Consider the following 72,089-nt stretch of genomic DNA (forward strand, 5'->3'; position numbering starts at 1 on the left):
GGCAATGACAAGAAGGTGCCATTCAGTGAAACCCAATTTTACTTTCAACTAAATTATAAATTTATCTCCTATACTCTAAATTCAACTGAAACTGAAATTCAACATTTGTGAAGACTATGAATTTTTTTTTACAGTGTCCTTCTACATGTGTACTTACAATAGGCAGTGATTAGAAAATATTTCAGTAATATTTGTAATTAAACAAAAAAAAATGAATCAATTTTAAATTTACTTAAAATTATGCTTCAATGAAATGTGAATTTGAACTTCAATGAAGTATCGAACATTCATCAGTGAATGCAAGTATTACCTACAAATCATTGCTGGGAGGTTAAGTGGGAACCCTATACATTGCACCATGGTTATATACATGAACTTGTAAGAAGTGTGGCGGTCAGCCGGGTTCGATCGCCGGTGGCCAGATAGCTCAGTTGGTAGAGCACCTGACCGGAGTTTCAGGGGGCCCGGGTTCGAATCCCGGTCTGGTCCGCTGCATTTTCTCCTCTCCCGTTACATTTGGTGCCGTGCCATGCCCTGGAATTGACATGGTCAATGGTGAAAGACCTGCCAGGGATGAGCCTGGGTTGGGGTCTTTGGAGGGCCAAAGACCTTTAAGGAGGGAGGAATGGAATGTAATGGTTTGGGCCGTGGATATCGGCCTGGATAGCTCAGTTGGTAGAGCACCTGACTAGAGATACAGGGGTCCCGGGTTCGATTCCCGGTCCAGCCATGCATTTTCTCCTTTCCTGTTACAGATTTGGTGCCGTTGACCACCCCTGGAATTGCAGGTGAAAGTCCTGCCAGGGGCAATAAGAACTTGGGTTGTGTCTTCGAGGGCGAAGACCATTTAAGGAGGGAGGAATGTAATGGTTTGGGCCGTGGATATCGGCCTGGATAGCTCAGTTGGTAGAGCACCTGACTAGAGATACAGGGGTCCCGGGTTCGATTCCCGGTCCAGCCATGCATTTTCTCCTTTCCTGTTACAGAAGTAAGAGTGATCTGCCCTTAGATCTAAAATAAAATAAATTAATATTTTAAGTTTATTACTGGATTTGTAATCAATTGAAGCATTCTGAACATTTCATTTGGCCTAGAGGAATTAACTCAACACTTTCTTTGCATGTTCTTCTCCAAGTTAAGAGAAACAGTTATTTACAGTTCACCAACAGTTCATAGTCATCATGGTCATTGAATACTATCCTGGTGGTAAATGCATGGCAGGTACCCTATGTTGAAAATTAAATAGATAAGCTCCATATTTACATCTTCATATAATTTCCTCTAAGTCCAAAAAAATACTGAGGTTCCTTAACTTCAAACCCAAAAAAAATCAACAGCAGGTAGACATGTTACTTATTGTTAGTTAATCTCTATGTGACAGATAGGATTAGGCTCTAAGATTTTCTACAACTATCAAGGGAACCAATGCAGATTTTTGATTTTTCTTTACAAATACATTTTTACATCTTCTCCTCCTATAACTGTACAGTGTAATTGCATTTAAAAATATATGTTTAATTTCTGTCTCTTAGGATGACAGAAAATGTGGAACCAAACATAGATGGAGAGATCCAACTTTCTGAAATTCACCACAAGCTTGAAAATAAATTTTCTTCGAAGCACATAGGTGGTATAATAAAAAAGCTTTATCCAAACATAACATCTAAAAAAGTTAGAAACAAATTCAATTGGACCAAAACAACAGTTTTATACAAAGGAATTTCATTTAAATCAATATCAAAAGACTTAGAAGAAAAACAATTGACAAACTTTTCCGATATTCAATATCATGGTGGGGATGAGGTTTTTAAAATTAAAGAAACTGACAAGGAAATTACAATGGGATATGTCAAGGGACACTGCATCAATGGAAACCGTTTATTAAGTGAAATTACTTTTTCTTGGAACAAAAGTTATGAAATTAAACTAAGTGGAAGAATTTTTGATCTTGGAAGGCTTCATATATCTGACAAGTTTTCTTTAAGTGAGGAAAGTGTGCGCAGTACATTTGATGTCTTGAAAACTTTACGGTTGTGTCCCGGAATTCCTGAAAAAGAAATTAAAGATTTAACCATATTTGACACCAATTCTTATATCAAAGAATATAGGTCATTATCTAATGATGAGAATTCAGGCTCTGTTTTCTATAGAATAAAGTCATGTCTGCAGTGTGTCACATTCTTATCCAAGGTGCCCTACTGTGAGAAGTGCAGAAAATTACTTAAGTGGGTCACACAGATGAACAATGTCTCCGGTAAAGAAATCAATGCTGATAATGATACAGAGACAGTGGAGTTAAATGAAAAAGATCATGATGACATGAAAACTATTTTGAATAGAGTATTACCCAATTGCCCAGAAAAGGCAAAGGCATTTCTGTTATCACAAAGTGATAATCTAAAATCAACACCACATGCACGAAGATGGAAACCTGAAATAATAAGACTTTGTCTTACACTGTATTGCCGTTCACCAAGATCTTATGTTGATATGCGGAACAGTGGATTCTTGTGCCTCCCATCAAGCAGGTCAATTCAAATATATAAAAACAAACTAACCCAACAAGCTGGTATCCAGAGGCATGTCCTAGAATGGATGAGGAATGAAGCCTCTGTCCAAAATCTGCCCACAGAGGGTTATGAAGGAGGGCTCATCGTAGATGAAATGGCCATTCAGGAGGACCTGGCTATCAAGAAAAAGGGTACCATGTTTCAACTTATTGGTTTTGTAGATGGAAATCATGAAAGTTTTGCTATACAAAAAATCTTGACAAATAATAATGAAGTACAGTTGGCTAATCATGTGCTGCAGTTAGTTTTTTAGGCAGTAGTGGGTTTCGTTTTCCTTTTGCTCATTTCCCAACAAAGCAAATCTCGGCATCTGAATTGTACAACATTTTTTGGAAAGCTGTGAAAATGTTAGCATTGTACGGTTTTACAGTACGTTATGTCAGTATGGATGGTGCTCAGACCAACAGAGATTTCATGAAAATGCTACTTCTTGAGAAAAAGACTGACACTTTAAAAACCATGTTAGTAACAAATATATTCAGACCGTCACTACAAAAATCTCGGTAATAATGGACTATTCCCATGTTATAAAGAAAATTCGTAACAACTGTTGTAAAAGTGGTTTGAGATCTGCACATAAGAGGAAACTGACTCACAGTTCTTCACTAATTTTGTGGGATCATTGGGTGCAAGCATTTAACTGAGATGTGTCTGAAAACCCCTATCCAATTCACCGCAAATTAACACAGGAACATTTCTTCCTTACCTCAGAGTCTAAAATGAGGAACCATTTGGCCGAGGAAGTCTTAGATAAGGATATGTTACATCTGATGATTTGTTATCAAAAGTCCTTGTCAGATGCCACAAAGTCTTCTGAATTAAAAGGCACCATTGAACTTCTAAAAAACACATCAGTATTGGTTACTAATTTTAGAGACAGTAGACCAGTAAAAGTAATGATGAAATTAAAGAGAAAGAGAAATCCTTGCTTTCATTTCAATGTAGGGAAGATATTGCATCATTGTTGATTGGTTTCGATGAGTTCTGCAGAGAAAAACTGAAAGTGAGCGGGGGATCTATCATACCTAACAGAATCAACAGTGATGTGATTGAAAATGTTTTTTCAAAGCAAAGAGGGTTACATAATGGAAGCAACAGTAATCCTACATACCAGCATTATTGTAGCAGCATGAACTCTATCATTCTTTGGGAAACTCCAATTTCAAGGAAAAGTAATACAGGGGGGGTCAGCTGATAGTGGCTGTGAACCATTTCATCTGAAAAGAAAAAGTAACTCATCCCCAATGAAAACAGTGTCACTGCCTAAAATGTAAGTACATGTATGTAACTCTTTTATATGCACAATACACAAAAATAACACATACATAAATATACCTATAAACATAGTGGACAGCTGTACTTGCTATCTTCACTAGTTAACTCTTCCCACAGTTTCTCATCCTCCAGTCCTACACAACTCCTGTGATACCATGAATCACAATCATCACAACAAATAAAGTCTTGGTCTTCCTGAGACAGTTTTCCACACACTGAACAAAACAAAGTCTCATCACTCTTTTCACATTCTTCTTCTGCTGATTTTCTTTTTTTCCTTCCAGAATAAACTGTTTTTCTCTTTCTTCCCTTAGTATTGTATGTTGTTCTTTTCTTCCTCTTCTGATGACTAGGCTTTTCAACAGTTTTTTCTGTTTCTCTTTGAACAGGATTAGAATGTAACTCTGCACTGGATAGTGGCTGAACTGGAGACTGGGAAGTTTGTGTGACTTGATCATTGTTTTTCTCTGAAGATACAGATTCCGTAGAAACAGCAGCACAAGAGGTACTGGCAGACATCTGCTTACTCTCTAAAATAACATTAAGAATTGTTTCACCAATATCACTTACAGTCTTTTTTGTGCTAAAAGATAGTCCATATAATTTGCCAATGTCTTTCAGTTCTTGTTTTGTGAATTGTTTGTAAAACTGATGATCCTCCATAGCTAGAGCTTTTAATCTTAACAGACTTACTTCCTTGCCTTCTGATTTATCTTCCTGAATTTCTTTAGCAGTGATAGGTTTCTTCTTCTTTGTTCCTTGCTTCATAATCTTTTTCATCAGAGCTTTGTTCTTTTCAATTTTTTACACATTGATATAATTTTTCCGAAATTGTGAAACTGCAACTTTTAGAAACAAGTTTATGCAAAATTTTAGAATAGTTTCCAAGGTACATACAGTTTCTGTAACTCTGTTGCAAACTACATCCCTCACAATTTCATCTTCTGCTGTGTCCTCTACATTTACTTCTTCAACAGCTGGTCTAGTATAACAATATAGTGTTATGAACTCCTGTAAAATGCTCAAGTCTTTATCTAAATGGTCAAGTACAAACTCGAATAAATCCTGTCGCTTGAACATAAGATTTTCAAATGAAAGAAGGTCTCTTATTTTTTTCTCTAGGGATTCAAAAAATTCAAAACATTTATCATTTATGTGGGTTAAACCACCTCTCAAATTTTGCTTCAGAACAGTTTCTTCAAGGGTTTCTTCAAAGACAGTAATTTCTCGTAATTCACTTTCACTTATTATGAACCCATCCAAAATTTTTATCTGTCTCTGCAGTTTCTCAACCTCGTATCTCAGGCCAGGAACAAAAACACTATTCTTCAATAGTCTGCATGCATAAAACCTGCATTTGGCCACCACATACCCACCTATGTATCTTACTTTTCCCCTGCCACTAACTGATACTTCTTTCTCCAAACTTGGGAAAATTCTAGTGCTACACTGTGAAACTTTTACTGCATAAGCTTTTTTGTCAATTAGTTCCTTTTGTATTTCAAACATTATACTTGTCAAAATGTCCTGACAGAGATTAAAGTTCATTTCTTTGACAACAGCAGAATTCTTATATTCGTCACTATTAAGATATGAATGAAAATGTGTGTAAAGTTCAGTGAAATGTTTGTTTTCGATTTTCTTTAAATCAGGGTGTAGAACTTCATTTAGCATTTTCTGCAGCTTATCATGTTGGGTATTGTACCAAGCATTGATGTCTGGTCTGAGTAATATCTTCTCCTTACAGTTATATGCCTCTTTCATCAAGGGTGTTTCATCAAAATCTTGCATTACAATTTTTAACACTTTAACAATTTCTTCTGGGCCTTTTTTACATTCAGTAGAATACTTTAGTGAACTATTGCCCAATGCTTCAATCATTTCACAAAAATCTTCATCATTGTTCGATTCTGATTCCTCAGAGTCACTGTGATAATCTTGTTCATTAGTATCTACCCTGTTTCTTAACACGTAGATTCTTTTCCTACAGCAATGCAAGTTTTCTAGGAAGTTGTTATACAATACAGTGTCTTGATAGTCATAAACTTTCTGGGGATGTCTTTGACACATACTTGGTGAGAAATTCAGAACTCTAAGTCCACTGGATGAAACCGCAGGACCAACAGCTACTCCTATTTGTCCTGGATAATGTGCATTATGACAGTCTATCTCTAGATAAGGGATCGACATACCTTGGGCTTTGTGTATAGTTAGACTATATGCAAGCTTTATTGGAAATTGCAGTCTTTTTGCTAAGCATGCATTTGTAACTGGGTCTATTTTGGTAAAATTCATTTTTTTTACAGGAACAACCCTTTCTTTTCCATCAACCATGAATTTGACAGTAACTTCATTTGTATAGATTTGGCACACAGTACCAGTGAGTCCATTAACTAACTTATTGTCCATGTTCTTGATAAGTACAACTGGGCAATTAACTTTTAATCCTAAATGTTTCGGAGCTGGCAATTTATTTAAATAAAAAGAGTCACCTTCATCTTCAGACTTAAATGTGTGTAAAGTCCCTTCTAAAGATTCAAGTTTATTATAATTGTGAATATCAACATCCATGTTGCGGGCAAAGAGTGTCACTTTGTTTGTTTCAAATGATCCTTCTATGGGTCTACTGAGGGAATGTACAAACTTGTTTGTCTGATGAGATGGTGTGCCCCTCTCTAATTCATTAACAGCTTCCGCTAACACTGACTCTTTTTGCCTATGAGCAATCGTTAAGTTAATTTTATGAGGAAATGCATTGTCAAAGAAATCACATTCAAAACAGTAGTTTCCATATTCTCCTAAAAGTTCATCTCGCACTGGGGGCAACTGGAAGAAATCACCCACTAAAATGACCTGCATTCCTCCAAAATGATGATCATGTCCTCTCAGCCTTCTGAACAGATATTCTACGTGTGTAAGGATCCTAGCACTCACCATAGAAACTTCATCTATCACAAGAATATCTGTTGTTAAAATGTTTTCTCTTACAGTGGAATACCTCTCATCTGTAGAAACAAGGCGGAATAACTCCTCTTTAGATAATCTACCTGTAGAAGAGTAAACAATTGTTTTGAGAGATATATATACATACAGACAAAGTGATATGACCCTTAAGTTCATAACGGCCTGTCTTTTATAGTAAAGTTCTGTGTAGAATTTGAAAATATTGCATGGAAAACTTTTCGAGTTATTGTGTTGGGAAAAAAATGTCAAGAATATTCATGAAATTTTATAAACACACATACGAGTGTCATGGATATACATTCAGACATACATACAGACAGACAAAGTAATATGATCCTAAAATCTTATGATTTGTGTTTAATTTCCTTGTGTAACAAATTTGAAAACATTTCTTTCAAACTGTTGGATTTATAATATCCATCACAACAAAAGTTTTAAAAGATGGACCCAGACAGATGGACAATGTAATTCCTATAGCAGCTGTATAGGGCTCACAAATTTTCAATGGGTTTCTAATAAACTGTATTTATTTCAATGAAATGTGAGAATTATTATGAATCACCTACAAATTAAGTACAGGTCCACAAAACTGAAATCGACGTGAACACTTAAAATTGTTATTAAGACCTACTGGTATGTTTTAATAAGGAAAGTGTATACCATCTTCCAATCCAGCAAACTTGTGCAATGCACAGGCTAATGGGTATTGTTGACAGGCCATGCCTGTATAGCATGTTATGCGTATGTTTTGTAGTTGTTTGGTCATGTATTTGATCAGAAATGTCTTTCCAGTACCTTTTTTGGCCGGTACTTACTAGGTTATGACCATTTTTTATCATGTTAACTGCCTTTTCTTGTATGCAATCCATTTTGTTCGCTAGATTCGCCACCTTTTTCTTTAGTCCGCGAAACTGGAACTTCTTTGGTGTTATCATTGGGTTTCGGTAATCCTCTAGATTTTTCATATACGAAAATTATCTACCCTTACGTTGTTTCCATGTAATCAACCGCCAGGCGTCGCGTTTTGGTAAACTTCCGTTCTCTTTGGGTCGATTTGAGGAGACGGGATGCCGAATCGATGAAATCGTATTCGTTTTCTGTACGCGCATTGACGACTGACAGACGCATCATCATTTAGAAAAATCATCACTGTAGGGAAGAGAATAAATTAATGCCATAGAGTCCAGAAATAGGTGCTGAAGTGGGAGGGGGTATTTTTTCTAAGATGTCAGCTTGCGTCCCTTTGAGAGTTTATGTATATAGGTGTAGTACTTTTTTTTAAAACATTATTTTTCTTGCCTGATCATGTCAGAATCTTTATTAAAGCAACTTTCAGAGTGTAATTAATGTAGATACAATTTAAAAAAAAAATATTTTACATTAACAATCCGGAAGACAAGCCCCTATGATTCAGCCAAGAAATATATAAACATAATTTAATTTTATTTGTATTCTCGCCTCTCATTGGTTGATTTCCAAAAAGGAACGCATAACATTTTGTATAATCTGGTTTGGTATGGGGACACACCCCCTTGACGACCAGCTTAATCATCATATCCATGCAATCCCCTCATTTCCAGTCCTCGGAATCCATGGAAAATTCCAGATTTAAAAAATGTACCTTCAACTTTAAACAATTACTCGTTCTTACCTCATGTAAACAGACATCATGGCTGCTAGATCTATGTATCAGTTATTACCTCCCCTCGCTTCAAATCACTTCCGTTACTACGGTTGTATTATTGCGCGGTAAATTTGAACTTATAAAAAGCAACAGAATTTTACATCAAAAGTTGTTTAATTATTTCAAAATTAAATTATAAGGGATGACTTTAATTCTTGGCCATATTATCGAGTATAATCTGGTTTGGGTCAGTTTACGCTTTATAATCCGCTAGTTTACGCTTTTTTATAATCCGCTTCGCGGATTATAAAGCGTAAACTGACCCAAACCAGATTATACTCGATAATATGGCCAAGAATTAGAGTCATTCCTTAAATAAACTTCAAATTTCCCTTTGACACGTACATCACTAATCAATTTTGTGACGTAAACGAGGCTATTATGACGTCTACTTCTCTAGGGAGTTTTCTTTAAACGAACGATAAGTGTATTGCGGGAAAATACTAAGTATCCGAAGAGATAGAATGTGATGAAAAGCATGCCGACGACCGTGAAATATGAAGTTTTATGACCTGATCACGTGACAATCTAGAACCAATCAGATAATGTGTTGTGTAGAATAATTATGAGGTATAATAATAAAGTTTATATCAAGTAGAATCTTGATTCGATGCAACAGTTTCACAGAGATTGAAATAATTTCACTTTCCACAGAAACTAGTGATGGAATACCCTAGCTGGTATATCTAACGGAAACCACTTTGAAACATGATGTATATTGATAGGTTTCCATTTGATTTTCGTATTGTTTCTCATTATGTAAAACAGCACAGATTTTTTTTTTACTTGCCTGAAAAAAGTCGTAGGGGGGGGGGGGGGGGGGGGGGGGGGGGATAGAGGCAAACTTTTTTCATTACCAATTCCTTTCAACATCCATTTTTTAAGCTTACAATTATTATATTTCCTTCATATTACTTTACTTTAGTACAAAGTGGGGGGGGGGGGGGGGGCAACCAGCCTTTCAATAAACATTTTCAATAGTAAAAGTATTGTTGGCAAAAAAAGTGGGGGGGGGGGGGCAACCCCCCCCCCCCCGTTGCTACGTGCCTGTGGTTCAGGTATGGCTTGTAGTTACTTAGGAATGGACTTGCTCCTAAAACTTAAACCTGGGACGCCGACACCGACGCCAACGCCGGGGGTATAGCATAAGCTCATCTCGACTTCGTCGAGGTGAGCTAAAAATCAAAACAAAAAAATGGGAGTCTGTGTGCTCCTTTTAGCACTACGAAGCAATTAATATGACCTTTTTGCACTATAATTATATCTAACACATACGTTAATTTTTCAAAGTTTTTTCTTAAATGTGTTTTATCCAAATAGATTTTTGGATCTAACACAGTCTTTTTTCATCTTAAAAAGTCACATTGAAAATTGTGACAACAAAAATACGCATGTAGTTTCAAATTACTTCGTATAGTTAAGTAATTGACCTTTCTGCACTCAAAGAGTGTTATTTTTCTGGTGAAAATTTGAAAAGCAATAAAATCATTTGGAAGTAATGACATTTTTTCTGAATTTAAGCAAAGTGGTTAAAATTATCTAATGTATTCAGAAATTGAAATAAAAAGTGGGAGTCTGTGGTGTTTATTTTTAGATATTACTAAAATAGTGATTTAGGACTAGCATAGAACATTTCACTGCACAAAATTACTCTCTGTGCAGTCTGCATGTAAAAAAAAAAAGGTATCCAAACTTTTAAAACATTAGAAACTTTTCGTATGACATAGTTTGCCTAGAACTTATACCCTTAGCCGCCATATTGTAGAGCAACATTACCAGATCCTTTCATTATTCAACGAAGTTCAATTTGTTAAACTGGTTACTGAGATAAAGATACCAGTATTTTTCTTATCAATATACGTTTGTTAAAGCGTCTATTAATTCATGATTATAAGATTGTAAATATTTCCCCCCATATATCTTTTGCATGCATGTTTAAAATTGGTTACTCAAAGAGGAAAACTCTCTACTTTCCTCTATAAGATGGCGACTAAGGGGAATAACTCCTAGGCAAAAGATGTCAAAGGAAAAGGGTCTAACATACTAAATACTTAAAAAAGGAAAAATTGATCTTTTTCTTCTAAAAAACTGTCTGCCTTAAAAAATTTTTCCTCACTAAATGCTTTCGATATGGAATTTAATCATGGCGTCTTAATTGAATTTAGTGTAATTAGTATTATAAAATCTTAACTTAATGTAAGAACTAAAACATTACATAGAATTTTTTAAATAGAGGCCAAGACAAAAATCTGCTGAAAAGTTGAGGAGCGAGCCTAGTTAAATAAAGATATAGCATTTATATTGGACAGGTCAGTTCTTTAGTAGGTCAGGTATATAGTATCCTTAAATGAACATTAAGACAGCAGTGGAGCTCCATACCATTTTAGGCTGATATCCTTGGCTGATCTTCAATGCGTGCTAATATATTTAGATTCCGGAAGTAAGTAAAATAAATACTAGGTAATTCTTTATAAAGTTAATCAAAATATGTTCATTATATATGTATATATATATTTTTTTAATTTAAAATTAGGAATATTTTTTAAAGATACTCCCAGTAGATGTTGATTTATCGGATGTACCTGCATGCCAGGTATTCGAGGATGTCGTATAAGTAGATGCATGAACGACAAGGAACCAAGAGACTTTACCATTAGCTAAATATGGCTAATTAGACAAATTTGTAAGTATGAAATATGATAATTTCATAATTTGCAGATATGAGTGATACAGTATATACAAGAGTGTAATGTTTTAGTGCATTGTGCACTTTAATTCTCGAGAGTAAAAACTCATATGAATAATCGAAGAGACATTGGTAATGACATAAGCACAGGCACACAGATAGGAAGTTTCGAAAGAAGAACACCTCTCTCTCAGCCATCGACAAATTATAGTAAATTCCAGTCCTTTTACTGCTTGTTGGATCAGTCCCCATTAGTGCGGTTGCACTTTAAATATTTGCTGTTGTGTTTAGATAGGATTGTGTGTTTGTTATTAAGGAGTTCCTTTACACTTTCGCTGACGTATGTCACACACACACACACACAAAATTAACCTCCATTGCTATGTCCGAGCCGTTTTTCTCTGTGAACAAAATTTACAAGTTTGCTATTATTAATTATCTATATCCTTAAACGCGTTAAATATGGATTGAAGATGCGATATTGCAAACAACGAAATTAAAGTAACGGATTTATTTTAAATCATAGTTGAAAAGGGGTGTTTTTGATAAAGACGCAAGATCCTTTCTTTGTTAAACTTGTATAATGTTCAATGTCAAAGTGTTACATCGTTGACAACATGTACGTAAGGAGGATATTTAATTTGTAAAAATTTACCATGTAAAAAAAAATTTATTGAATTGAGCAATTTCCAGTATTGTCTATTTGTTGACTTTTGTAATTATCTTTACATCTAAATATTTCCATTTCTAATGATAACTCTTTGAAAGTTAGCGGAGTTAATTACTTGATAATTCTACCGGAATGTAAATTAGGCAGGTCAATAGGTCGGGAGCTAAGGAGGCATAATATGCATGCAAATCTCGCGCGCAACTGTCTCCGAGTCTGACGCTAAGGAGGTCAAATATGCATGAAAATCTCGTGCGGCTGCCGTTGTGTTTGACGTCAGTGGGCGAGGACTATTAAAATTGGGATGGGAATCCTGGTGTAATTTAAATCTATGTCTGCATTTTAAAGCTAGTCTAAATCTACAATTTTATTTCATAATGAAATGGACATATAAGGAATCACTATCTAGTTAGTATAGTATGCCAGGGACATCAACACTATTGTTGTCAACACTAGACAGTGATTCCTTAAATATATTATATATATTCTATAAACTTTTTTTCGTCTTATTTCAAATGCTATGTGTTCCAACGTCCCATAGAGTTTTTAGTCTTTGGGAATTAGGATAGATAAGAAAAACTTTTTATACCAAATATTATTATTCGCCTGGATCGAAAGATCCGAGGCGTATATTGTTTTTGTCCTGTCTGTCTGTTTGTCTGTTTATCTGTTTGTCTATTTGTCTGCAAACTTTAACCTTCGCTATAACTTTTGAACCATAAAAGATAGAGACTTCATATTTGGTATGCATACTCCACTAATTAAGGTCTTTCAAATGACACCAAGGTCAATGACCTTGTGACCTTGACTGTGACCTATATGCTAAAAATAGTTTTTTCTGCAAACTTTAACCTTCGCTATAACTTTTCAACCATAAAAGATAGAGGCTTCATATTTGGTATGCATACTGCACTAATTAAGTTCTTTCAAATGACACCAAGATCAATGACCTTGTGACCTTGACTGTGACCTATATGCTAAAATATGTTTTTTTAACTTTGTTGCCGGCGGGTGCATAGTGTTTCACAAACACATCTTGTTTAATTGAAGTTTTATTTCTTTAAGGTTCATTGATACTCTGATAGGAGAGATATCTCTTAATGACATAAATGTCTATTATTCCTTTATAGATTTGCCAGGTTGAAGTGTCTTTCTTGTCCAATTTTGCCCCGCAAGCAATGCTATAAATGCTTGTATTTTACTTATAAAATATATTTCTTTTGGTAAATCATTAAGGTTCAAGCAACATTTTGCATGAGCGAGCAGAGGTTTTGAGCCTTAAAACATTCTTCATTCAATTTGTCACACAGTATAAATATATTGTGTATTACACATACACAATATATTGAAAAAGATTCCTTGTTTATTTACTGTATCTCATTTTCTTAATTACGTGTGTATATGCACAGATTGAGAAGAAAGTCATATTGTTATACTCTGATAAATATCTTTCTATATATTGTTTTACTCAAATAAGTCCAACAAAGAAAATTTTATTACATTGGTCTTACAATTTCATTCTAAATCTTGACTGGCCTGCCAGTTCATAATAAGAGTTGATGAGACCATAACAATGTAACGTCACTGCTGACTGCTAAGTAATTATCATCAATTAATATCGGCGACACGGAAATAGCCGAAATTTAGAGCTGCAAGAGTTGTTGATATCTGAAAGACAGTTACTGGAAGAGTATGTTTTGTGACATTTAATTTGTGTGATAAAATAATATTTTTCTCCTTTCTCTGCTTTTGTTTTGTTTTAAAAATCCTCTCTACACTGCACTCTAAGGAAATCTGATTCTATGATAATATTTTTATGAAGTTAGAGTGATCTGCCTTTAGATCTAAATTCTAAAAAAATGAAATTTACAGTATATATATCTAAATCTGTAATGAAATCAAGTATTTTTCAGATTTTGATAGACCAAGGTAAATCAATTGAAATGTTATTATTCACACGTATTTCCTCTATGGAAGTAAACAACAGTAATTTATGTTCACTGAGTTGTGTTTGAACATTATTCCTGGGGATGGGGATTAAATGTCACGTACCATATAGTGAGAATTAAATAGATAAGCTCAACATTAACACCTTTATCCAATATATTTTTCTCAAAGTCCAAAAAAACGATTTGCACTGGCGTAGAGAGAGTCCGAAAGGAGGTTCGAATTCGATCCTGCGCAGATCGTTGTCTGGACCTTTATTTCTAAAATTCTTCATTTTTAGGTTCAAACATTATAATTAAGTCTGGATTTTATAATGCAAATTGAACTATATTCAATGAAAAAAACGCGATTAAATTTCATTTAAATAGGATTAAGCCAGGACCTATATTTTGTTGTGGAAGGATTTTTTGACACGCCAATGTCCGATGTTGCGGAAAACAAACAATTAACGTTTATACCGTTATAGTACTATGCGCCAAACTGCAATGGCGCGAAATGCCAAGGTCTTAAATAAGTATAAATATCATTATGCGAAAACTAACCCTAATTTCTCGGATCTATATGTGCGAATCACAGGCACTTGTTTCGTATACGGGGTTCCCCTACCTATATTTACCACAAGGTACCTAAGTCATTTTAGGGCACCCCCACTTCAAGCTTGTATTTACTAATAAATCAATCATACACCTACATTATCTTGACATAGTTCGCTACACGAGATATTTTTTTCCATATTGCTGACGTCTCCTATAAAGATCTTTTGTTGTAAAATGCTTATTTTTCATCGATGATCAGCTGGAATCATAGCAAGACAAACTTTAAGCTACATTGACTTCCGGTAATTGGGGTCTAAATGTTATACAGAGATTTCATTGGTTGCTAAGTCACGCAACGCAAAAGTGAAAGTAAAGTCATGATGGCGTTGACAAAAACGCAGCAAGTGATACTGGAGAAGGCCAAAGAGGGCCATTCCTTGCTGATATTAGGGCAAATCGGCACTGGAAAGAGTTATTTGATGAAAGAAATTTCAAGAATACTATTGCGAGAAGGGAATTAAGGCTGTTCCAATCACTGCTTCAACTGGAATTGCGTCCTTGAATGTGAATGGGCAAACGATACATTCCTGGTCTGGGATTGGTGATGGTAGATTTTCCAATGACGAGATTATTTACAAGTTAAATACTGATGAACATTTCAAGAAATATGAAAGTAACATTTTAGCAACAAACTGTTTAATTATAGACGAAATTTCAATGCTATCATTGAAGCTATTTGATCAAATTAAACATATTTGTAGAAATATTGTGCAAAGTAATATTGTATTTGGCGGTATTCAAGTAATAGCAAGCGGTGACTTTTTTCAACTGCCCCCTGTCCCAGATTATCTGAAAAATGATGTAGGGGAATTTTGTTTTAAGTCAAGAGTTTTTGCTCAAATTTTTGGCCATAAGTATTTATTGAAAGATGTTTTCGCCAACACCAGTCTGATTTTATTAATGCAATTAATGACATTTCTCGGGGGATTTACCGAGGGAGACCCATGATTTACTGTGTAGACTAGGTCGCCCCTTACCTCCAGGTCCTGAGCCAATTCGGTTGTGTGCCCGAAATTTTGATTGTTTTATGTATAATGCCATGAAACTAATGGACTTTAATGCAGATGAAATTGTCTATAATGCAGTTGATGATGGCGATGTATCCAAACTTGAAAAATTACCTGTCCCCAAAACGCTGCATTTAAAAACTGGCTGCCCTGTTATGCTTTTAAAGAATTTAAGTGTAAAACTAGTTAATGGTTTGAGGGGACTGTTACAGGCATGTCAAGTAATTGTGTTACTGTGGATTTCATTGGGAGCAATTCAGAAAACTTAACAACAAATTTGAAGCCTGAATTATTCTCAGTATACAGTTGTAATGATGGCAAGGTCATTGCTTCAAGACAACAGTATCCTCTTTGTCTTGCCTATAGTATTACTATTCACAAAACACAGGGTTTAACTTTGCACAGAGTAGAAGTTGATGCTACCAATATTTTTGTGGCAGGCCAACTAGGAGTTGCCATAGGCAGAGCTACTAAAAAAAAAAGAATTATGAGTTCTAGGTTTTAATGAATCTTATGTTTTGAAGCATGACCCTGCTCTATACCAGTTTTACAAAAACACTGATGTAAAAGACTTTCAAGGGATACTTGATTGTTGCAGAGTTGTTTATTCATGTTCAGAATCCATGAAACAGCACTCAGTTTCTGAAAGTGAAATTGAAGAATTGTCAGATTTTAGTGACAATGAAATGAGCGAAATTGACTTTTTATTGTCACCTGATTCTGAGGTTTTTGAACTATACATCATGAACCAGTAGAGGAGTTCATTGATACAGCTGAAATTTCAAATCTTTTCTGTGGTGAAAGCATAGAACCTTCACATACAGTAATAAAGGGCATTTATGAAAACATTTTACAACAAGAGGCCCACGGGCCTTATAGGTCACCTGAGTATCATGTAACAACTTTCCAGCGATTGTATTTGGTTCGTGTTTTAATCCAAAAGCCATGAAATTCACAAATTTTGAAGAAGGCACCATTGCTTATCAAAGGGCAGATTTCAAAGCATTAATTTATTTTTAGTCAAAGTACCCCCTGGTACCCCTGACCCAGCGTCCCTGAAAGTATCTATTTTGAAAGAGGCCCCTTTCTTCATTATAAGGCCAGCATTTTTTTTTTGTTTAGGTTTAGTTATGAACATGAGAATAAAAAAGTCCCAAAGGAGAAGGAAATCAAAATTTTTTTTTGATAAATCAATTATTAACATTTGTACATTCTTTTTTTTATGCTATTATAATAGGCTCCTTACCACTGGACACATAATGCTTACAAATAGGAAAGTAAGACATTGCTTATTTCATCATCTGCCAGTTTGGGCCAGTTATATAAATTTTGTGATGTTGGTCAAAATATATTTTAAAAAATCAATTCTTTAAAAGTCTTTCAATATATCTTCATTTTTTTAAATATGTGTTAGGTGAATGTGTACACATTGTTCTAAAATTTAATCCTATCATAAAACAGACAGGGGGTATTGCGGGTGTAGGGTGAACATTTTTTCAATCAAGTGTAAAATAATTTTTCTGGCTGATACAAATGATACTACATGCCTGTATATATTTGTATATTCTTGCCTTAACAATTTCTTCCTCAAATGGACTGAACTTCTCCCATAGTTTTATTCATTACATCTGATGCATAAGCAACCCTTTTCTGAAGAATGATGCTTAGACTGTAAGCTATAACAGAGACCTAAACAATGTTGCTGCCCGCTGGCAATATGCAACAGCTACCACGGGCAGTTTAAAACCTGGGGGAGGAAAATAATTTACAGACAGATACTTTTGAAACGAATACATAATTATCTCACCAGCATGTCATTGTGCAACAAAGTCGTCAGCATTTTATTTGTCCTTTGAACAGGTGAAACTTTTTGAATGGCACTCGTATCGATGAATTTTACACTAAACCAAGCTATCTTTCAGATCTCGCTTTATTTACCCGCCGTTTCATCTTAAAACCGGAAGTGCGAGTACGTAAATGTGAAATCTCGATCCCGACTCAAATTTGACATCGGAAAGAAAAAAATTGTTTTATTTTTTTCTGCACATTCAAAACCTTGAGCGGAGGGTTTGTAAAACTGAAAATAAAATAAATCCTGGCCTTATATATGTAATTAGATCATTAGCATATTAACCAGGATGTTCAAAGAATTCATGCATTTCACTATATAATCATTAGAGCCCCACACTAAAACAAGAACCCCTGACCCTGGGGCCATAAAATTCACAATTTTGGGAGAGGCACTCATGCTCATCATAACTATGTACTTAGTTAGTTTATTTAATACCCAGGAGCAGAGGAGAAGATTTTCAAAGAATTCATGTATTTTCACTATAAATAATCAATAGAGCCCCACCCTAACACCAGAACCCCTGACCCTGGGGCCATAAAATTCACAATTTTGGTAGAGGCACTCTTGCTCATCATAACTATGTACTTAGTTGGTTTATTTAACACCCAGGAGCAGAGAAGAAGATTTTCAAAGAAATAATGCATTTTCACTACCTACTTATTTAGCCCCGCCCTAGCACTAGAACCCTGACCCCAGGGCCATGAATTTTACAATTTTGGTAGAGGACTCATTGCTGATTACAACCATGCAAACAGTTTGACTGCTTGATGTCCAGGAGTAAAGAAGAAGATTTTTAAAGATTGCATTAATTTTAGTGGTTTTGGCCTCACCCCTCAGGCCCCAGGGGGGAATGGATCATGAAATTCACAATTTTTGTTCCCCTTCACCCATAGATGCTTTGTGCCAAATTTGGTTGAAATTGGTTCAGTGGTTGCAGAGAAGAAGCTGAAAATGTTCAAATGTTAACGCACGACGGACGACGACGGACAAAAACAGATAGCAATAGGGCACCTGAGTTTACTCAGGTGACCTAAAAACAGCCAGATGATTTGAATTTTTTTTTTCAATAATCTTTACACTGAAATAAAGGACATATTTGTCAAAATCTGTGGTAACGTGTCGCAAAAACCGACTGAACCAAAGACATGGACCAACTATTACTCTGCTGTTTATCAGTTCTCTACATCAGATGTTTATGTTTCCCTGGTCAAATCTCTGTTTCAGTGTGAACTTTTAAGTCCACACTTTGAAATTTGTAGCAAAATATTTGACAAGGTCACCTCTGAAGTTTTGAAAAGGCACACTGATGCTTTAACCTTGAAGAGACCCAGTACATCCTCATTGACAGAAATGTCTGACTCATCTAAAGGCAAGCTTAGGTATATATTTGGAAGGTGCATTGCCAAGAGTCGTTACCATTATATGAAACAGTCTATGAACATTATGTACAAGGCGGCACTCAAAAATCAAAACTCAAAGCTAGTGCTGAAAGTTAAAATGCTAGATTCTCTTACCAAGACATATGCATTCCTTGAAAATTCTTCAAAATATAAAGAAACACTTTTTCAAACACAAAGGAAACAAAATTTATGGACTGACAAACATAAATGACGAATCATTTGAATTTATCATAAATGTAGAGAGCAAGAGATGTTCCTTGCAGACTGAGCAGTCATTTTCAGTGTTTGGGGCAGATCTGCCTACTTATACCCGAAATGAAATTTTGAGTGACAGTGGTATTTTTGAAAAATGGAAAAACCTGTTTTCTGATTTTGAATTCAAGGATACCATTTTCAGGGTTAATATTGAAGATGCAAACAATTGCTTGCATGAACTGTTCAAAGATCTTATTGAAAGGTTTTGCAGAATTGCAGATAATGAGTTAAGGAAGAAAATGCTTCATGTTCTGCAAAAAACAAAAACTGAACGTTTGAGAAAGAGGGTTGATTTGAAGCAAAATGTTTCTTCAACACTTACAATGAAAAATATATTTGAAGACAAATCTGACTGCAAACAAGGCTCTCATTTAAAACTAATCACTCATTTTTGATTTTGGAATATCATGTTTGCATACATTTACTAAAAAGATTTACTGAGATTGAGATCTGCATATGATATTAAAGTGTCCTCAGGTGCCAAAAAAGACAAAATTAAAGAATTGCTTTGCTCAGTAATCCCTTCTTCAGATAACATTAGATATCCTCAACACTTGAATGAATGTGGCCTTGTAGAAAAGACCCCCCCCCCAGCCCACATTGGCCTCTGTTGCAGAGCATACCATACCCGGTCAGCCATCATCATCACCATCATCATCTGCATTAGAACAGGCAGATTCTTCTAGAACCACAAAGAAGAACTTAAAATCTAGGAAGAGAAAGTCCCAAAAATCTAGGTTCACCAAGAAAAAATCTAAAGAAAGAGAAAAAAAATGAAAAAATATGCCCTTTATGTAATAAAAAGTATATAGATGGGGATCAAGACAGGATAGCTTGTGATTTATGCGACACTTGGTACAATAGACAATGTATTAACATAACTGATGATAAGTGGGCTGGAATTGAAAATGAGGATTGGTATTGCCCCAGTTGCTTAAATGAATGACTTCTCAAAAATCTGAACACTCTGATAGACACCTAAATAAAAATACTGTTTCTGCAAAATTTCTTATATCAGAATCAAAATCATTTGTAAAAATATAAAAATAAACATGATATTGTTATGATTTATCTACATGCATAATTACATTAAAATGTAAAATTGTCTTTATGTTTCTGTTTTCCTTCTCTTTGGGGGTAGTGAAAGAGCGGGAGGTTTTGCAGAATTTTTGCCAGCTGCATTTGATTTTGTTGAAATGTTGTCTGACCAAGAATGATACTATTAATGCCAGTTCTATACTCATTGTAATTTGGGTTACTATTTCCACCATGATACAAAGCACGCTGCTGGCAAAAAATGTTCTCAATAATATCGCTGTTGATTCGACTTGGAACAATATCAATTTTTAACTCTTGAAGTACCTTCTTCACTAGTGACATAAACCCATGGTATGTGAAATCTATGTCTTCTCTTGTCTCCATGGTAATTAAAGACTTGAGTCTGATTTTTGTCCTTTTCTTATAAGTGCTCACTTTCCCAAGCCTTGAAATAATTGTAAACTTAAGTGAGCGATGTCAGTCTATAGCATCCTTGATGTCTTTAATTGGCCTCGAATCAGTAAAGAAAGACACCATAAAGCTTGTATACTTCAGAAATTGAAGTGCACTTACCATCTCTGCCTGTCCAGCAGCATTTAGTGTCTGACTATAGCAAGTCATTGAATTCAGCATATCTGAATCAAGAGTCTCAAATGCCAATTTATTGCGCATTTTCTGGGCATTGTTGGGGAAAATGTGTTCATCGCACAATTTATGATGAATTCTGAAACTGTGTGTACAGTCCCACTGGTAAGCATCCACCCACATTTTCCAAATTATAAAATGGCCATTTACTGTGAGAAGTCTTTGATGACTGGTTAGGAAACCACTGCTTAAAACACTGTTCCTTATTTTTTTTCAGCAATTGGGATGGGTCCATCAAGAATATCATTGTCCGGGTTGGGTTTCTATAACATTTAGCTATCATTTTATTCTCAGATGGATTGTTATCACGGAAGTGCATTTTGATAAATGCCCGGTTATTAGCTGATCCATCCAGGCTAGAGTAAAGAGGTTTGAATGCCCATGTATATATGCATCAACACAGGTCCAAAATGTATGAAAAATATCAGCAGGCGGTGCCTGTGTGTTAAGAAAATTTGCGAAAGGCCATCTGAACCCTGAGAATCCAGTAAAAACAAATTGTAAAACATGATTTGCTAATTCATTGCCAGTATTTACATTATTAGCTCTACTGGTCAGAGACCAGAAGAGCTTATGCGATATTAATGCGTCCGTCGTCCGTCCGTCTGTCTGTCTGTCTGTCTGTCTGTAAACAATTTTTAGCTCTACTGGTCAGAGACCAGAAGAGCTTATGCGATAGTAATGCGTCCGTCGTCCGTCCGTCTGCCTGTCTGTCTGTCTGTCTGTAAACAATTTTTCAAAATGCTACTCCTCCTACAGTTTTGGTCCGATTTCAATATAACCTGGCACACAAGTAGACTACACCAAGATACATAATTTTGTGCATCGGTTTATGATTTCGAAGAATGGTGTTGCCGTGGTTACTAAAAATAGAAATTTCTGTGAAATTCTTTCGAAATGCTACTCCTCCTACAGTTTTGGTCCGATTTCAGTATAACTTGGCACACAAGTAGACTACACTAAGATACATAATTCTGTGCATCAGTTTTTGATTTCGATGAACGGTGTTGACGTGGTTACTAAAAATAGAAATTTCTGTGAAATTCTTTCGAAATGCTACTCCTCCTACAGTTTTGGTCCAATTTCAATATTACTTGGGACACAAGTAGACTACACTAAGATACATAATTCTGTGCATCGGTTTTTGATTTCGATGAATGGTGTTGCCGTGGTTACTAAAAATAGAAATTTCTGTGAGATTCTTTCTAAATGCTACTCCTCCCACAGTTTTGGTCCAATTTCAATATTACTTGGCACACAAGTAGACTACACTAAGATACATAATTCTGTGCATGGGTTTTTAATTTCGATTAACGGTGTTGCCGTGGTTACTAAAAATAGAAATTTCTGTGAAATTCTTTCTAAATGCTACTCCTCCCACAGTTTTGGTCCAATTTCAATATTACTTGGCACACAAGTAGACTACACTAAGATACATAATTCTGTGCATGGGTTTTTGATTTCCATTAACGGTGTTGCCGTGGTTACTAAAAATAGAAATTTCTGTGCAATTCTTTCTAAATGCTACTCCTCCTACAGTTTTGGTCTAATTTCAATATAACTTGGCACACAAGTAGACTACACTAAGATACATAATTCTGTGCATTGGTTTTCGCTTTCGATGAACGATGTTGCCATGGTTACTAAAAATAGAAATTTCTGAGAAATTCTTTTAAAATGCTACTCCTCCTACAGTTTTGGTCCGATTACAATATAATTTGGCACGCAAGTAGACTATACTAAGATACATAATTCTGTGCATCGGTTTTTAGCTCTACTGGTCAGAGACCAGAAGAGCTTATGCAATAGCAAGGTGTCTGTCGTCCGTCCGTCTGTCTGTCTGTCTGTAAACAATTTTTCAAAATGCTACTCCTCCTACAGTTTTGGTCCGATTTCAATGTAACTTGGCACACAAGTAGACTACACTAAGACACATAATTCTGTGCGTCGGTTTTTGATTTCGATGAATGGTGTTGCCGTGGTTACTAAAAATAGAATTTTCTGTGAAATTCCTTTAAAACACTACTCCTTCTACAGTTTTGGTCTGATTTCAATTTAACTTCGCACACAAGTAGACTACACTAAGATACATTAAAAAGTCCATCGGTTTTTGATTTTGATGAATGATGTTGCCATTAGTACTAAAAATAGAAATGTCCGTGAAATTCCTTTAAAACATCACTCCTTCTACAGTTTTGGTCTGATTGCAATGGCTTCTTTTCTTATCCTTTGTTATAAGTACAAACCAGCACGGTTTTGATCTGATTTCAATATAACTTGGCTCACAAGTAGATTACACTAAGATACATAATTCTGTGTATCGGTTTTTGATTTCGATGAATGGTGTTGCCGTGGTTACTAAAAATAGAAATTTCTGTGAAATTCTTTCAAAATGCTACTCCTCCTACAGTTTTGGTCTGATTTCAATATAACTTGGCACACAAGTAGACTACACCCAGATACATAATTCTATGATTCGGTTTTTGATTTTGATGAACGGTGTTGACGTGGTTACTAAAAATAGAAATTTCTGTGAAATTCTTTCAAAATGCTACTCCTCCTACAGTTTTGGTCTAATTTCAGTATAACTTGGCACACAAGTAGACTACTCTAAGATACATAATTCTGTGCATCAGTTTTTGATTTCGATGAACGGTGTTGCCGTGGTTACTAAAAATAGAAATTTCTGTGAAATTCTTTCGAAATGCTACTCCTCCTACAGTTTTGGTCCAATTTCAATATTACTTGGCACACAAGTAGACTACACTAAGATACATAATTCTGTGTATCGGTTTTTGATTTCGATGAATGGTGTTGCCGTGGTTACTAAAAGTAGAAATTTCTGTGAAATTCTTTCTAAATGCTACTCCTCCCACAGTTTTGGTCCAATTTCAATATTACTTGGCACACAAGTAGACTACACTAAGATACATAATTCTGTGCATGGGTTTTTGATTTCGATTAACGGTGTTGCCGTGGTTACTAAAAATAGAAATTTCTGTGAAATTCTTTCTAAATGCTACTCCTCCTACAGTTTTGGTCTAATTTCAATATAACTTGGCACACAAGTAGACTACACTAAAATACATAATTCTGTGCATTGGTTTTCGCTTTCGATGAACGGTGTTGCCATGGTTACTAAAAATAGAAATTTCTGAGAAATTCTTTTAAAATGCTACTCCTCCTACAGTTTTGGTCTGATTACAATATAATTTGGCACACAAGTAGACTATACTAAGATACATAATTCTGTGCATCGGTTTTTAGCTCTACTGGTCAGAGACCAGAAGAGCTTATGCAATAGTAAGGTGTCTGTCGTCCGTCCGTCTGTCTGTCTCTCTGTCTGTAAACAATTTTTCAAAATGCTACTCCTCCTACAGTTTTGGTCCGATTTCAATGTAACTTGGCACACAAGTAGACTACACTAAGACACTTAATTCTGTGCGTCGGTTTTTGATTTCGATGAATGGTGTTGCCGTGGTTACTAAAAATAGAATTTTCTGTGAAATTCCTTTAAAACACTACTCCTTCTACAGTTTTGGTCTGATTTCAATTTAACTTGGCACACAAGTAGACTACACTAAGATACATTAAATAGTGCATCGGTTTTTGATTTTGATGAATGATGTTGCCATTAGTACTAAAAATAGAAATGTCCGTGAAATTCCTTTAAAACATCACTCCTTCTACAGTTTTGGTCTGATTGCAATGGCTTCTTTTCTTATCCTTTGTTATAAGTACAAACCAGTAGAGCTACAGTCTCGACAGAGACTTCTGGTTCAAAATGCTACTCCTCCTACGGTTTTGGTCTGATTTCAATATAACTTGGCACACAAGTAGACTACACTAAGATACATAATTCTGTGTATCGGTTTTTGATTTCGATGAACGGCGTTGCCGTGGTTACTAAAAATAGAAATTTCTGTGAAATTCTTTCAAAATGCTACTCCTCCTACGGTTTTGGTCTGATTTCCATATAACTTGGCACACAAGTTGACTACACTAAGATGCATAATTCTGTATATCGGTTTTTGATTTCGATGAACGGTGTTGACGTGGTTACTAAAAATAGAAATTTCTGTGAAATTCTTTCAAAATGCTACTCCTCCTACAGTTTTGGTCTGATTTCAATATAACTTGGCACACAAGTAGGCTACACCCAGATACATAATTCTATGTATCGGTTTTTGATTCTGATGAACGGTGTTGACGTGGTTACTAAAAATAGAAATTTCTGTGAAATTCTTTCAAAATGCTACTCCTCCTACAGTTTTGGTCTGATTTCAATATAACTTGGCACACAAGTAGACTACACCCAGATACATAATTCTATGTATCGGTTTTTGATTCTGATGAACGGTGTTGACGTGGTTACTAAAAATAGAAATTTCTGTGAAATTCTTTCAAAATGCTACTCCTCCTACAGTTTTGGTCTAATTTCAATATAACTTGGCACACAAGTAGACTACACTAAGGTACATAATTCTGTATATCAGTTTTTCACTTCAATGAATGGTGTTGCCATGATTACTAAAAATAGAAATTTCTGTTAAATACTCTCAAAATGCTACTCCAAATACAGTTTTAGTCTGATTAAGATATGATGTGGCATGCAAATAGACTACACTAAGAACATAAAGAGACTTAATCAAGGATCATTATTCTATTTATTGCTGTTTAAAAGTTTCAATTTCCAACTGCTTAAGTACTTTTCTCTTCCTTGGCTATAAGTACAAACCATTAGAGCTTCAGTCTCGACAGAGACTTCTGGTTTAATAATTGCATTTGTTTAAAAGAATCCCCACTGTCTGCAAGGCCTATGAACTTGGTTTCATTTTTAGAATGTACAATTTGCAAATCCTCTTGTATCATCATTTCATCTAGGATCAAACCACCATAATACCCTGTCAGTGTTATGTTTTGGGATTTAGCCTCATTACTCATCCATCCCATCATTTCATTAGATATCCCAGGTCTTTGATGAACTGCATTTTTGTATCTTTGCAATAAAGATTCACATGGCAAGTTTAACCAATTACTGTGTGTTAAATCTCGGTAGGCTGCTGGATTTCTATTATACAGACTTAAAGCCATGCATGTGACATCTTTGTCCCACCTCATTCCATTTTTACTTGCATTAGAAGCAGTTATTTGAGAAAGCATCAAAATTAACTGATTTTTCTTCAAATTTGAAGCCAATAATTTCAATTTTTCCAAAGTTTCTTCCTCTGAAATTTGGCATATATTTTCTTTATTAGCCATTTTTGTTTTGCAGTAGTAGTTTTTGTTTTTAAAAAAATGTTTGGCACTTTTCACATTTTGATGATATTGAGTTTAATTGATTAAAATGCATGCAGTCTTTGTATCGCAAAAATGTCATTGTTTTACCATCTTGTCTAAAAATCTCTTTGGTACAGTTTGAAATTTTTGCAAATTTGTTTTTATCCGTTGATATATCATAACCTTGACATGGAAAATTACTTTCATGCTTCGAAATAATGCAGAAACAGAGGTTACATTGAATTCTATCTCCTGCGGAATGTATTGCGCAAAACTATTTATTTCCTTATCATCTAAATAAAAAGATATTTTGCTGCTCCTGTTGATTGTTAATTTTATGATGGGATTCCTTCCATTAAACTGGCAGTCTAGAAAATGCCCAAATACTACAGCATCTGCCTCTTTTTTAATTACAAACCAATCACTGGGCATTATATTTAAGATATTTTCAAATGATACTGCAGTTCTATCAATGTAAGATGCAAGTGCAATATTCTTTTAGCTTGGAATTGGTATTCCATTCAATTTACTTCTTGTTTTTGATTTTTCAGCATTTGGAAATAGGGTTAAAATCAAGCTATTGATATATTTTGGACATTTTTTCCAGGATTATTTTCATTATGGATTGTGCTACATAGTTCCTGAAGAGTTAGGTTTCTTCCTGGAACTTCAATGATTTTTTTCACAAATCCTGTAAATAAAAATTATTTAAAAAGTCCTTATTTCAATTTATAATGCTTGGGAACCACTGGACCAGAAAAGCCGAAACTTATGTGGAAGCATCCTGGGGTAGTGTAGAATCTAAATTGTCCAAATCATGACCCCAAGGGATAGGGGTGAAGCTTTAATAGACATTTAACAAGTGGGGAAAATCTGGTGAAAACAGCATGAACGGCAAATCAGGTGAGCCTTGTGGCCCATGCGCCTCTTGTTCAGTTAAAAAAGGTACCATTTTATAAACTTCATAGATTTGCCTCTTATGTAGCGAGTTCTATTAGTATTTGAAAACAAATTCTGTTTTTTTTTAACAATGAATCATAACATCATAAAAATCATACTGCTTTATTACTTGTAATTTTATAAAATCACTGGAATTTGCATAAATGAAGTAACTTGCTCTAGATTTTACCTTTTCATCCGGAAGTTTCTAGTTTTATCGTACACACTTATACTTATGGATTAAAAAAGTTGTTTTATTTAAACAAAGTTTAATTACCCGAATTTTAGTATAATTATTACCTAAAAAATATATTATCTATAAAAATGTTGCCAATTATTTTCCACTGGCAGATTATTTTAATTTTTTCGTAAAAACTATTTTGTCCGTAACCGCCAAACCGAATAAATGAATGAATAAATAAGCATTTTACCACAAAAGATCTTTATAGGAGACGTCAGTAATGTAGAAAAATATCTCTTGGAGCGAACTATATCAAGATAATGTAGGTGTATGATTGATTTATTAGTAAATACAAGCTTGAAGTGGGGGTGCCCTAAAATGAGTTAGGTACCTTGTGGTAAATATAGGTAGGGGGACCCCGTATACGAAACAAGTGCCTGTGATGCGAAACTATCCATAATCGCCTACGAAATGTATAACAACTTGAACCTAGATGTCTTGGATGGGTGCGAGACTAATCATAATCACTCAACTATAAGTAGTGTGTAAGGACTAACCCTAAATCTCTCGGGTTGGTACGAAGCATATCAGTCGAGTGGTGTGCGGGGACTAATCCTAATATATGTATCTCTGAAAGGTGTAAGCAAAAAGCAAAATCAATAAAAGTGTATGCGAGGATGAATTCAGAAATGATCGGGATTTTTTTTAAATACAGGACAACGGCGTCTAGGATAGACGTCGGATTATTGTGACGTCATAAACGTTGATTGTTTCTCTGCACCATTTACCAACGGACCTTGGCGTCCGTACCGACAACAAACCATCGGGATTTAGCGCATATTATCGGTGTTTGGCGAGACCATCGGACTTTTGAATCTTACAAATATATCCTGAAAGTCCAGGAAAAAATTGACACTTTTTTAGTAATATCAAAAATTTACATCATATACCTTCACTTTTGATGTTTTTTCTGAGTATTTAAAATTTGACCTATCAGCTTAAATTCAGCAAAAGTTTAAGACTTTAAAATAATTTCCTTGCTTATTAAAGAACAAGTACGTTATTGGTCGATTTTCGCCAAACATTGAAATAAATTGATGTTTATCTGACTCAAAAGTTGAGAATTTTATCTTTCTTACAATATATAACTTGTTTATATCTGATTACGTGTAACACATCACAAATAATGATAAAAAGTGGTGTTTAAGCGATAGCAACGTCAGTTCCGACGTTCATTTTGCTAGACGACGTCAATATCGTACATGTCTCTCTTGCGTCATACAAAGATCCTATATGTATTAAAACGATGTGCGATTGTCTGTAAAATAGAAATCAATCCATTCAAAGATATTTTAAGAATTTCATTTGCAATTAAATTTACATTTTATTATTTGGGCCATGGCAGAAATGATGTAGGGGTGACAGGATTTTATATGAATATATAATGCATATCGAATCATCCGACAGCGTGCATAGGACACAAAACAACTGCTCATGATTTTAATTTTTTCCAGGAGCTCGAGCCACCTCAATATCTTTTTAAATACACTGTTACATACCTATATATGAACATCCTGTATATTTTACAAAATTTTAGGTTATGGAAAGCGGAGAATAATAAATGATGGTAGCTATAATAGTTGAAATTTATCTACACATGTCATAGAGACAATTTTAACACAAATAATGCAACAAAAAAAAAGAAAGAAAAAACAAACAAACAAACAAACAACCAAAAAAAAAAAAAAAACAAAACAAACTAACAAACAAACAAAAAAAACCCCCAGAATTTCAAAGCCAGAAAAATAACATTATTTTTGTGAGTGCAGAAAGGTCAAATAATTGATTGTGCAAAGCAGTTTGAAATTTTTTCTTAGTCGCAATTTTAAATTGTCTTATTTCAAATAGACTTTATATAGTTTATTTTGTCTCATGTTTTATTTGGATAAAAACATTGGAGGGAAAACATTGCAGAAGTAATTTTTTATCAAGACACAAATTTTAGTGCAGAAAGTTCATATCAAATACTGTAGCGCCAAAAGAAGCATATCAACCCCCATTTTTTATTCGATTTTAAGGTCACCTGAGTAAACCTATTGCTATCCGTTTTCGTCAGTCGCCGTTCGTCTTGTGTCGTTCGTCGTGCGTTAACATTTAAACATCTTTAGCTTCTTCTCTGAAACCACTGAAACAATTTCAACCAATTTTGGCATATAGCATCTGTGGGTGAAGGGGAACAAGCTTTGTGAATTTCATGGTCCCTGCCCCTGGGGACGGGGGGTGGGGCCAAAACCACTAAAATTAGTGCAAACTTTAAAAATCTTCTTCTTTTCTCCTGGACATCAAGCAGTCAAACTGTTGGTATGATTGTAATTAGCATTGGGTTCTCTACCAAAATTATGAAATTCATGGCCCCAGGGTCAGGGGTTCTGGTGTTAGGGCGGAACTCTATTGATTATATAGTGAAAATACATTAATTCTTTGAAAATCTTCTTCTCTGCTTCTGGGTATTAAGTAAACTAATTAAGTACATAGTTATAATGAGCTAGAATGCCTCTACCAAAATTGTGAATTTTATGGCCCCAGGGTCAGGGGTTATGGTGTTAAGGCGGGGCTCTATTGATTATATAGTGAAAATGCATTATTTCTTTGTAAATTTTTATTGTTCCTGAGTATTAAATAAACTAATTGAGTGCATATTTATAATAAGCAAGAGTGCCTCTACTCAAATTGTGAATTTTTAGGCTCCAGGGTCAGAGGTTCTGGTGCTAGGGTGGGGCTCTATTGATTATATGGTAAAAATGCATTTTTCTTCTCTACTCCTAGGTATTAAATAAACTAACTAAGTACATAGTTATGATAAGCAGTTTGGAAACTTTTGGAAACTTTAACCCTGGCCATGAGCTTGGGTTCAAGTTCATTTATTTCACTCACACCAACATCAGTGGTACATGAGGTACAATATATAAATTAGTCGTCATAATTGTAAGAAAAATAATAAATATAATTATGATACAATAGCATAAATGAGAGGCATAACATATGTGCAAAGTATAGCAATAAACATACAATGAAAAAAGAATAAAAAAAAGAAAAGAAAAGAGGGTATGGTAATATTTAACTTATGGAGGACAGACGGTGTCGTTTATTTTAGATATAAATATACAAAGGTTTTTTAAAGATTTTGAATTTGTCGTTGACATAATTTCACAAAACTTAAGTGTATTTGGCGTTTTACAATATCTGGGTTGTAAAAGATTCTTTCTGACACTATTCAATGTTTTGCATTCTAAAATGAAATGAAATTCATCTGCTATTTGCCCTGTATTACACAGTTTACAAACTCTTTCATCTAATGGAATATTTGACCATCTACCAGTTTCAATTGGGAGGTGGTGGTTTGAGGTTCTAAATTTTATTAATATTTTTTGGAGTTTACTAGGTAAAATACTTAGACATTTTTCAAATCCAAAATCAATTTTAAAAATTTTGTAAATTTGACCTTTTGATGAGTTATTAATATCACTATGCCATTTTTGAATAAACTGGTCTCTTAATCTTTGCTTCACTGCTGCAAGTATCCAATTTCTGTCAATGGAACTTTGTTCATACCAAATGTTAGAGAACCCACAAGAGGTTAAAATTTTATAAATGAAATCTACCCATGGGTTTTTTGGACCTCCTTGAAAATATTGAGAATATAGATATTTATACAAAACACAAACTATTTTGTTTTCTGAAGAATTCGGGGTAAGCAATTTTAACCAGTACGAGATCATTCTTGTAAAAATAGTAATATACAATGGGAATCGCCCAGTCTCCCCATACACCATATACGACGGCGTGCTACTCTTTAAATGGAAAATATGTTTTAAAAGTTTTAAATGTACACGTTCAATGATGTCAACGTTTTCATAACCCCAAATTTCACAGCTATAAGTCAAAATTGGAACAACAACTTTATCAAAAAGATCTAACTGACATTCAGTTGGTAAGTTAAATTGTCTTAACTTCCTTATTACACCATACATTGCTTTCTGTCCTTGTTCACATAAATGTTTTTTGGCCTTACAAAATGAGCCTGAGCGTGAAAATATTATCTCAAGATACTTAAATTCTTTTACATTTTCAATTGCGTTATTATTGTAATAAAATACCTTTTTTGACATTGGTCCTTTAGAAAACACTAGAATTTTTGTCTTACTAACATTAACATTGAGTTTCCATTGTGAACAATACAAATAAAAATCATCTAGAGCCTTTTGCAAATCTACATCTGTTTCAGCCATGATAACAGTATCATCTGCATATAACAAAATGAAAAGCTTGAGATACACATATAATTCTTCTTCAACAGCATCAGTTATACTTTGTAAACCAATAATACCTCTGTCAGAGAGAAACTCTTCTAGGTCATTGATATATAATGAAAATAAAAAAGGCGATAGATTTTCACCCTGGCGAACTCCAACGTTACAATTAAAATAATCTGTGGTTGTACCATTCAAATTCATCATAGATTTAATTCCAATATACATATTTTTCATGAAGTTAAAACATTTGCCACTGACTCCACTCTTAAATAGCTTATGCCACAATCCAAATCTCCAAACCGTATCAAAAGCTTGTTTAAAGTCAATAAATGCGCAGAAAAGTTTCTTTTTTCTTTGAAAAAAAATCTGACATAAAAACTGTAACGTAACTATATGATCTAAAGTTGAGTACCCTTTTCTAAACCCTGTTTGACTCTCATTAATTAGATTTACTTCTTCAGCAAATGTTTCTAATCGTGTGCATAAAATACTTGTAAATAATTTTCCTAAACAGCTCAATAATGTTATGGGTCGATAATTTTCTGGTTGTGTTGGGTCACCTTTATTTTTATATATAGGTTTAACAATGCCAATCAACCATTCATCCGGTACGGTACCTGAGTCAAATATTAAATTGAACAATTTTCTGTAAACGGGTAGAAATATAGTAATTGTTGAAGTTATATGTTCATTAAACACTTTGTCAAAACCACATGCTTTGTTATTTTTAAGCTTTTTGACACTTTTCAGTATGTCTTCATCACTGATAGCACAATTCAGGGTATCAACTGAGAAATCATTTGAAAAATTTGTTACATCTTCCTGTTCATCTAAGTTATTAGGTGCAACATTGCAATTATTATCTTCATTCATATCTTTCAAAAAATTATACATGTCATTTATATCGACAGCACATTTCTTATTTTTATCAGATCTATTCAAAATTTTCCAGTAATCTTTGGGATTTGTAGAATGCAAGTCTTTGAGTTTTTTGGCAATGTTCTTTCTATCATTTTTGATGCTATCATCCATTGTTTTCTTATACATTTTACTCATAACATTCAAATTACACTTGTTTTCGGTCGATTTATTTCGATTATACATACGTTTAGCGAGATGAAACTTTTTTCTAGCGTTTCTACAGTCCCGATTAAACCATTGTTTATTACAATTATTATTAACCCCAGCCCTTCTATCTTTGTGATATCCAAATGTTTCTTTTGCTGCACTTAAGAACACGTCACATATATCACGTGTTACAAGGTTGATCTTACACTCTTACAACTAGATAAAGATACTGATAAGGCATTATGTACATCAGAGAATAGATTACAAAATTCGACAACATCAAAATCGATAAACAAATAAAAAATCTGCACACTGGCTAAAACATAATCTACAGTGCTGCTATTTTTACAAGTTAAGTCTCCCTTAAATTTGTCGTTGCCTACACGGCTATTTACAATATACATTTCATTATTCCTACAAAAATCAATCAATTTATGTCCATAGTTATTTACCGTGGTGTCTTTAACAGTTCTTTTTAATGGTATATCACATTTTTCAAAAATCGTGGATCTTGTTAAAATATCAGTATACATGTTCTCATTACAATTGTTTTGGTTCAATACAAATTCATCAGCAGTGAAAAAATCATTCATATTACCTACTCTAGCATTAAAGTCACCAAGCATACAAAAATAATTTGAATCTTTATTAAAATTGAGGAACTCTTGTTCAATTTCTATAAAACAATCAGGGGAAGAATATCTACTTTCTTCTGGAGGTATATATAAACAACTCCGCAAATTATGTCTTTAGTAGTATTAAATAAAGTTTTGTTTATCTTGAACCACATAACATATTTACAATCTGTATTTATCATGCTAACATATTTCACTACAGTATCTTTAATAGCTACAATAATCCCCCCCAGATCGGATATTGGAAAGTTTACGTCTATTTTTCATATAAGTAACAGATCCAGGTATTTGTATGTTATCAGAATTATCTGTTTAAGTTTCTGGGAAACCAATATCATATTTTGAGATGAAATCTGTAAATTCCTTATAATTCAGTCTGTTTTTTATCCCACATACATTTAATGATAAAATTTGTACATTATTTACACATTGAGCCTTACGGCGCTGGGTCTGTTCCTCCGCGCGTTCCTATTGTCTGTTCTGATCTGGCGATGATGATCCATACCGGGGTCTTTTGTTATCGCGTCTAGGCGTCTGGGTTGGTGCTCCTTGCTCTTGTTGAGCTACTCTTGCGTAACTTTGAGTCACTGGGGCGGATTCAGGAGGCGCAGTGTATTTCACTCCATTTATGAAAAGAGTGTCTCGAACAAGTTTCACACGTTTATGGTCAAGTTTTGCTTGGCGCATGACTGGATACAGTTTTTTTCTCCTGTTTTCTATCTCTTGGGGAAATTGTTCTTTCACCCACACGTTCGTTCCATGTAGTCTTCGGGCTGCGTTTTGGCAAGACTGCCTCTACCAAACTTAGGAATTTTATGGCCCAAGGGTCAGGGGTTCTGGTGTTAAGGCGTTGCTCTATTGATTATATAGTGAAAATGTATTTATTACTTGAAAATCTCTTCTCTGCTTCTTTTGTATTAAATAAACCAACTAAGTAAAAAGTTATCATGAGCAAGAGTGCCTCTTCCAAAATTTTGAATTTTATGGCCCAAGGGTCAGGGGTGGGTTCTGGTGTAAGGGCGGGGCTCTATTGATTATATAGTGAAAATGCATTTATTCTTTGAAAATCTTCTCTGCTTCTTCTTATTAAATAAACCAACTAAGTATAAAGTTATCATGACTCATGAGCAAGAGTGTCTCTTCCAAAATTTTGAATTTTATGGCCCCAGGGTTCGGGGTTAGGGTGGGGCACTATTGATTATATAGTGAAAATACATTATTTCTTTGAAAATCTTCTTCTCTGCTCCTAGATATTAAATAAACTAACTAAGTACATAGTTATGATGAGCAAGAATGCTTCTACCAAAATTATGAATTTTATGGCCCAATGGTCAGGGGTTATGGTGTTAGGGCGCGGCTCTATAATGATTATATAGTGAAATACATTACATATATGAAACTCTTTTTCTCTAGCAGATGAACTACCTATATAGTTATGATGTACAAGGGCTCTTCTTCCAGAATTATAAACTTCAAGGCCCCTGGGTCAGGGATACCGAAGGGGGGGGTCTACTTATATACTGAAAATGAATTGTTTGAAATCTGCTCCTTATTATTAATCAAACATTTTTGAAAAGCAAGTGTGTCTTTTCAAAAATTGTGCAATGTGTATACCTAGGGTCAGGGGTTCATGTGTGGTAGGGGCACTTATGATTATTGCTGAATATTACTGATTAGTGAAAATGCATTTTTTGTTCCTCTGCCCTGCTTATGGGTATTAAGTAAACTAACTAAACAATTGCTAATTGTATAGTTCTGATTAGAAATGGTGCCTCTTTTAGAATTGTGAATGCCATAGCATCTAGCTTGAAACATGAACCAAATTCAATCATTTGAAAGGGCCTCTTGTTAATTAAGCTATGTGCCTCTTGTTAATTAAGCTATCACAACGAGACTTAAATAGTGATGAAATAAAACTTTTGGAACATGGTTTAAAATTCACGCCTACGCCAAAGTCTGATAAGGTTGATGTCGTTAAGGACACAGAAGAATTCTGCCGTAAATTACGCTTGAAGGAATTTTTTCAAAATAAAACCGATGATGATATATCTCTGGTTAAAAGTAGGAAAGGTTTCAGGCTACCGCTTAATAGAGATAAACATTTGGAGGATTATATCTCATGTCTCAAAAAGGCAGCTCACAAAGAAATACCAAGGACTTAGGTAATCTCACGCAAAATGAAATTGAATACCTTATATATATAGTGACGGCATTCAAGGGTAGTATTGTGACGTGCCTGAGTCGACGCTGCGTTAAAACGTATGCGCAGATCAAGTAGATCGGGCCTCGTTAAATAAATCAAAAAACAAGTAGAAAATAATTAAAGTTAAAACTGAAGTAATTATTTTCTGTTAAGTTTTGGGTTAAATAGTTTAATAAAGTAGTCCTCCTTTGCTACTCTGGATATTTCGAAGCGGATTAAAATAATTAAACAACTTTTGATGTAAAATTGTGTTGCTTTTTATCAGTTCAAATTTACCGCGCAATAATACAACCGTAGTAACGGAAGTGATTTGAAGCGAGGGGAGGTAATAACTGATACATAGATCTAGCAGCCATGATGTTTGTTTACATGAGGTAAGAACGAGTAATTGTTTAAAGTTGAAGGTAAATTTATTAAATCTGAAATTTTCCATGGATTCCGAGGACTGGAAATGAGGGGATTGCATGGATATAATGATTAAGCTCGTCGTCAAGGGGGTGTGTCCCCATACCAAACCAGATTATACAAAATGTTTTGCGTTCCTTTTTGGAAATCAACCAATGAGAGGCGAGAATACAAACAAAATTAAATTATATATATATAATAAAAAACTTTAAAACACTTCATCCGTGTTACCGGCATTCTTCAATCGTGTTTATTTTTAAAAATGCATAGCAACTCAACAGTATTATGACGTCACAAAGAACGTAAAAATTGAGAGGCAACGTCATGGAATAAAATAGCGCCAAAAACATCTGAAAATATTGTGAGAGCAAAAATTGTACTTGTGTTATCAAAATTTTTATCATACAGAATAAAATACTAGAATACGGGGTAAATTAAAAAGATGATTTTAAAGTATATATAAATGTATATCTGTAAAAATAAGTATCACAATGTCACACAAATGTTCATAAATCCATTTCAAAGACAGAAGTGTTCCCTTTTGTTGATACCAAATGGTATATAAGTGTTCAACTTTTTCTTCCAAAGATTTTCTCTATATTTGCGGTAAATGTCATTTTTATAGTTTTTCAATGCCTATTATATTATAATCTTCTACTGTATGTACACCTGAATTAAAATGAGTAGCCACAGGATCATTTGTTTCCCTTTTAATTAAAGACAAATTCAAAACATGTCTTTGATATAAACTATCACCAGTTTCTCCCACATACACTATTTTGTCACATTTTTTTCAAAAAATTCCATAAACAACATTCCTTGATTTACAATTAATATAATTTTTCACTTGAAAAGTATATCCGTTATTATCTTCAAACTGACTGGTTTTCACAACAAATTTACACAAAATACATTTTTAGCACCACATGGCTCACATAAATTTCCTTTAAAAAAAAAAAAAAAAAAATATATATATATATATATATATATATATATATATATATATATATATATATATATATATATATATATATATATATATATATATATATATATATATATAGAGAGAGAGGATATCTATATTGTGTGATTTGATATTGGCTTTATCCAACGAGTTGAAATGGTGTATATATTCGCGAGGCTTGCCGAGCGAATATACACCATTTCAACGAGTTGGATAAAGCCAATATCAAATCACACAATTATAGATGTTCTATTTATCTCATACGACTTTCGTTTTAACAAAACTTTGAGACTTCCCCTGCGAAACTACATGAATGACTGCCAAAATCAAATTGATGACGTATAACTTGATGACGTAGCACCGTTGATGTTTACATGCGTCGAGAGAAAGTAGATCGAGTTCAAAATTTAGAATATTTGCTATCTGTGTCTTTGAAAACATCATGTGAAAATTGCTGGAGCTTTACATCAAACGAACTTCTGACTGAAAGTTGTTAGGACTATGGGAATCGTGAAAATCAACTCTTTTTACGATGGCAGTACAAATCGTGCTAGGCAAGGCTAGGGGCCTAGACTTTGTCTAGATTGTTGGCTGATCCATGGTAAGTTACACCTACATTACTAGGTAGGCATACATAGTATAATATAAGAAAGCATTGTTAAAGATGTCAAAGGAGTCTTATAACAACAACTTAACTGGTACATGTAGGCTTTACTTTCTCCGAAAACGATCTAAAAGGGGGGGGGGGGGTAACATCTGTCTTCAAATAGCCAACGGGTTCCTTGATAAAATAAGACACTTCTTTGACATCTTGCTTTTAACGATATTGCTACCCTTTATCATTCATTTTATAAAGGCAACAATTTTCACAAATAAAAGTTTCAATAAAATAAAATCTTGAAGCGAGGGTTCGTGTCAAAACCGGAAGTGCTATTGATAAAGCATCTACCCGTTGATAAAGCATAAGTTTATCCAACGGCCTGTATCACCAACACGTATGAGATAAATATATATATATATATATATATATATATATATATATATATATATATATATATATATATATATATATATATATATATTATATATTCTTGCTCTGCTAGTATGCCATGCTTTTTCTTAAAAAAAATCTTTTTTTCGGTTTACAAGCATATGAAATGAAGAAGTTATGACGTATCCATATTTGCATTTTTTTTATTTTCTTCAGAACATACATTTAATATATTCTGCAAATCCGGGGAAGGTGGGGTGGGTTTGGGGGTGACCCCCAGTCTGAACATCCTAACATCCTTCTCTTTTTCCCTTAAGCGAGGGATACAAATTCTCTGAATTAGGTAGTTAATTTAATTTCAATTCTCTCAAATACACGAAACATTATATTTTTCATCTGTTGAAGAATTTCTTATCTATTTGAAATATATGCAACTTGTTTAAAGATATATCTGTTGAACATTAAAATGTATTTTTGATTTATTTTCTGTTTTTTTTTTTCAGGGAAAACATAAAGGTAATAATTTCAAGGAATGGAATTGGCACGTGATAGTGAAACATTATTTAAAGGATCGTTAATTCAATGTAATAATAGTTTTCCTCGACGAAAACTCAAAAAGGTAAGTGTTTTAGGTCAGGTATACACGGTAAGCCTTAAAAGTCTAAACCGTACGCTTCGCAGGACGTACATCACCCCTACTAATGTGTTCGTAACCTTTTATTTTTGTCGTTCTGCAAATTATAAAATCGGATGTTTCCAGAGTAGCTCTGGCAGTGGCTCTAAAGAGAGTTATCGAGACTATAGCGAGATAGGGTAAATTATTCACGGAAATGTGGCTAGGAAGTGACTAGCACGTGGAGACATAGTAAACAGAAAAGTTATGTTGCGTTTCAGTTTTCAGCGGCCTATAATATCTGTAGAAATGTACTTCAATCTATATCTCTTGAAATCATTCAAACTTAAATAAATATTCTCTATGATACAATTTTAATTTCTGCATTCATGAATTAAAATTTCTTTTTAGACAAATATTTTTGCATAGGAATCGGGACTATATTTAGCAATTGAGGCACCAATATGACTTTGACTGACAAATCAGCTGAATGAGAATTGCATCATGGGTTACTACAAATACTACAGGGATTTTACGCTTCAAAAACAAAAAGAAAAATCTTGTGGCGATCGGAAGGCTCAAAGGCCATTTTTCTATCCATTTCGTAAATGAAAAGCATTTTTTAAATTCTATTATTGTCGTGCTCACAATGACAAACAATTTAAAATAAAAGGAAGTCTAGGCAGAACTTGCATTATATGATGGTATTTTGTCATTATATGCTGGTACTTTGTCATTATATGATTGTATTTTGTCATTATATGATGGCACTTTGTCATTATATGATGGTACTTTGTCATTATATGCTACTACTTTCCATTACACTACTTTTCATTATACTACTTTTCTTTATACTACTTTTCATTATGCTGCTTTTCATTATACTACTTGTCTTTATACTACTTTTCATTATACTACTTTTCGTTATACTACTTTTCATTATATGCTACTACTTTTTCGTCATTATTTGTAGTCTCGATCATCCCGACGCTTGTCTCTATAACACAAATTCGCTGTTCCTAGACTGGCAGTACGAAATCGAGGATCAGACAGGCAAGCCGGTCTAGGCGTCGTAACAGTATTTCACTTGGGTTCACGTCAAATCATGACTGACGCAAAATAATCCCAGAATCTTCCCTTCCGATTCGGGCCTTTTGATACGAGACTGGAGCTGAATTTTTTTATGAGATGAAAAACAACATGTAAACTTGTCATTATATATTTGACTTAATTTAGCTTACTACCGGGTATTACCGATTTGCTGGAGTGCGAATGCATGGGTAGACATGGACGTGTAAATTTTAGCAGTAATTTTTGTGAGTAATTTGGTACTATTTTAAAGTGTAAAGCTTGGAAAATCAGGTATGTTTAGATATTTCGATATGTCTGTATTGCATTGATGCCTTAAACGGACAAACCCGACGGAAAGCGTCGACTATCTTCTGATGGTAATACCCCAAAGCCATCAACAAAGACTATCAAAATGGCGGACACTAGTTTAGATGATATGGTGGACAAAATTACTGTCATTGCGGAGGCCGTCCAAAAACTGCAAGTAGGTCAACAATCCCTGCAATCCATGGCTGAAAGTAAATTAGATAAATTCAAAAATGACTTTATAGCCAGTATAGACGAGAAATTTAAGGCGATGAAGGAGATATCGACCTTGAACTTGGAGCCCAAAAGGCCGACATAGATAAACTGTTACAAACAATTGACTCTAATGTAATGCATACCAAAAGGCTTGAAAACAGAGAGCGAGTTCAGGATATAGATCGATCACGTTCTACCAATGTCAACGAGGATGTGTTGTGTCAGATCCAGAGCTTAGAAAAAAAAAAACACAGAAAGACATTGAAAAAACAATGACTGATTTACAGTGTCGTAGTATGCGCGACAACCTCCTGTTTTTTGGCCTGGCAGAATACAAAGATAACAGAAAGGATTGCGTGCGTCTCATAGATGAATTTTGTGATGACTTCCTTCGACTCCTTAATGTAAAGCAGGACATCGAAAGGACTCATCGGATAGGAAGGAGGGGGAATGGAGAATGGAAGACCAGTGGTAGTGAAATTTTCATCATTTAGAGTGAGAGAGAAAGTCCGCGCGAACGCCGGCAAGCTAGGGGACACAAGATATGCAATTCAGGAGCAATTTCCAAGAGTAATACAGAAACAAAGAAAACAACTTTACCTAATTCTAAAAGAAGCAAGGAACAGAGGTAAAAAGGCAACATTGGTTGTTAACAGGCTGTATATTGATGGTGAGTACAGAGGACCGGAAACACTGGAAGCTATGGAGACAATCACTAGAAATGAACATAGTGAGGGGATGTGTTCCCAACCTGTTCAGAGTAAAGGAAAAGTTATGATATTAGGAGACATGAATGCATGGTCTTCATATCTAGGGAAGATTTTAAAATTGATGACGTTCTTAATGAGAACAATCTGAGCCATATGGAAACTATTGGTTATGAGTTGGACTATGATTTGCAATTACGTGTGAACCCGGATACAAGTATAAATGACAACGGTTCGAAACTATTGGCAACGTGTAAATCATCTGGGATGAGGATACTAAATGGTCGCCATAAAAATAATATGGACAGGGATTTTACATCCATGGGATCCAGAGGGTTAAGTGTTGTAGACTACTGTCTTTCTACACCAGATATTTTCTGCCTGATCGAAAAATTCCAAGTGTCAAATTTTACTACTTACTCGGATCATGCCTCGTTACATCTACATCTTTTGACCTCCCCTGTAGTAAGCACAATAAGTGAAAACTCCACTGACGACAGTTTTACCTCATTGAGATCATTTAAGTGTAAACCAGAATACCTTTATGAAGCACAAACTGCATTATACTCATGCCTTGATACACTTATGTCAGTAATTGAAAAGCTGGAAGGTGAGTCCCAGGAGTCCATTGACTCATCTGTTGACCTATTTACTTCAGAGCTAACAAAAGCCATGGAGCCTTTCTTTGAAATCGAACCCCATTAAAAATCAACACAGCGTAAAACAGCCTACTCAAGCAGAACATCTGTAGATAAACCTTGGGTAACCCCGGAAATGAAAGGAAAACACAATAAATACAGATATCATCTTGGAAAATTCAATAGAAACAAAAATAGCGCTACACATTGTAACTTACTCCAGTCAAAGAAAGAATACAAACACCCCTACTAACGTGTTCGGAACGTTCTAATTTTCGGTGTTCCGCAAATTATAAAACCCGATGAGTTCAGAGTAGCTCTGGCAGTGGCTCTGGCGAGAGTTAGCGAGACTACAGCGAGATAGGGTAAATTATTCACGGAAATGTGGCTAGGAAGTGACTTACACGTGGAAGTGTAGTGTAGATTCAAGTTTGTTGAAATCCCGGGGCTAGGTTGGGGCCAAAATGGCTGATCCAAGTTTTGCATAGGAAATATTAGGAAAATTTTTTAAAAATCTTCTTCTCAAGAACCACTGGGCTAGGAAAGATGAAACTCATGTGGAATCATCCTCAGGTAGTGTAGATTTAGGTTTGTTGAAATCATGACCCCCGGGGCTAGGGTGGGGCCAAAATGGCCAACCAAAGTTTTACATAGGAATATATAGGAAAAATCTTCTTCTCAAGAACCACTGGGCCAGGAAAGATGAAACTCATGTGGAATCATCCTCAGGTAGTGTAGATTCAAGTTTGTTCAAATCATGACCCCCGGGGCTAGGATGGGACCAAAATGGCCGACCAGATTTTTACATAGGAATATATAGGGAAACCTTTTAAAATCTTCTTTTCAATTACTTCAAAGCCATGATTAGTGATGGAATCATCCTCAGGTAGTGTAGATTCTAGTTTGTTCAAATCATGACCCCCTGGGGGGTTAAAATTCAACCCCCCTCAGTAAACTCAGTTCTGATCTGATGTGCTTTTTCCTAGCCGATGTTCTAAGGTTAGTGCTGTGGCCCCTTGGCCTCTTGTTTTTTTTTTTTAGGTTTCTTAGCAAAACCGTCACCCACAGAAATTTCTTCCTTCAGAGTGTTCAGGTGTCAGCCAGGTCTGACGAGACTTTCCCTGTCTCAGTAATAATGACATGGGTGTTCAAATTAAGCGTAGAAACCTTATGTACTGCAGAAGGAATATAGTTAAGCAAGGACTCTTCTTCTGAAGGTTGCCGATATTCAGCCAAAAAATCTTTTTACTTCGACATTAGTAAAGGTAGCTGTTGCACTTAAGGCAGTAAAACTTCGAATGACTTAAAAACCCCTTAATAGAACCCAAAACGACGTAGCTACATACCTAACATGATTTTCACCTTGAGAATCGCCAAAACGTAAACCAATCGATCTTCAGTACAACGTGTTTACCCTAACTTTTATAAACACAATTTCTGTTGGACTAGTTAAAATTCCCTGCGCTTGCGCGGTATTTCATCCAGTTGTTTTTAGGACAAACACCACCATATGTTTTCCCATAGACTTCCATACAAACTTTAGCCCCTCTCACTGATAATATATCGAATTTCGGGCAAATGACCTTTTTGTCGTGAAAGTTCGAGATATTGGAAAATAATCTAATTTTAGTTGTAACACGTCATTTGATTGGTTAAACGGTTTTATCCATTTTGTATAACATAACTTGCCTACGTCACAATGAGTTACGTCAAAAACATATTACTCCGCTTGACGTTAAATTTAAAATAACGCTCAATTTCAAACCTTTTTCCGGAGGAAATGTTGTCTTATTGTCTACCCTGAAATTAAATTATAAGAAATAAGGTATCATTTTTTGAGTTTTATTGAGATGTAAAACGGGTTGGTCACGTGATCAAATCCCATAAAGCCCGAAGGGCTTTATGGAAAGATTTGATCATGTGTCAACCCGTTTTACATCTCAATAAAACTCAAAAAATGATACCTTATTACTTATATTTACATTTGTGACTTATTCATACTTTATATTTGCCTGATTGTTACCTTTAACGTGTGAAATGCGTTAATTTTTCAAACCCAACGGCATGTATGTAATCCACTAAACGCGCGTCGACCCTTTATGACGTCACAGAGAAATTACGTCGAACGTTTATCCAAACGCACATCTATGACCTCTTGACCCCATACCTGTATTTACACAGTTATAAAAACGCTTGCCTTCAGTAGTGTTATATAAAGGAAAACATTTGCAAATGTAAATATTAAGGAATGAAGCTTATTTCAACTTATGTTATCCGATATAACATAACTTGGGGCAGTTTACGCTTTTTTATAAACCGCTTCGCGGTTTATAAAGCGTAAACTGCCCCAAGTTATGTTATATCGGATAACATAAGTTGAAATAAGCTTCATTCCTTAAACAAAAAATGCCAGAAAAAATATACCGTGCCGTTGCACTTTTACTTTCAATTTCCATTTGTTTACAACTAGGTGCGTTTGACACCAAATGAAAATCTCTAACCAAAGTGCATCCCTCCCTTCAAATGTTTACCTGTAACTCCTATATACCTCAAAGAAACCCAAGTCTTGATATGAGATTTTTATCAACTTTATTTCACTTGTCAAATACATAACAAGTCTTTTCTCTTATTGACCAAACACGCGCCAGCTAGCATTTTCTCCTCCGCACAACTTTGGGTGTCCAAAATGTGTCTGCGCCCATGTAATTGTTTATGTAGGGGTTTTTCCTTTAATGCATTCGATCAGTGCTTACTATCAGTTCAAGATATATTACTGTAGTCAGCGACGACTCACACAAATTGTTCCGACGAAAATAGTTCCATCATGATAGGTAGATACAACATTACTGTTCATGATAAGAATAATGCTGTGTATGTCACACGTAAACGTAACCAAAATTAACGTAATTTTTTTCTCCAAAGATCACTTTCCCCCCGAAATGCAAATAAAAAATATTAATATTCCTACGCTCGCTCCCTCTCCCTCCTCAGCTTTTTTTTTTTTGTAACATGTTTGATAACAGAGAACATCTAGGTCATTCTTCGATCGATATCTTTTCACCGATGAATTGATGATATTATAATCAACAATTGTATTAAGTTCGTGTTAATTGTTCGTTAATAATCATTTAGTTTCCTCTTAGAGAAAAATAATTGATCATTCTGTGTGTGTATTATTAAATAACGGAATTTTCAATCCCTTGTCGGATTCTGCTCGTGTGTAGACTGGGTAGGGAGCGTAGTTATAAAATGTGTTACAGTGTAGCAAAACCCGAACCGGGTCGGAGATTTCTAAACTGAAAACCGGTTTCGTGTTGACGTTCAGCGTATTATTTTCTATAGAATTTGAATTATATAAGTAAGTTCCGTGACGAATACATTAGTATATATCAGAAATTTTAAAAAAAGGTTTTCTGTTTAGAATTTTCGGGCCTGGCCCTGATGTTCCTAACCATTTTATACACACTTTGTTGCAGATACAAATGTTAGAACAAAATATGCTGAGTAGTTCAGCGGGCAGGGATTGTATAATTTTTATTAATCAGAATTTGTATTCATATGATCTAATTAAGAGAAAAGGTTTTGTCTGCCATCGTAACTTCTCGGCAGAACAAAACGTGTTTCTCCGAGGTCGCTATATGCGTTTGACAACTCCATCGCACGTGTGTAGAGCAAGGTTTAAACTGGTCTTGCAGACACAGGTATGTGCACTGTTTGTTATGCATAACTAGACAGCGCAGTTTATTTTTTATAAAAGTCATTAAACACTGTTAAACATATTAAATCTAAAAGTCGAATATTTTTGGATATGGGGTAACCCATATCTATTCTTGTTATTAGTTGAGAAAATGTCAGCTTGGTCTTGTATTAAGAAATAGAGCAGTGCTTATAGACTTATAAGGCTTGAAAAAATGTGTTCTAAGGGTACAAACGGTTACCGTAATAAGTTCCATGACTTTTAAGGCAAGAGTTACCGTGTATATTGGTCCTTGCATATTTTCTTCGATTAACAAATTATTAAATTTTTCAGTTTTATTATTTTGTTCATTAAAACAATTTTTATTCCACATATTGCATTTCATAGCATTCCATTTTTGTAATCTGAAACAACGAGTAAACGTTATCTTTAAATATACACTCGTTAAAAGTGAATAATTATGCTTCAGCATCTGTAATAGTATAATAGGGAGAGGACATATCAAGATGAAAACAATTGCTTCAATACCAACAGGTTACAGTGACTCTTAGAGAATGTCATCGTTCCAAACCACGGTCAAAATATACGGGTAGAAGAGAGCTATATGCAGACTCCGAACCGATTAGAGAATACAATTATGCCTGTAAGTATTTCTTAAGTAAAAACATTTAAATAGCTATGAAAAAAGTAGAGGCCGAAGAGCTAAAATAATATATATAGATTTTTCTTCCTCTAGTTTATTGTTCCCCCGCTGAAAGTGGGGATATTAATTTTGGTATTACTGTATGTCTGTCTGGCTGCCTTTCTGTCCGTTGGACGGACGTCTAGCTGTATTGCTGCTGTCTGTTACACTTTCCTTTCCACGCGATATCTCGAGATGCTTTCAGCCTTTGCCATGAAATTTTACATGATAACTCCCTATGGCATAAAGAAGTCGCCATTTGATTTTGAGTCCGGTGTAACGTTGAATATTGACCCGAGTTGAAAATTGAACCGGGGGTCATTTTTCAACATTGAATATTGAACCAGGGGTGTTTTTTCTCCGTTGAAAATTGAGACCAAAAATCGTTGAATTTATACCCGGGGTCATTTTTCAACAGCTTGATATTTTTTTTTCTTATCCCTGATGACCTCAACAAGTTGAAAATTGACCCTGTTGAATACTGACCCCACCTCGGAGTTTGAACATTATTTGAACTTGGAGGTTGTTTTTACGGGAAATTTATTAGGACCCCACACTCTAAACCAAACTTCTAAACCAGGCATTCCTTTCTGTTGGAAATATAAGTACATGTACATAATTATGATCATGAGGAATGCCTGGTTTAGAAGTTTGGTTTAGAGTGTGGGGTCTTAATAAATTTCATGGACATGATCTCAAAATTATATCATAATCGCCTTTACTTTTGTCTTTACTATAAGCTTTAATTGGTTCCGAGGTAAATATTTCTTTGCATTTTGTGTCTGTTTTGGTTTTGTTCCAGTATTTTAAGATGCGTTTTTTAGTCCGTTGACTCTCGGATTAAATTTTGTAATCATAACCAATTTATTGTTGGGTCTCAGTTGGCCGTAACTTCTATTTAGGATCTCATTTCTGTCTGTTCCAATTATTCCTGTGATAATGGGATCTATTTCTGCATCAGAGAAGCCTCTCTTTGACAAGGGGTTTTTAAAGTCTTGTAGAATTATACTGAGAACAGTGCCATTGGTATTTCTCACGTCTTTTGCATTTACCTTTAACGAAACCTTTGAATACCGCTGGGTTGTGAGAACTTTCTCTGTGTAGATATTGGAAATTAATTGTTGGTTTTATATAAGATTTGATATCAAGTTTGTTTGATTCTTGAAATTTTCTTCCTTTATACACTTTTGTGTCTAAAAAGTTTACTGAATCAACAGAAATTTCAAAGGTGAATTTAAAGTGCGGATGACACTGCATGATTGCCAAGTTTAAAGAAATCAAGAATCTCAGTCTCAGAACCATTGAAAATGATGAAACCATCATCTCTAAATCTGCCATGAAACAAGATTTTATTAGCAAATTGAAACATCCCAAAAAGGTGTTAGATCAACCCCTCTTTCCATCCTCTACTTAACAAAATAAATATGTATTGTGGGGTTAGTTCTTGAACTGTTTGATTTACTATGCCACAAAGATCACTAAACCTTTTATTTTGAAAAAAAATCCATTTTTTCAAGTTGACATTATAAGTTATTAATGTTGCGCATAACTAAAATAAGTTAAATAAATAATTGATAAATAAATTTAAATGTACGTGCATCATGCATTAAACTCTCACTATTTCCCAAATACTAATATTACGAATTTTAAGATTGAAATATAAATGAAGTGTTGTTAGCAAAAAGCAAATATAGATAAATAAATTTCTGAACAAAAGTGTATATTGTGTAACTATGTATACTAAAAGGGTTTACACATACTATTGATTTACATATACTACTGATTAAAAAAAAATTACACGAAATATTGTGATATTAAACTACATGTAACTGTAAAATCTAAGATATTTTTGTTAATATTTTATTCTAAGAATATAACTGAATTACTGAATTAAGCACTACCACTTACTCTTATTTCTTTGAGTACAATATAACGTGTCTGTTGAAAGGGTGGCTAAACCAATTTCACTTTGTTCAATGCCTATATTAATTATGTCTATCTTTCCAAAAAGTGGGGGGAGGGGGGGCTAAGCATCCATACCCCCCCCCCACCTTCCCGACGCCCATGGATTAAATCACAGTTGTGAAAATCAAGACATAAATATGTGTTTTATGCTGTTGAATTTAGAACCGGTTTCATGATCAAAATTCCACGACCCGGCTCAATTTTCAACGGACTAGGGTCTAAATTCAACATCTTAGGTCTCACTATTCAACGTTGAAAAATGACCCCCGGGTCAATTTTCAACCCGGTTCAAAATTCAACGTTACGCCGGCCGTCCGTCTGTCTGTCCGTCCATCCGGCTATATTTCTGTTTGTCTGTAATCTGTAACACTTTTCTCGAATAGCTGCCTTTCAGCTTTTGCAATAAAAGAGGGAGGAGGATGTTGCAGAAACTCGCGATTATTCCCTATATATCGAGAAGGACATTTATATACCCTCGTTATGTCTAAATTTAGATACAGTTATGTAGAGGACTATGTTTACGGCGGTATTGCCTGCTTGATACAGCAAAACACTTTTGTCATTTTGCACGAAAAAGGTTGGAACAAAAAAAAAAGCACAATGGCTAAAGCAGCATTTTGTAAGGTATACTCATAATACTGTAGACATCGTGCGAAAATATTTTTCATGAAATAAAACTGCGTCCCATAACCATGCACATTGTTGCTGCTACATCCAAGACATTTCGTTTGTTTCAAATCAAATCTTGGCTACTAACTAATGGACCAGAATTATTCAAAATTGTAATAACTACAGTATGTAAAAAATAAATTATTTAAACAATACATTAACTTTATTTTCCACGACAAAACTAAATAAAGTATAAGTTTTAAGTCACAGCATATCAAGGTAAACAATACAAGTTTATCTTTTAAAAAGATAGGTGAGCTAGCGCCGTAGCATTTTTTAAACACAAAAGGAAGACGCGTGATCAAGTGATTTATTTTGCTGAATTCTTTAATTTTTATCAAGGCTGGAGAGTGATAAAGTTATTGCAGCCCGGAGGACCGGGCTGCTCTATACATATAAGTTTAAGTGTTGGTATATGGGGATTGAGGTGGGAGTAGTTATTCAATATTAAAGATTTTCTAAACATTGAAAAGATGGTTAAACAGAAAGTTCTTTCCCTTTATAAATTACGAGATACATAATATATTTACTTCCATAATGTGAATCTGTAAAAATATATAAGTTTTTCATATTTAATATATAAAGTTGTTTATCATTTATTATCGAAAAAACGACAGGTCCCTTTTTTAAGAACATCGAATTTTACTTCTCGCATAAAAACGTACTATGTACAGTTCGAGTTTTATATTCTAAAATTGAAAATTAAATACATTTTTGAATATAGGTGATGCATGTGTCTAACTAAAATTTATATTTTATGCAACCAACATTTACTCGAGGAATTGAAGTTTAAAATGATATCGTTTTTGTTTGACATTTATCCGACTATAAGTTTTCCAAATATTCGCGACTATCGTCTCCATGCCTTTTCACGCATATCGAAGCAGTTTGATGATCAAGACTCATTTCCATAGTTTACTTTATATATTTCCCGGGCGACTATTGATGGTAACATCAATGTTTTCTTGTTATTGTTCTGTGAGGCGTATTTAGACACAAAGGTTAAGAAATAAGGGGGGGGTTGACCTATTGGAGTTTTGGCGCAACGGAACATATATGACCTTTACTGGAGGGGGGGGGGGCTCTATGTAATATGAAGAAGATGCCGATGTGTATGAGCTAATTTAAAGAAGAGAATTTCTTGGCAATGTAGCAAAGAAAATACATGGGAGCTGAAAGGAATATAGAAAATAACTCAAAGTGTATGTCGTGTAAAGAGTCCAGAGAGTTTGGAACGCATGTGAAGTAGCTTAATTGGTCCTTTGGGTCATCTTTGTCAAGATATGTTAGATTAAAAGCCATACACATCAGAATTTTTTAAACACAAATAGTGGATTTATTCGTTATTTTTAGTGTAAATCCTTGCTTCTGTTTCTGGAATTTGTAAGACTGGCTGAATTGACCAATCAGAAATTAGAATCTATCTTTGATTGTGCTTAGATGTAAAAAAAAAAACCAAAAAAAAAACCAACAACAACCTCCCTTGTCATTGTTTAGAACAATCAGATAATGATTCGGGCTTTTCCGTCAGCAAAAAAACCCCCAGAATTTGAAATGTTATAAATATGAAGTTATCTTTAAAGTGTAAGTTACACAATAAATAAACAGTTATTTCATGCTACAACACGATACAACGAAATTGTTTTCGTACGGTCTATCTGTAGTAGTTTTTCACAGTTTTCCCAGAATGCACGACAATGGTGGCCGAGCATGCGTATTCAAGGAATTTGGACTAACGTAGTTGCTAGCGCTCGAGAGCGCTAGCAATAATCCTGTATTTCTAATTATAGTTATTACTCAATTAACTCCTTGACGTTCAAAATATATAATTTCATTGCACTTCCATTACATATTGAAAAAAAAAATAAGAAAAAAAATATATGCAAAAATGATCCATTCAAGGATTCGAACCCATTCTCCGGTAAAAGTACGAGTTGGAAACCAACCAGCATATCCACCAGACCATTTCAGACACGATGGTTTTCCAGTGTTATTTAATGTACATATTTTGCATTTCGTTTGGAGAATAATGTTTATTCAATTTTTGCGTTTTTCAAAAATGTGCCTCTTTGAAACAAAAATCGGAAATGGCAGTTTTGAAGAAAATCCCTGCCTCTTTGTGTATGTATCAAAATTACTTTGTTTCAGCGCTTTTTTCAGAACAATGGGGATTCCCTGTTCAATAAACGAAAAATCTTATATATTTTGCCGTGAGACTAATTTTTTACATCATTTAATGGCAATTTGGAAGTCAATACGCAGCTTCAAAATATTGTTTCTCGTTGTGCTTTATTTATTGATGCATTTGAGAAAAAATTAATATGAGTTTCTGCAACATAAAAATTCTTCTTTTAATCTGCTACACATTTAGGGAAAATAACAAAAGAACTACAACACCCTCTTTTACATGACAACACCAGATAGGCAAAGGTAGGATTCTTCTCTGGTTTCTACCTAGATGAAATATTCTTTTACTATATCTGCTAATATGTCTCATATATTTAAGTAGGAGATTTAAAAGACCACATTTTCTTTCCTCGTCACAATTGTACACCTTTAAACAGAAATAGTAAACTGTTTTTGAAAACTAGCCGGGACTATATTTTTGGCGGAAAATTATTATAGAACATAGAATTTAGTTTTAATTTTTACATAATCAAAGACTTGAAGAAATTTTCAAATGTAAGTTAAATTAATAATAAGAGACTAAAGTTTCAAAATGTATCAAATAAATATGATTCTTCAAACAAACTAGAACTATGTTAGCTTTTAAAAGCTTCCAATCTAAGAACAGATTTGAGCCAAAATTTTTAAAAAGCGATTTTTCTCTCTTACTAAACGGTCAAAACTTTTTGTTTTTGTATCATTTTGTATCTTTTTGACAATTTTACCAGATTTGAAAATAAGGAAAAATCAAATATAGGAAGCTTATAAAAATAAATAATATAATATTTCCTAAAAAATTAAGAAAAGCAGAGAAAATTCGGATTAAACAACATCCGTTTTAGTTGAATGATTTATGTCAATTTGGTAATATTATCTTATAGACCCTATATGGGGGTATCTTTTTATGCAAAAAGAAAAACATTAAATCTTTTGAAATATAAGTAGGGATTGCATGATTGGCAAGAGTAATTTTTTTCCTTAATGTCCAAAGGAAAAGGTAATGACCTTGCCTCTAATATAAAACGGTCAAATTTAATATCACTTATACCATCACTTAGTGATATTGTCTTCTTGATTCTCTGATAATTTCATTAATTTCTAAATACAAGAAATATGAGAAGAGTCCTACCTTAAAAAAGATGCCTATTGATTTTGAGGTCCGTCCATCTGTCAGTCCGTCCGTCTATATTTCTGTCTATCTATAACACTTTGTTTTCCACGCGATATCTCGAATAGCAGTCTTTAAGTTTTTGATATGAAATTTTACATGACAACACCTGTTAGGCTAAAGAAGATGCCTACTGATTTTGAACTCAGTCCGTCTATTTGTCCATCCGTCTGGCTATATCCCTGTCTGTCTGTAACTTTCGTTTCCACGCGATATCTCGAGTAGCCTTTGAGCTTTTAAAATTAAATTTTATATGACAACTCCATATGGCCTAAGAAGACACCTATTGATTTTGAGGTCAAAAGGTTTTTATTAACAAATGCTAAACTAGACACTATGTTTTGTGTAACAAATTTGACAATGTATAACGTGATGTTAATTCAACACGAAGTCAAGTTTCTCGATGGTTTAGGGGTATGACTCTTGCTTAGCATGTGAGAGGCCCCGGTTTCAAATACAGGATGGTCCTCGTTTTAGCTCACCTCAGCTGAAAGCTCAAGTGAGCTTTTCTGACCACATTTTTAGCTCTACTGGTCAGAGACCAGAAGAGCTTATGCGATAGTAATGCGTCCGGTGTCCGTCCGTCCGTCTGTCTGTCTGTCTGTCCGTCTGTAAACAATTTTTCAAAACGCTACTCCTCCTACAGTTTTAGTTTGATTTCAATGTAACTTGGCACACAAGTAGACTACACCAAGATACATAATTGTTGGTATCGGTTTTTGATTTCGATAAACGGTGTTGCCGTGGTTACAAAAAATAGAAATTTTTGTGAAAATCATTAAAAATGCTACTTCTCCTACAGTTTAAGTCTGATTTCAATATAACTTGGCACACAAGTAGACTACACTAAGATGCATAATTCTGTGCATCGGTTTTTGATTTCGATAAACGGTGTTGCCGTGGTTACTAAAAATAGAAATTTTTGTGAAAATCATTCAAAATACTACTTCTCCTACAGTTTAAGTCTGATTTCAGTATAACTTGGCACACATGTAGACTACACCAAGATACGTAATTCAGTATATCGGTTTTTGATTTCGATGAACGGTGTTGACGTGGTTACTAAAAATAGAAATTCTTTTAAAAACATTCAAAATGCTACTTTTCCTACAGTTTAAGTCTGATTTCAATATAACTTGGCACACAAGTAGACTACACTAAGATACATAATTCTTTATATCGGTTTTTGATTTCGATGCATGGTTTTTCCGTGGTTACCAAAAATAGAAATTTTTTGCAATACACTCAAAGTCCCACAGTTTTGGTCTGATTTTAATATAACTTGGCACACAAGCAGACTACACTGAGATACATAATTGTCAGTTTTGTGTTTTTGATTTTGCTGATTTATGTTGCCATAGTAATTTAAATTGAAAATTCTGTAAAATTTTATTAAAAGCAAATCCTACAGTTGTAGTCTTATTGCAATCTTGCCTCAAAAAGAGATTTAGTCAAGGATCATTATTCTGTATACATGTATTGCTTTTGTAAAGTTTTTAAGTCTTAACTGCTACTTTACTCTTTCTTTATTATATTAAGTATAAACCAGTAGAGCTACAGTCTCGACAGAGACTTCTGGTTTTCTGTAGTTCGTCTTTCTGTCCGTAAACTTTTCACAATTTCGACTTCTTTAGAACCACTAGACCAATTCCAACCAAACTTGCCACAAAACAAAAGAAATTTAAAGTTTTTTTTTCAAATGAAGGGCCATGCGTTCTCTCAAGGGGAGATTATTAAGAAGTAGTGAAAATTTGTTAGTGTGTTTTAAAAATTTTATCAAGAATCACTGGACCAGGAAAAATGAAAATCATTTGGAAACATTTCCAGGTAGTATAGATTCAAGTTTGTTTAAGGCCAAAATGAAATTTTCAAATTTGTAGGAAAAAGCCACAATAAATCAAAGGAATATGTACAAAGATTTCTTTGTTAATCTAGATTCAAGTTAATTCAAATCATACGCCCTTTAAGGGGTAAAGTGGGACCACTTTTGCATTAGAGTTTTTCAATACTTGACTGATTGTTGCTTTTTTCCAGCCACAATGCTCAGGTGAGCGAAATGGTCATGGGCTTCTAGATTTTTGGACTTCAAAATCGTAACATAGAAAGAAAGAAAACATTGATACCAAATGCACTAAAATAGGAAAAAAGCAAGTGGCCCAAACCTACCCCTTAAAGGCCGAGATTTTTAATCGTCGGTTTTCTGAAGTAAGGGGAGGGACTTAATTTTACCTGCTTGATACACCGAGGCATTGACGGTCGAATCCCTATTCCATATACAGGAACAGTATAAACAGGAAGTCCATGCGTATTACTTGTACAGCTTGTTTGGTTTACATTTTCATCATGAAATTATTAGATCTCAACATCGAAAATGGAAAATATCAGTAGTAAAAAAAATTATAATTGTAAAATACCATAATTTCGTGGCGCAGTGGTTAGAGCGTCTGTTCTAGAGTCGCGAAGTAAGGAGTTGATCCTTACGTCGTGGGTTCGAATTCCACTGTGGGATGTGGAGACTGGTCCTTCGGATGAGACCGTATATACCGAGGTCCCGTGTCGCAGTAGTTGCTGGCACGAAAAAGATCCCACCCTGCTCAATGGGCCTGAGTGCCGAGTATAGGACATTATCTCGCCTCTGATAAAAATCTAGAAATTTCTTTGGTTGAGAGCAATACTATCCACTTCACATTGCTAATGTGCCCCCTTCACATGACCTAGCCACCATATATTAAAAATTCACCAGCTACACATCATTAATATACTGGTTTCACGTGACCCGCAGGGAGCTTCATAACTGCATGACGTTACAATACATCTGACGACAGCAATGGATGCGATACGATCTGCTTCTCTCCAATCTAAAAAAAGTTTTACTTGTTGTTTTTAAAATAAGATATTAGATTAAGAAAAACTAGCAATTAGTCCATTTAGTCAGAATAGCAAGTAAATGACTACCATGGTTAGTAATTGTAAACATGATTAGTAAAAAGGATGAATTCGATTACTTGTAAAATGATTTACTAAGTATTAATATAATTACTTAAACAATAGGAATTATATTACAAAGTATATGAACTACTCATTTTTGATAAATTATTATTACTTAATTTAGAGATAATATGCTTTCTATTTACTAAACTTTATGAATTATTACTAAGTAAATGTAATACTTGAAATTTATTAAAATCTAGAACATTATTACTTAAAAGACTACTAAGTAAATGAAATATTTATCATATTTACTAAAATCCACATTATTTACTAGAAACACCACAAGAACTACTTAATTACTTTAAGAAAAGGCTTTGTAATTTAATTTAAAAAAATTATTAGTGAATATCATATGGATATCCAAATGGCTTAAAGTACTGCTACATAATGCATACATACATAGTTTTAAGATTTACAACACCATGCATCATTAATGTCAAAATTTATATGCAATTCATTACATTATAAGGTGCAAAAATTTAACTGAAGGAAAAAATGTACACATTACATTGTATCTTCATGACCAATGCATTGAATCCTATTTTTGACAAAGTTATGGAAAAAGTTTAAAATATTCAGCCACAAATTCATGTTATATACTGACACGCAAAAGAAACGCAACACCCTACTTTAGGGGGAAATAATTGTGTAAAGTAAAGAATTTCGTATCTTAAAATTATGAATATCTTCAATTTGGTAAACATCGGTAATTTAACGGTTGAACAATTTCCATACCATAACCGGAAGTCAAGTTTGAGTCTGCTTAACGGAAATCAAAATTGCATTTTTAACAAAACATTTGGCAATATTATGGAGTTTTAAGGGTTTTTTACTGTTCTTCATAAGTATTGCAGCAATATTTCAAAAAATTAACTCTCCTTTCCTTTCCCGTAACGATTCTAAGGCTACTTGAAAATGGCTTACGTACGCATTTCCATTGTTCTAGCTGGAAAATTTCAACGTAAAGGTGATGGAGAGTTGCTGATGCAAAATTTCACTACATTACGCCTCAACAGGGTCTTACGTATCAAATGCATTAAGGACAGTCCTTGTACCGGAAGTCCAAGGGTGGCTACACTGCTCTGAATTAGAGAAAATTCGACCTAATCATCTGAAAAAAGGGCATTTAAAAATTCCAAAGAATAATTCCTTCGCTCAGATCTCGATATTAATTAACCTATTGTATCGTAGAAATTAAGCTGCAATTGATGTTCAGGGCAGTCTTGCACGTTTTATTTGAATGGCTGGGAGGGGGGTGTTTTAACAATCATATTTTACTTAGTAAAGTAAACAGATAAACATTTACCATTTTTATCAAATCTCTGATGTTCTGAAAAGTGAATTAAGCCTTACTTTATTCGCTTTTGAAAATCATAAGATAAAAAAAACATTAATTTTTGTAGATTACTACTTGTTGCGTTTCTTTAGCGTGTCAGTATATAAAAGAACTTATTAATTATTTGAACACAGTTATGTGAAAATTTACTAACTGCATGTACAGTGAGTAGACTCTTTTCTCGATCTTAATTACATTATAAACACCAGCTACAGCTAATAGTTTTGTCTTTTTTTCTACCTGCATTCCTTCATTTCTCAAAATTCATTTAATATCCAAGGGCTGCGCTTCAGTCCAGTCCAATAAAAATTTTCTTGACTTCTTCATTACTGGTAAGCTGACTGCAAGTTTAATTTTTGGTGGCTGCTCTGGGTCAATAGGTAATACCTATCATTTTAAAACGCACTTTTAGTTTCACGGTGCAATAATACTAAAATTTAATATAATTGCTAACCTTTTATAAATTTTCATGCACATATGCAAGTTTAGTTTCCTCAATTTTATAGCAGTTTGTTTACAATAATTATTCAACAGCTGATCAATAATGGCATTTATGATTATTTTATTGCAGTGATTTTAATTATAGTACAATTTCTTTGATAAATCTTTTCCTAAAATAAGAAAAAAAATATATGTACCCCATACATAAACTTTCCTGGTCTAGCTTTAAAGTCCCCAGTATTAACATGGTCCAAGTCATAATGACCACTTATTCTCTCTCATCGGAAAATTTCCTTCTACAAAAAATGTAAGGTTAATCAGTGCAAAAAGATACCCCGTCAAAAAAAAAAAACAAAAAAAAAAAAACAAAAAACAACCAATATTGTGCTATATCAAGACAGCAAAAATTCTATGAGCTGACTGAATGTGGCTGAAATGCACACTGTAGCAACATTTATTAATTAACCGAAGCTCATGTATTTAAAATATGATACCTACTGTTGATAAAATATCTGAATCTTTTGGAAGATAAAGCAATTCAACATCAGGCTTATTGATCAGCAATTGCCCTCTTCAAGACTCTCCAAACAATATGAATATTTTGGCGGTCTGTTACAATTGATTGATCACCAAGCCCGACATTTCAAGAATTCGATCCAGATAGTGATTAGACTACCAAATTTTAAAGTAACTTGTACTGCAACTGTTCTGAATTCTCCTTGATTCAGTAAATAATTTATTGTTTTAAGTAAACCAACACAATACCCCAAAAAATTCCTGTCGTAAAAATTTTCGTTATTTTTGTAAATTTAGTAAAGAAATATATATTATGTGTATATAATTTTGGACAAAATCGTTCGAGTAGTATTTTGGACAGGCAAATTCAATAAGTTACCCCCCAATAGTTGTTTACGAGGAGAGAAAATTTTTAATCAATGAGCTACTTAAACCTTGATTTTCAAAAACGCCAGGTTAGCTATAACTGTCAAATTTCATTGGTTTAAATTCCTTTAACCATTTGACACAAAAATATAGTCATCTTTTTTATATAAATATCATCAAAAAAATTTTTAAAGAAAACTGAAAAACTATGAATTATCTAAGCCTTGAAAATTGTGTATTTTTCAATTTCAAAATTTTTTTGTGAAAAAACTTGTCGTTTAATTTTGGTAAAAAACTTTCTATTTTATTGAAATAAAAACTTTCTTCATAATTTTTTGTATAATTTTTGTACGAGCAGTTTTGATTTAATAGCGTAAAAACTCCCCCTTCTCAATAAATCACGTTCCCGCGCGTAAAGACGGGGTGGGTTCACTATGCTATGAATCTACAAATACACTTCTAAAAAATAAATTTTGAATATTACTTTTGCTTCAAAAATATATTAACTTACATATATCAAAGTTCTCAATTTGTGTGCGTATTTAAATGTAGATTTTTAGGCAATTTTTGAATACCCCCCCCCCCTGCCCCCCAACCCTGAAAATGGCTTGATTCGCATGAAATTAGCGTTTGCGAAACTTCTTTTACAGTGCAGATATGTGTAAGTTGTACATGTTTTTTAAAGCTTCAAATTTGCAGGGAATAAATATTGACTATGGTTTTACATGTATCAGGAAAAAATTTTTCAGGGATTGCACATTTTTATAGCCCATATATTATGTATGCGTCATGCAAACGTTTCAATATCAAAAAAACCTGGATCGAATTCAACTTATGTTGAATATGCTGATTTTTAATTTTATTTTTTAATTTTATGTTTAAAAAAGGGTTTATTTATGTATGTGATATAAAAAAAATACTTTGTTTCTGTCATTATTTTAAATCTGTACATTATATATTCACTAAAAAGCAAGGGGGGATACATCGACATTTGCATACATGTACATACATTTTTAAAGACTTTGAATGTCGTTGCATAATGTTAAAATGAAAATTCAGGCATTTTTTGCCACATTAAAAATATCAAACATCAAACTCTTCATCTATTTTAATTTAATTCATGTCTTGCTTTAGTTAATTAAATCTAATTAAAATTTAAGTGTATTAATTAGTTTGATATCACTGAAATTACATATATTTGCCATTTTTTCAAAATTTACTAAATATAATTATTTGAAAATAAAAATAGGCATACATAAATGTCACTAAACCTAACCATATATAGTCCAAAAAAACTTTTTTTTGCTTTATTTTTTTAAAATTTAACCCATTCTGTTATTGACATTGTGTGTATGAAATATGCATTCCCCCCGGATTTATCAAATTTTAAATTTATCTATATTTAAATGTGAAAACAATTTTTCAATGGTTTGCTATAAAATGACTATTTTTCTTTGAATAATAACAAAACGAAGAGTTTATATTGCATATTTAATGAAGTAATTCAATAAAATGTGCATTGTTGTTTTTTTTTAATTCTGCTAGGAAATAATAATATTTCCACAATTGAATGCAAAAATTATTTTTAAAAAAAGAATGAAATGTATGTATTTGATTACCATAACTGTTAAAAGTGAATATCAGACACTTAAAAAGAATTTTCTAGGACAAAAAATTTTTTCAGTGCATTTTCATTACATGAAGAAATGGCTTCAGAGGGTATTTTGTGTTGAACAGCCATTTCCTGGACACTTTTTCTTTAAAGCATATGATGCAAGAGGATTTTTTGCATATCATGATAAATATCTTGAAAGTTGAAAGGGGTTTTAACTTTGCAAAGAAGTTATAGGTATATAAAACCAAGTGAAAAAGAGATAAAATGGAATTTCATAGAACATGAAAAATAGAGGAGTATGTGATACATGTGAGTACATTTCACCAAGATGTGCTCTTTATATTTGACTTTTTACATATAAATGTATTTGAAATAGATTAAAATTACCATTTAACACTTTTTGGCTGGTATATTTATCATCTGGAGTGGTAAGAATTGCATTTGTTTTATGTGTAATAAACAATATGGGGTTAATATGGTTCAAGAGAATGCATAATCAATATTGCCATAACTTTTTTATTTTTCAATGAATCAAGACATATTTGGTATATTTTTACTCAGAATTGCATGTTCTTTTTGAATTGAGCAAGATTTATTACTTGCAAGACAAACTTTGAAAGTTAAAGGTGGCAGAGGATAGTTTCGAATAAAGTACCGGTCAAAAAATAGAAAAAATAGAGAAACCTGAGGTTTGAATGCATATTATAGGTAATTTTATAGCTAGAATATTTTATGGGTGCATTTGGAGGGAATGGGTGGCCTTGTATATTTTATTGATATATGACACTTTAGTGTCACTACTACTGTATATGGGATATGGACTAGAAATACGAAACTAAGCTCAAAACTCGCTCTACCGGTATTTCACCAGAAAAGCGGGGTGGGTTCACAGGATGAATTGTAGCTTGAAAACGAGGTGGTTGAGCCATTATCTCTTGCTGTTCATTGGTAAGTACAAAAGTTATTCTGCAATTTGTGTGGTAGCTTAGGTCAGGCGCACGGGCCTGGAAGCAGCTGCGGCTGCGGCGAAATAGTGAAAATAGGCTTGATTCGCATGAAATTTTGAGACTGTCCCTGCGCCATCTTTAGGGCTCATTGTGTAAGTTGTACATGTTTTATTCCAAAAAGCTTCAAATTTCTCAAGGGACTACATCATACTATTATTACATGTAGAGGGAATTTAAAATTTTTCAATGCACATTTTTAAAGCAGCTCAATATTAAGTAAACCGTCAGTCAAACGTTTTGATTGCAAAAAAAACTATCCTCTGCCACCTGAACATAGCAATCTCTCACCAGAGGGCGCGCTCCGCTTACATCTCTGTTGTCGTCTAAAAAGTAGTTCGGATTGCCAAACATAAGTAAATGTCAACAAAAATTGTATAAACATTGATTGTTTTGTATGTTTTGCCAATGATTTTACGTGTTTTAAGCTCTCTGGTAGTAAATATTTTCTAACTCTGTCTCCTTCACTCTAAAAAAAAATTACTTGTTGTTTTTAAAATAAGATATTAGATTAAGAAAAACTAGTAATTATTAGTAATCCATTTAGTCAGAATAGCAAGTAAATGACTATCATGGTTAGTAATTGTAAACATAATTAGTAATAAGGATGAATTCATTTACTTATAAAATGATTTACTAAGTATCAATAGAATTACTTACTAGTAAACTATAGGAATTATATTACTTGGTAAATTAACTACTCATTTTTGGTAAATTATTATTACTTAATTTAGAGATAATATGCTTTCTATTTACAAAATTTTATAAATTATTACTAAGTAAATGTAATACTTGAATTTTTTTAAAATCTAGAATATTATTACTTAAAAGACTACTAAGTAAATGAAATACTTATCATATTGACTAAAATCCACATTATTTACTAGAAACACTACAAGGTACCGACTCTCTGATAAGAGAGATAATTTTGAAAGTACTACATGTGAGTACTACTCACAGTTTTCTTTATCAGAGTTCCCTTATTGATCCCTCTGAGTAGTTTCTTAGAAGAGATCTACTTGTGATGGAAACATACTTTCTGTTTCTTTTGCCAATTTCTTTGTAATTGTTTTATTATATTCAACAATAAAACATTTGATTCCAACATCAAAAGCCTTATAAATTGAATAAGTTGTATCTTTTTAAGGACCATTTTAAAAATAGTTTAATGTTTCAAGTACTTAATACAGCATTTTTATTAGTATGACTTTTTTTTCACATGAAGAAATATTTAGAAGAAAGATAACTCCTCCTCACAGACAATTAATATGATTAATTCCAGCCAAGAATTCAATCCCAATATTGATTAGACTACCATTTTAAGTAATTACTGCTCTGAATTTTCCTTGATTTAGTAAATAAATTATTAATTTAAGTAAATCAATTAAAGGTACTTGGACACAGATTGGAAGTTAATTTTTTCTGTATAATATCACGAATTACATTTTTTAAAAGCATTTCACACAAATATTAATTAAAAATATTATTTCATTTAAAAGTAATTAAAATTTTAATTTTTGGCGGGTTTGATTGTCACATCCTTGCACTTTCACAAATTTTAACTTTATTTTTAATCCTTAAGAAAAGTGGCAGTCTTATTGTGTATTAATGAAAAATATTAATACTATAGTCCAGAAAATTCAAAGTAGACTGGTTCGAAAGCAAAATAAACACACAATATATTGTCAGCCCGTGTAGTTGTGGTGAGCAGACTTTGGCGATTGAACGCACCCGGTGAACCAAAACACCAAACAATAACAGAGCTTTCGCCTTTTTACAAAAACTGTGTACATAACAAGAGTGTGCTCGATTTGCTAAACTCTGTACACAACGGAATGACGATACTTGTGAAGGAGTTTTGCTTTCTAACATTTCTACTCTGAATAAAATTATTTTTCTGGACTTAAGTTTTAATGTTTCTCATTAATACACAACAAGATTGCCACTTTTCCTAAGGATTAAGAATAAGGTTTAAATTTGTGGTAAGGAAAGGGTGTGTCAATCAAACCCGCCAAAAAATTAAAAGTTTTAATAACTTTTAAATGAAATAAGATTTTTAATTAATTTTTGTGTGAAATGCAATTAAAAGATATAATTCGTGATATTATACAGAAAAAATTAACTTCCAATCTGTGTCCAAGTACCTTTAAATACAATTTAAACAAGATGTGTTTGTTAAACACTGATGCCCCCGTATGGCAACATAGCAAAGGTTAATCTTTTCTTATATGTAAATTTAATATATTGGTATTTCTTGATATCTCCAAGGTCAAGGTCAAAAGGTCAAGGTTATTGGTATCTAATGAAAGGTCTTGCCAAAAAAATACATATGTGAAATATGGAAACACTAGCCCCAACCCTTCAGAAGTTATGGTCAAGGTTACCAATTTTGAAATGTAGGTCAAACTCCAAGGTCAAGGACAAAGGGTCAGATTTGGTGGTACCCAAAGAAAAGTCTTTTCACAAGGATGAAATATGTAAAGTATGAATGCACTAACCCTAATCCTTTTAAAGTTATAGTTAAGGTTTGCTTTTTAAAGTGGGTCAATCGTCAAGGTCAAAGGGTCAAAGTTCTTGATATCCAATGAATGGTCTTTTCACAGGGATTACATATATGTAAGTATGAAAGCACTACCCCTTACCGTTCAAAAGTTATGGCCAAGGTTAAAGTTTTTTCACAAGGGTGGAAATCTCCAAGGTCAAGGTCAAAAGGTCATAGTTGTTGGTATCCAATGAAAGTTCTTTCAACAAAAAATATATATGTGAAGTATAAATGTCCTGGTATTTACTGTTCAAAAGATTTGGCTAAAGAAAAAGTTTGGATTTTTTTGTGTAAAAGTGAGTCAAATCCAAGGTCAAGGTCAAATTTGGTGATACTCAAGGAAAGGTCTTGTCACAAGAAATACACATGTGAAATTTATATGAAAGTCATAGCTCCCCTAAATCAAAAGTTATGGGCAAGGTTAAAGTTTTTGCGGATAAACAGACAAACAGAGAGACAGCTAGACAGACAGAGAGACAGACAGACGGACACGACAAAAACTATACACCCCAAAAACTTCGTTTACGGGGGCATAAAAATATAAGTTATAAAGTAAATAGTGGTAAAATGTAAGCAAAGACCAAGTAATGTTATTACTTATATACACAAATTTAAGTAAATATAAATTACTAAGTAAAACTTTTTAGTGTGTAAGTAAAACAATTCTTTAAAATACAAAAATCAAGTAAAACGTTTGAATTTAGTAATTGACATATATTTCAGTAATTGGTTTAAAATTTAAAGTAAATGCTTAGTAATTATCTATTACTTATGTTTGTTATTTCAAGTAAAAAATGACTACTACGTAAAACTTTTTTAAGAGTGTTGGTTTCAAAATGAAAATATGTGTACAAAATTCCAAACAAAATAGTGCCGTATATATTGAAACTATTTTAATATATATATATATATATATAAATTTTGAAAGAACAAAAGAAGTGCTACAGATTGATATTTCTAATTTCATTTTAAAAAATTACCAACTTGGTGGGAATCTATAATTTATTTTCGTTTTACAAGATTCTTGTAATTTAGACGATAACAGAGGTGTTGGAGCGGAGCGTAAAAACGCCCTCTGGTGAGAGATTGTGAACATAGCTGGTCAGATTTTACAAACACGTCCACAGGTTTTCTTTTTTTCATTTTGTTTGAAAGACCATGTGATATTGTAACATCTATGCCCGTTTTTCCTAGGGGTTACTATAACATAGTAATGTTTCACAAAAAATAAACACCTAAAATATTTAATGCATAGATGCATGATACGTGTACATGTACATTATAAAATAGAAGGTTGGAATTGATATCGCTCGAGAACCAAACTGAACCAAAATTTATCTGATTCAAAATTTTAATAAATCAGGACATAAAACGAAACTGACAAAATAAATGGTTGTTTGCATGAAAAAAAAAAATTAATGCCCCATGCCAGACTCGAACCAAAAACTTTTCGCTTCGAGCGCACTGAACAGGTAGCCCTACTTACTGAGCTATCACCGCTACACGACTTCAGATGATTTAAAAGGACAAAGAAGCACAACATTCACACATTTGGATTTTTTGGGAAAAAGTACATTTTTCGTGGTCTCTGGGTCTTCTCTCCATTTTTTAAAAATATGTATTCGTTTCTTTGAATTAAAATACACACCAATATCGTTTCAAAATCATGGAAAGAAGACCCAGAGATAGAATTTTTTTTAGAAAAACGTGTTTAAAAATGTCCCATTTTGTACCAAAAGTCTGATCTGGCCAATTTTCAAGTTATTTTTTAGCAAATCAAAGCTCAAATTCGGGAAAATATTTCCCTTTCCTGTTGCAGAGGAACCCAATAAATAAAAAAAATTATAAAATTTCATGTGACATGTCGATCAAATTTTCGATTTTCAATTACGCCCAGATTCCTGCCGAATGCCAATCAAAAGCGCCCTCGTTCTTTAAGCTCCTGGCTCCAGGATCGTGAAACAAACCAAGACTTAAGTGAAATTTTTAATCGCCGATAAAATATTTATTAATTATGGAATTTATATCTTCAGTTGCACATAACAACATCTCTGTGAAAATGTATTAAAAATATCCCTAACCCTCACCCTAATCCTTCTGGTCTGCTTGCTTCATTTTACAACATTTTATTATAAAAAAAAAGATTTTGATCGACTTAGGCTTAAGATGTTTCAAGATCCCGTATCAGCATTTTTCAAGTAATGTGTTATATGTTAAATGACCTAACTGATTTTTTATTCATCAAACAGAATGAAATAAAGGTTGTAAATGATGAAATCAATGGGAAGATTTTTGATCACTTAATGGATCAAGTATAGCCCTAACCCTGGCGATAACAATCTTGGCAGAGCGTTATACATGCTGACGATTCCCCTGCTGTTCTTTAAAAGCTTTCTTTGCTTCTCAAACCATTTGATGTACAATGATTCTCTACTTAATACTGTTACGTAATTGATTGATAAAATTCTGAACTGAAGCATCTGGGAAAAGAAACAAGAAGAGGCAAACTAATTTACAATGTAATATCGTCCATAATATAATCGTTGGATAAGAGTGAAGTATAACACTTCAGCAACATACAAATCTATTTACACAGTAAAGAATAAAAAGCGAACTTGAATAAGAATTTTTTTTTCTGTTTTCACTGCATTACTCTCAGGCACTGTATTATATAAGTTTTTTACAATAGGGCAACTAAGAGAAAATATCTGACTACGTGCCTGCCCTAATGTAGATTTTCCGCAACTTCCATGGAATTCCAAAGCATATTCCATGGAATTCCATGGAATTTTTGTTCCGCGGAATTCTTAAGAATTCTCCGGAGTATTGGGACGGAACTTTTTTCGGAATGATTTGGAATTTTTAATCTAGCCTGGAAAAGAGCGGAACAATGCCAGAATGGAAATTTGCGGAGGAAATCCATGGAATTCCAGGATGTTTGTAAATCTAAGGAATTCCATGGAAAACCATGGAATTCCAGGATTCCAATTTCCAAATACGTGTACAATGAAAACTGAAATAATAAGTGCCAAATAATTACAAAAAAAATTGATAACATCACAATTTTTAGCTCTACTGGTCAGAGACCAGAAGAGCTTATGCGATAGTAATGCGTCCGGCGTCCGTCCGTCTGTCTGTCTGTCCGTCTGTAAACAATTTTTCAAAACGCTACTCCTCCTACAGTTTTGGTCTGATTTCAATATAACTTGGCACACAAGTAGACTACACTAAGATACATAGAATAGTGCATCGGTTTTTGATTTCGATGAACGGTGTTGCCATGGTTACTAAAAATAGAATTTTCTGTGAAATTCCTTAAAAACGCTACTCCTTCTACAGTTTTGGTCTGATTTCAATATAACTTGGCACACAAGTAGACTACACTAAGGTACATGGAATAGTGCATCGGTTTTTACTAAAAATAGAATTTTCTGTGAAATTCCTTTAAAACGCTACTCCTTCTACAGTTTTGGTCTGATTTCAATATAACTTGGCACACAAGTAGACTACACTAAGATACATAAAACAGTGCATTGGTTTTCAATTTCGATGAACGGTGTTACCATGGTTACTAAAAATAGAATTTTCTGTGAAATTCCTATAAAACGCTACTCCTTCTACAGTTTTGGTCTGATTTCAATATTACTTGGCACACAACTAGACTACACTAAGATACATAGAATAGTGCATCGGTTTTTGATTCTATGAACGGTGTTGCCATGGTTACTAAAAATAGAATTTTCTGTGAAATTCCTTAAAAACGCTACTCCTTCTACAGTTTTGGTCTGATTTCAATATAACTTGGCACACTAAGGTACATGGAATAGTGCATCGGTTTTTAATTTCGATGAACGGTGTTGCCATGGTTACTAAAAATAGAATTTCTGTGAAATTCCTTTAAAACGCTACTCCTTCTACAGTTTTGGTCTGATTTCAATATAACTTGGCACACAAGTAGACTACACTAAGATACATGAAATAATGCATCGGTTTTTAATTTCGATTAACGGTGTTGCCATGGTTACTAAAAATAGAATTTTCTGTGAAATTTCTTAAAAACTCTACTCCTTCTACAGTTTTGGTCTGATTTCAATATAACTTGGCACACAAGTAGACTACACTAAGGTACATGGAATAGTGCATCGGTTTTTAATTTCGATGAACGGTGTTGCCATGGTTACTAAAAATAGAATTTTCTGTGAAATTCCAGTTTTGGTCTGATTTCAATATAACTTGGCACACAAGTAGACTACACTAAGATACATAGAATAGTGCATCGGTTTTTGATTTCGATGAAGTTTACCATGGTTACTAAAAATAGAATTTTCTGTGAAATTTCTTAAAAACGCTATACAGTTTTGGTCTGATTTCAATATAACTTGGCACACAAGTAGACTACACTAAGGTACATGGAATAGTGCATCGGTTTTTAATTTCGATGAACGGTGTTGCCATGGTTACTAAAATAGAATTTTCTGTGAAATTCCTTTAAAACGCTACTCCTTCTACAGTTTTGGTCTGATTTCAATATAACTTGGCACACAAGTAGACTACACTAAGATACATAAAATAGTGCATTGGTTTTCAATTTCGATGAACGGTGTTACCATGGTTACTAAAAATAGAATTTTCTGTGAAATTCTTTTAAAACGAAAGTTTTTCTGATTTCAATATAACTTGGCACACAAGTAGACTACACTAAGATACATATAATAGTGCATCGGTTTTTGATTTCGAGTGTTGCCATGGTTACTAAAAATAGAATTTTCTGTGAAATTTCTTAAAAAATACATGATTTCAATATAACTTGGCACACAAGTAGACTACACTAAGGTACATGGAATAGTGCATCGGTTTTTAATTTCGATGAACGGTGTTGCCATGGTTACTAAAAATAGAATTTTCTGTGAAATTCCTTTAAAACGCTACTCCTTCTACAGTTTTGGTCTGATTTCAATATAACTTGGCACACAAGTAGACTACACTAAGATACATAGAATAGTGCATCGGTTTTTGATTTCGATGAACGGTGTTACCATGGTTACTAAAAATAGAATTTTCTGTGAAATTTCTTAAAAACGCTACTCCTTCTACAGTTTTGGTCTGATTTCAATATAACTTGGCACACAAGTAGACTACACTAAGGTACATGGAATAGTGCATCGGTTTTTAATTTCGATGAACGGTGTTGCCATGGTTACTAAAATAGAATTTTCTGTGAAATTCCTTTAAAACGCTACTCCTTCTACAGTTTTGGTCTGATTTCAATATAACTTGGCACACAAGTAGACTACACTAAGATACATAAAATAGTGCATTGGTTTTCAATTTCGATGAACGGTGTTACCATGGTTACTAAAAATAGAATTTTCTGTGAAATTCTTTTAAAACGCTACTCCTTCTACAGTTTTGGTCTGATTTCAATATAACTTGGCACACAAGTAGACTACACTAAGATACATAGAATAGTGCATCGGTTTTTGATTTCGATGAACGGTGTTGCCATGGTTACTAAAAATAGAATTTTCTGTGAAATTCCTTTAAAACGCTACTCCTTCTACAGTTTTAGTTTGATTTCAAAATAAGTTGGCACACAAGTCGACTACACAAAGATACATAAAATAGTGCAATGGTTTTTGATAAGTACAAACCAGTAGAGCTACAGTCTCGACAGAGACTTCTGGTTCATACATCAAATCTATATTTTCAAAATAAAAAATTCATTGTTTGTTTTACAATGTTTTTTTTTTTAGACAAATATTGCCTATAATCTCAGATGTACAATATAAGCACACTTTTTAAATGTATTCTCACTGGAAGTATTTTACAACAAAGGTTATTTACAAAAATATCCAGAGAAGAATATGATTACTGGAGAATCACCTTGATTAAATTAATGATAATCATGTTAAGATATACATGTATTTAGTATACTCCAGTCTGCATTTTCTAAAATAAGAAGTTAGTTTTATTAAATGACATTGGACATGGAATTGGAGAGGTCATCGAAACCTCAACAGAGTATACATTTACAATGAACTGCCAGTGGCTTATGTACTGGTACAGAGTTAATGACTAGAGTGACAAACACATGTATTAAATGCAAAAAATATGTACTACACAACTATATTGATACAAAGATCCCATAAAATCAACAGATGCTAAAGTATTTTCCCCCAACGTACGTGCCAAAGATCCCAATTAATGAAGATCCAAAACTTCCGACGTGTTTGCTAGAGAATCACTTCCTCCCTGATATCCCATGAAATTAGTAAATGGTTATGTTATAGGGTTGACAGATAATTGGTGTCACAAACGCATTCATTTTCAGTACGAAGGCTCAGAAAGTTGGATGATGATCATTCCCACAGACACTTCAAACTTTCCTTGCACAATTTCTGAAAGAAAAGATGACCATTAAGATGCATCATTATTGATATCCATATAAATATATGACAAATAATAAACTAAAACTACACAAAACAACTGGTTTTTTCGACCTGGCAAATCAGTTTACCGTAGAATATGAATTCACTATCTTGCATTTTTTTGTTCAAATTAGGATTAATTCTGATAAATATAAAAATGTGAAAAGTTTATAGATGACAGACAACATCAGACACTGATCAAAAAACTCACTTAGGCCTTAAAATGATTCAGGTGAGCTAAAAAGAAAAGGTTAGAGCTCAAGCTCAATGCCTGAGGCCTGACTGATACTGAAAAAGATGTGATTTTATTGATTTGAAAATAACTAAGAAATCTGACCTTTTGGGTTTTTTTTCGTACAGCTTTTGTCCTTGTGAGCATAGGGATTCCTGTAGAATGGATGGTTACTTCATAGTAGATGATTGCAGCATGTTTGATCTAAAATAATTATGCATGCCTGTGCAGTTAGCACGTTTAGATTACCTGTCAGAATTCATTGTTTTAAATTATTAGAATAAGGAATTTAAGCGTGTTAAGAATATAAACCTTTAAATTTTGTTTACATGGCAAACTTGCAATAATTTTTTTTTAATCTTATGCTATTCAGCTAATAGGCATGGATTAATAAAATCAAAGTTAGTTTACTTGGTTTGAATGATAATTTGAGCTAGTTCTCACCATAGTCACAAGCCTAGTGACTGATTGGCTAAGCATCTACATCCACCAAGTTATAAAACGCCATCGCTGTGGTGATCATCTCAGGCACTATGCAGCAACTATAAAATAATTAAAATAAGAGCTGAAAATGATCATGAACATGCATTAAAAATATATAATTTATTACATTGTACATCATACTCTGTAAATGTTATCTTAATGCTTTACATCAGTTCGATCCCAAACGAGGAAATTTGAGTTTAAATCCATGATCTTAAATTATTACAAAATTGAAATAGTGAACTAACGATTTCACCGTCGGGCAGTTTTTGTGTGGTGTCCAGACTAGGCCTAATGAACAGTAGCAGAAGCGTTCTTCATTCAAGGACACATAAAATACTGTACAATATTGTACCTACCAGGTCTTAAAATGTCTTCATCTTCTTCCATCCAAAGCTAAACATGATTCCCCTGTTCTAGACACCCTCTTTCCAACTTTCCTTCTGTGCAACATCAACATGGCATTCGATATTTTTGAATTTCGGCGTGTTGTTTAAATTAATTGTTCATCGAGCCCGACTTCGAGCCCGATGTTATTGTACTATTATTCGACAGTTAAAAAAATCAAAGTAATTTTCCACAGTTTTCCAGCGCAGAAAATGGCTAAGTTTCTCATCTTATCATTTTTTTTGTCCCCCGCTTGAAAAGTGGGGGATATTAATTTTTTTTGTCTGTCTGTAACGCTTTCGTTTCCACACGATATCTCAAGAACCATTTGAGCTATTGCTATGAAATTATATCTAACAACTCCCTGTGGCCTAATGAAGTCCCCTATTGATTTTGAGGTCAAAAAAAGGTCAAGGTCATAAATAAGCAAATTCTGTCTGTTAAAACACTTTCGTTTCCACACGATATTTTTTGAGCTATCGCAATGAAATTTTATATAAAACTCCCTGTTAAAGAAGACCCCTATTGATTTTGAGGTCAAAAGGTCAAAGTTCAAGGTCGTAAATTTATACATTCTGTCTGTGTGTAACACTATCATTTCCGGGCGATATTTCAAGAAGATTTTGACACAAAACTAGGACGTCTCTCGCCCCTCTCAAAGTGCCCCGCCCCGTTTGTTTTATTAGTATTTATAGTATTACATGTCGCTATTTTTAGCGCAGGGACATGAGGAGAGTTATTGCGTATAAAACAGGTTCTCGGCGGACTTTATGTTCTTATTACATCTATTATAACTGTTTAATAAAGGCTAAATAAATCAAACACCATGGATTGTGAAACATGAAAACATGAATATATACATGTATGTGACTTCAGTTCTGCATATACTTCTCTTAGTGTAAAGTGACTCCGTGGTCTAGTGGATACGTCACTCGCTTCAAATGTGAGAGGTCCCGGGATCGAATCTCGGTCGAACCTTTTTTTTTTTTTTTTTAAATACTTTTTTTTTTACTAAATGATAGTATTCAGCATGTGAAATGAAAAATTTAATAAAATCATTTAAATCTTCTATAACATAATAAAGAATAAGCAATCAAATCTTTATATGCATATGACATACTTTGATACATGTATACATTTAATAATTCTACAAATTCAAAACAGTGAGATTTATATGAGTTTCCAAACCAAAAAATGTCTAAGTCCAATTTTTTTTTTCAAATTCCAAAATATTAAAAACTTCCAGACACACTTTTCAAGTTTGGTATAGAAGTGATTGTAATTCCATGGAATTCCAAAACTTTTCCAAACCCTTTGGAAAATCTACATTAGGGTGATGTTTATATAGTAAAGCCAAGCATAATTTTACTGAAAATGAGCAATCAATTATTTAAACATAACATGTAAAATGACTTAATCTTTGATACACAGCACAAAACAGTGAGATTTATATGATAAGGCATTATTTATAGAGAACTGAAGCGAGCATGTCCAAAGATGAAAGCACGGATTATATTAAAGACAAGATCATTCAGTAATGTAAATAAAAGCTCGTTTCCTCCTGGGACGAACCTTGGAGTTTATGCATGTATCGAAATTTCCACCATCGAACTATCTAAACATTTTAAAAAAACGACTGCATACATATGTAAGCCCTGGTTAAATCTAGTACTGTCTGACGCCGTGACGTCAGACACAAGATGTGTTTGTGAAACACTGATGCCCCCGTATGGAAACATAGCAAATATTATGCTTTTCTTAAATGCAAAATTAATTAATTGGTACCTAAAGTAGGGTATTCCCACTGGGAAACAATTGTGAAATTTGAGAGTAAGCCAATAATAAAGTTTTTTTAATAGTACCAAGTACCAAGGTCAAGGTCAAAAGGTCAATGTAATAAGTATCAAATGAAAGGTCTTCCCACATAGAATACTTATGTAGAGCTTGAAAGCCCTACCCCTAACCGTTCAGAAGTTATGGCCAACGTTCAATTTTTTAAAAAGTAGGTCAAACTCCAAGGTCAATGTTCTTGATATCAAATGAAAGGTCTTGTCATAAGAATTAAAAATGTAAAGTATGAAAGCACTAGCCCTAACTCTTTAAAAAGGATGGTAAAGGTTTGCTTTTTTAAAGTAGGTCAATCTCAAAGGTCAAGGTCAGAGGGTCAAAGTTCTTGGTATCCAATGAAGGGTTTTCTCACAAGGATTACATATATGAAGTATGAAAACCATATCCCTTACCGTTCAAAAAAAAGGCCAAGCTTAAAGTTTTTCACAAGTACGGAA

At 33.7% G+C, this 72,089-nt stretch overlaps 2 long non-coding RNA genes across 2 annotated transcripts; one reads left to right on the forward strand and one right to left on the reverse strand.

Moving 5' to 3' along the window:
* The first annotated feature begins 10,889 nt into the window (after positions 1-10,889).
* On the forward strand, positions 10,890-45,764 carry LOC134268248 (uncharacterized). Its single transcript, XR_009992322.1, has 4 exons — positions 10,890-10,933; positions 11,027-11,176; positions 38,069-38,184; positions 45,348-45,764. It is a non-coding gene; the product is annotated as an uncharacterized LOC134268248 (long non-coding RNA).
* A 22,280-nt stretch (positions 45,765-68,044) lies between these two features.
* On the reverse strand, positions 68,045-69,985 carry LOC134268255 (uncharacterized). Its single transcript, XR_009992323.1, has 4 exons — positions 69,777-69,985; positions 69,379-69,476; positions 69,040-69,138; positions 68,045-68,672 (listed from the first exon to the last, which is right to left on the reverse strand). It is a non-coding gene; the product is annotated as an uncharacterized LOC134268255 (long non-coding RNA).
* Positions 69,986-72,089: the final 2,104 nt, after the last annotated feature.

The sequence above is a fragment of the Saccostrea cucullata genome, unplaced genomic scaffold (genome assembly GCF_032062105.1).
Source record: "Saccostrea cucullata isolate Sc308-1 unplaced genomic scaffold, CSIRO_AGI_Scuc_v1 ctg5269, whole genome shotgun sequence".
Classification (NCBI taxonomy): domain Eukaryota; kingdom Metazoa; phylum Mollusca; class Bivalvia; order Ostreida; family Ostreidae; genus Saccostrea; species Saccostrea cuccullata.